General features: G+C 47.8%; 1 protein-coding gene across 1 annotated transcript in view; it reads left to right on the forward strand.

Annotated features, from left to right (window-relative positions):
- Positions 1-70,859: 70,859 nt before the first annotated feature.
- The window catches only part of NOL6 (nucleolar protein 6), a 471,490-nt gene continuing 470,260 nt past the window's right edge, over positions 70,860-72,089 (forward strand). The window contains exon 1 of the mRNA XM_078674724.1: positions 70,860-71,010. Coding sequence (XP_078530850.1) covers positions 70,972-71,010 — 39 coding nt within the window. The 5' untranslated portion in view covers positions 70,860-70,971. The remainder of the gene's footprint in view (positions 71,011-72,089) is intronic.

Below are 72,089 nucleotides of genomic sequence, written 5' to 3' on the forward strand. Positions count from 1 at the left end.
ACTACAAGTAGATTTGCAGTGGGAGGAGATCACCGATGATGAAGCATGCCATCCACCGGTGGATGAGGGGAATCGTCCTTAGAAAGGGATACTCCTGCACCCCGTTACTATCGGTAACAATGTGGGCCCAGGGGCCCACATTGTGTTTTCTAGTTGTATCTGTGGGGAATCAGCCTCTGCCGGTCTTTACATTTTCTCTGGTCCTACTTTGTGTTTACTAAAATGTACTACTCCCACTTCAGTAGGTGGAACAGTAAGGAAAGGGTTGGACTCAGGAGGGGTAAAATGTACTATTCCCACTCCAGTCTGTGCAACAGTAGAGACAGAGTAGTTCACCTCAAACAAATACCATATTTAAATAGCTCTATAATATAAGCAAAAATATAAAATTCTAAATACAAAAATTATATGTCTAAATCTTAACAAAAATTAAACAAATTTCATAATTATTGCAATTTTTTATAATCATTATCAATTGAAACAAATATTATTATTTTAATTAAAATACTACACTATATTCTTACATACATCACAACCAACAATTAAAATGTAATTGAAGTAAAAAGAAATATAATACAATTAGCATATTAAGTAATAAAGCAATGTGCAATAAATGATAATTATTTTTTAATGTATTATTAGTTAAATAACTTTCCACCCTATTCTCTTACAAACACAACAAAACACATCTAATATATCACATATAAAAATACATTAGTAATGTTTTACAAAAGTATAAATTACATTTTTCAATTAAAATGAATAATTAATGAGAAATTAATTATTCCTTAATTAACTTCCCACACTATTCCTCTACAAATGAATGAACACACACCTAAAATATAACTTGACAAATATGATATTTTCACAACTAGCAATTAAATAATGAAAAATTAATTATCAATAAAGGATATGGAAAATGGAGAAGTGGGTTAGCGGTTGCGCACACCGCTTCTGTTAAAGCCCCTGAAGAGAAGCATATGGAGCTTCGAAACGCGTCGGGCAGATCCATTACGGAGCAGCATCTACAAGCGGATCCCCGTCCTCACCTACACATAAATCAAGCTGCTGCTCGTGTGCTACTCAAAGGTGGACAACCTTGGAGCGACAATTTATACGCGGCCGTCCAGTCGCGGAGTATGCACCACCCCGTCATCCTTGGAGGTCACGGAAGTGAAACAGCAGCCGTACACGGGATCGAGGACGGGCCCACTTGCGGGGTCCATACAGGACTTGATTATGTGCTTTCCGCACCACACTTCCCATAATACACAGTCTCATTTGAGCCTCCCTGTAATGGTTTTCAGGCTTGTTCCGCAGGAGCATCAGGAACTTGGAGAGTAGTCCTCAGTCGTCTCCCACGTGCCCTCCGACTCTATCAGATTCTAGAGTATCGGTGGGCACGCCAGGGGAAAACAGGGAAACAAAACAAGGAAAGGTTGGGGAAGAAAATAGTAGTTCCTGAAAGTGGCACTTCAGGGTGGACTCTGGATGAGGAGACAGGCTGTAAGGAAAAAATACGGTTACAACCTATACTCAGCTACATGTTTGTGTATATCTCCAATGCATATATATCACCAACCACAGTAATAGTCAGAGCTTTGGAATATCAATGGTGGGTAATTCTGGTGTTGACTCCCTGCGCTATAAAAAGACATAGATTATAACAGTTTACCTCAAACATATGCTAGTATGTGTAAGAAATGTTCTGTAAATCTCACCATGCGAATTTGAGGAATACTTGGCTTGGACCTCACCCTATTCCAAGTTATTATGTGCTTGCGCAAGTTTTTTGTCTGAAGTCTATACACAGCGTAACCTGCCAAAAATGTCACTACCTTGTTACATCTATCAATAACCACAAAATAAGAATATAAGAGAGGCAGCGCACCGCGCTGTTACCGTGATTCTGGTAGCTGAGAAGCATAGCACACCAACACTGGTCCACGCAAGTATCCCAAAAGGAAGGATTAAGTAAACGGCCAAAGGGAAGGCTGAAGAGGGAGGTTCACTTAACGGGAGGCAGCTCCGGCCAGTGAACCTGATACAAAGGTGCAGAAAGCAGTACCCGGCCAGGTGATGAAGCAAGACCCGGTCGTCAGGCGGAGCACCAGGATTGGGGAGAGTGGAAGAAGCAGCACCCGGCCGGGCGACGGGGTAAAACCCGGACGCCGGGCGGAGCACCGGGATATGGGAAAAAACGAGAGAAAAGAAATATATACACGAACACGAATTTCAGCAAACGTGTTCCAAGGAAAACCTCGGAGGAGATCCCAAATGTCCCAGTCTAAGCGCGGTAAGAACCACCAGAGATAGTACGGGCTTCGGAGGAGCCGAACGCCGGCACGAAGGATGGGACGCTCAGGACCGGAAACACACACTCAACCGGAAGTCAGGCAATCGCTACGGGGACGGAAGAACAGGAAATGAGCCCAACACTAGAACGCAAAGCGGCATTCTGGTGCATCGGTGTGCCTTAAATAGAAAACACGGCCACCAGCAGTTAAAGGAACACCAGGCGCCTCGATGGGGACCTCTGGGCATGACACTCCCATTGGTGGGTGTCTCATATGGAAAATGGAGAAGTGGGTTAGCGGTTGCGCACACCGCTTCCGTTAAAGCCCCTGAAGAAAAGCATATGGAGCTTCGAAACGCGTCGGGCAGATCCACTACAAGCGGATCCCCGTCCTCACCTACACATAAATCAAGCTGCTGCTCGTGTGCTACTCAAAGGTGGACAACCTTGGAGCGACAACATGTATATAAATATGTATATATATATATATATATATATATATGTGTGTGTATGCTATCTCTAATTAGCTTGTAGCACTTCATTATTTATATCCCTAATCCAGATAGCAGCTTCTTTGCAGAAGGACTAGAGGCCTTTGATAAAAATCTTTACGTACACTGGTTAGCATCAACTGACCTTAATGCAATTCGATTCGAAGGATTTGTTACATAATTGTTAATCAATATATTCGTCTCCTCACTGGATAATATGTATAATTAGAATGTGAAGTGTAGTATTGTGTGAGTTAGCAATGACAGAACTCTTAGGCTCCGGATGGACTCCGTAGACCTATGACATAAGTGTTGGAGCTTAGTGAAATTAATGCAGGTTTAGAAGTTTGAGTTTGTAGTTTCGCGAGGATGAAAAAAGGCGTTTTATACTAGGCACCGTGTGTGGCGTAGTCATTAGCAGGTACCCAGGCTGGGGAGGACGCTACAGGAAGCGTATGGAATTTTCGAATCTTTCGGTGAAGACAATCAATCAATCAATCAATCAATCAGAGTACTTGTAAAGCGCGCTACTTTCCCGTGAGGGTCTCAAGGCGCTGAGGGGAGGGGGGTGCCGCTGCTGCTTGAAGAGCCAGGTCTTGAAGAGTCTTCTGAAGGCGAGTAGGTCTTGGGTCTACCATAGGTGGGTAGGGAGGGTGTTCCAGGTCTTGGCGGCGAGGTAGGAGAAGGATCTGCTGCCGGAGGTCGTTTGTTGGATCCGGGGGACAGCGGCGAGGGCGTGGCTGGCGGAGCGGAGCTGGCGGGTGGGGGTGTAGAAGCTGAGTCTGCTGTTCAGGTAGGCGTTGTGGAGTGCTTTGTGTGCGTGGGTGAAGAGCTTGAAGGTGATCCTCTTGTCGACGGGGAGCCAGTGTAGGTCTCTCAGGTGGGGGGGTGATGTGGCTGCGGCGGGGGACGTTGACGATCAGTCGGGTGGAGGCGTTTTGGATGCGCTGTAGTCGTCATAGGTGTTTGGCTGGGATTCCTGTGTAGAGTGCATTGCCGTGGTCCAGTCTGCTGCTGATGAGGCCTGTGTCACCGTTCTTCTTGTTTTGGTTGGGATCCACTTGTAGATCATGCGGAGCGTGCGGAGGGTGTTGTAGCAGGAGGAGGAGACGGCGTTGACCAGCTTAGACATGGAGAGGGAAGAGTCGAGGATGAATCCTAGGTTGCGTGCATGGTCGGTGGGTGTCGGTGCTGTTCCCAGTGTGGTCGGCCACCAGGAGTCGTCCCAGGCTGAGGGGGTGGGTCCGAGGATGAGGACCTCCATCTTGTCCGAGTTCAGTTTCAGGCGGCTGCTCCTCATCCAGTCGGCAGGGGCCTTCATTCCCTCGTGGAGGTTTGTTTTGGCGGTGTGTGGGTCCTTGGTGAGGGAGAGGATGAGCTGGGTTTCATCGGCGTAGGAGATGATGTTGAGGTCGCGTTGGCGGGCCACTTGTGCGAGGGGGGCCATGTAGACGTTGAACAGCGTCGGGCTGAGAGATGAGCCCTGGGGGACGCCGCAGATGATGTCGGTGGCTTCGGATCGGAAGGGTGGGAGGCGGACGCTCTGGGTTCTGCTGGAGAGGAAGGACGTGGTCCAGTCAAGGGCCTTCTCTTGGATTCCGGCTTCTTGGAGGCGTGTGTTTAGAGTGCGATGGCAGACCGTGTCGAAGGCGGCTGACAGGTCCAGGAGGATGAGGGCTGATGTTTCGCCGTTGTCTAGTTGGCGCCTGATGTCGTCTGTGGTGGCGATGAGGACTGTCTTGGTGCTGTGGTTTCATCTGAATCCGGACTGGGACGAGTCCAAGATGTTGTTGTCTTCGAGGTGGCGGGCCAATTGCTTGTTGACGATTTTCTCAATGACCTTTGCTGGGAACGGGAGCAGGGAGATAGGCCGGATGTTCTTGAGGTCCTTGGGGTCCGCCTTGGGCTTCTTGAGGAGGGCGTTGATTTTGGCGTGCTTCCAGCTTTCCGGGAATGTCGCTGCTTCGTAGGAGATGTTGATGACCTTCCATAGTTGGGGTGCGATGGCTGCGTCTGCTTTGTTGAATACATGGTGTGGGCTCATCCCTGGGATGTAGTTTGCTGTAATGTCTCATTTAAAAAAATGAGATCTCTTGGATACAAACAAGGAGGAAACAATGTATCAAATCACTTAATCTGCCAGGATATAGTCCTACAAATACTTTTTACTGGGATTGGTTCCTGCCAATCCTGGTAAGGGCTTAACTCCAATCTGTACGAAAGATGAATTTGCCAAGGGACCGGAATTATGAGTTGTATCACAATTATCACACCCTTGCAGTTTCTCTTGATACATTTTGGCAGGGCAACCATACAAAAAATTATCAGGGGACCAACCCTGAAAAAAAGGCAAAACATGTAATTTGGTGTGCTAAAAACTAATTCTGTGTTTTATGCTCATTTTCATGTTTAAAGCTTGGATTAGGAGGTATTTACCATATCTATTAAACATTTCACCTTAATGCAATGGCATTTACCACCTTCCCTTCTGTTTGAATACCTTCACTTTTGTGGGCCGTTGAATGGTATATATGGTTCAAAAGAAGCTTAACCTGCAGGACTCCCACTTTCCATAAACCTGTTAATCTCTTTCTATTTGCCCTTTGAACTTCTCAATCAATGGGTTAGGTCAGCATTGTAACCCTCTACAGAGAAACAGAATCTAACACAATAAGTGTTCGAACCAACGGATCACTCTCCTAAAAGGTTAAGACGAGGGCATGAATCTCAGCTATCTGTTTAAGGGAATCATTTTAATATGTTAGTGTCCTGAGGTCTTGTAACACTCTCTACACTGGAGCTTCTCTTTTAATCTTATTGGAGCAACTCATGGCAGAAGCCATATAATATTTATGCTTAACACCAATCTCAGGCTGAGCTGAGCCATACTCATGTATCGGGGTAGCATTTGAGGAGTCTATGATATTGTCTGCTGGTATAGTAAGAATTCATGTGTTCAAATTGTAGAACCATTGCTAGACCTGACACCCTTGTGTGTTAGTCCCCCAAACGTTTTGCCTTCATACCTCCTGTTTTATGAAAGTGTTTTGTTAACTTTTAGGACTCTGTTCTCTTTACCACTAACAGCTTATGCTAACGTGCTCTCTCCTTTAAACATGGTAACATTTTAAACATGGTAAAATTGAATGTGTGTGGGGTTTCCAACTGCCAAATCAACCTGGCAAAATAAACCTTTTGCCAAGCCTAAAACTCCCTTTTTTACCAGACAGATGCCCTTGCAATGTGGCACTTGGCTGCGAGAGGCCTCGTCTCTTCGGGATTTCCGTCGGTGGGACCACATTGGGATTTCGCTTCTTGGGGACGTCTGAGTGGGGGACCACATCAGAACCTTTGCTGACTTGCAACAGCGCTATTCCCCCACTCCTCTCAATTTTATAAATATTTACAACTTAGGCATGCCCTCCGGGTCTCCTACCTCCCTCCCTGAATTTAATCCCCTCGAGGCACAAGTGATACTGGGGAACCTGGGTCGAGGGGGGTGTCATGAATTTATCGCTCCCTCAGTAACAATGGCCCCACAACCCTAGACTCGTTGCTTGCCCACTGGGAGGATTGGCTGGGCCCCCTAGAGGACGCGGACTGGAGAGACACTCTTATGGCCCCCAAGACCTTGACGACCTCCTCCAAGTTGCGCCTAGTCCAACTCTACTACCTACATATGGCATACCTCACCCCAGCACCTCTATACATCGCCCTTCTGCGGCCCTCCCCGACCTGCACAAGATGCACTCACGCCCCTGCGGACTTCTATCACATAGTATGGCAATGCCCTGTCCTTGCACCATTCTGGGTAGGAGTGGAACTGGAACTTACACTGACCCTGGGGTGACCGGTTCCTCATGACCCATTGCACTTGATTCTAAGCGTGTTCCAAGTCCCCTACTTTACAGAAATGGCGACGAGGGGTAGACTGGTGTGGAACTCAAGAGGAATCCCTCTTTGAAGCCCGGGGCTGCCCCAAACTTTTTGGAAAGATTTGGGGTAAATGGTTCAACCTATTGTCCTAAGGGGGGGTTCTTTTATGATTAATGATACCTTTATGCATGATTCTACCCTGGAGAATGTCTTACGAGTTTCTGTCATCTACCGTGCGGGTGCATATTATTCAGATATTGTGCTTGATTTCGCTGTCAATGTAAATTTGTGGTTTGTCTCAAATTCAATAAACTTGATTATAAAAAAAGCCAAACTCCCTTTTAATACCTATAAGTCACCACTAGGGAAGGCCTCAAAGAGCCCAGGGTGCTGTGTATTAAAAAAGTTGGGCATGTACTTTTAAGTTTTATATGTCCTGGTAGTGTAAATTCACAATTTTGTTTTTCACTACTGTGAGGCCTACCTCTTCCATAGGTTAACATGTGGTTACCTTACTTCATTTAATAAGTGATAACATTTGTTTGGGAGCAGGTGGAGGGCCATGTTTTGAGACTGAGTAATAGTAATTTATAATCCTCTTCAATGATAAAGTGAGGTTTTAAGTGACCATTCCGAAAATAATGCTTTTAGAAAGTTGCCATTTTCTTGTCCTAACCATTTGGTGCCTGTACTCTGTTTCCTAAGTCACGTGACTGGGTGTAGTTGACAGTTGGCCTTTGTGAGTTCTTCCCAGACAGCCACACAATTGAGGGCCTTGATGTTGGCAGGATGACCTCACATGCAAAAAACTTGACCTTACTCCAGGGAGGCAGGAAATTCCAAACACCTCTGTGGAGGTAAAACTCCAGAAGCTTCTCATTTTTCAAAGCTAGCACCAGTTATAAAAATGGATTCTTGTCATTTTGGTGTCAAATAATTTATGGAATTTTACTCTATTTTTCTAAATTTGTGTGGGATTTTTCTGTGTTGTGTTTTCATTCTGTTTGTGTGCTGCATAAGGACTTTACACATTGCCTGTAAATTAAGCCTGACTGCTTTTGTGCCAAGCTACTAGAGGGTTAGGCACAGATTAATTTAGTGACTGTTTGCAATTCACTCTGACAAGGACTGTGGCTGTTGCTTGAGAAGGACTTACACCCACTCAACCAACAACACAATTCCGCACAATCACACTGTGGTAATGTGCCTCTGCTTTGCCTTTTCATTACATCATGATTAGAGGTTCCAGAATGCTTGCCAGTCTGTGGCTGGCTGTAGAATTTTGTATTTCAAACTGATCTTTGGGCAGAGCCTGTTGGGTGGCTGAGCTTTTATTTCTATCTTGTAACTTAATAAACCTTCTTCGCAAGTCTTCAAGATCTGCGTTCCTTCTTTAAGGAGTTTACCCACCTTTCAAGACAAACTCACATTTTTTAATACTTTGGGCCCCATTAGGATGACGGGCGGACTTTGTCCGACCGCCATTCCCGTCGTGGAAATGGACCACCCGCCATAAGGGCGGGGGTCCTGTGGGTGCTATTAGGATGCGCCTGCCACAGTGGCGGGCGCATCCTGCATCCCTAACATTGTGGCGGGCGGTGCACTCAGCACCGCCCACCACAATGTTAGGGAGGCAAGTTGTGCACTTCCATGCACAACATGGCAGGCACCGCGCGGTGCCTGCCATGTTGTGCATAGAACTGCCATGTGCACCCCCCACCTCTGCGGAGGGCCCCCTAGCAGACTGCCATATGCACCCCCCACCTCCGCAACGTGCCCCCTAGCAGACTCCGCATGCCTTTCTATGGCGGCAATGCCGCCACGGAAAGGCATTCCTTAATGCACATTGTAATATGGCTGGCGGTGTCAAACAGACACCGCCACCATATTGCAGCCTTTTCTGCCCGGTTGCAAGTCAACCGGGGCGGAAATGCGGCGGACGGTCTTTCCCTCCGCCGCTACTGGGATGGCTGGCGGATTGCCCCCGCTGGGCTGGCGGTGACCACCGCCAGCCTGGCGGGGGCAATCCGCCCGCCATCCTAATGGGGCCCTTTGAGTTGAATCCAAGTGCACCCAGTGCATGTGTAATGTGTAATCCATGTGCATTTGCTTGGTTTAGTAGCTGCCTCTAAAGTACGTATGAATGAAACTACTATATTATGTTTTTGCTGTGTGAGAGGATGCTCCTTTAAATGGGCTGTCTGCACAGCAGTAAGAGTATTCCCAAACAGACTGAACAATTCCTCAACTGCTGAATATGAATGTGATTTGAAGGCTATGGGGTCGGTTGTCTCTCATTTGGTAGACTGCACACAGACTCAAAAACATGTATAAAGTACAGTTACAAGAGTGTTTTGATTCTATCGAAGTGCTGACTCATTATGGCAAAACCCTTTGCTGCTTGAAAATTGGGAATGGTAGGGATCCTCAAAAAAGCGCTACATATTGTCTGGTAGCATAATATATACATTCTGTGCTTAAGTGCTCATTATGATTTTATTGCCTTATGCAATTATATATATTTTTCATTTATTCTGTACTAAAATTGGCTTTAAATATAGACTTTAAAAATAACAATATGGATTTCTTGTGTGTGTATCCTATTGGCAAAAGGTTTCCAAAACTCACAACAACGATAAATCAGATATGGCAAAAAAGGGCCCTTTCCTACACTTATCTGACCATTCCTGTATTCAAAGCCCAGACATACAAGATTTTAGTTTTAGCCCTCCCATTTGATGTCTCCTCCACCCTAGGGTGCTCCACCAAGTTATTGAAGCCAGCAGCTGAGTTTGTGAGGCCAACTTGATTTGTCTCATAGTCTACTTGGACAACATGCTACTCATGTTAAAGGACCAACAGATTCTCAGGGAGCCCCTCTCCATTATGATCTGCTTACTGCAAGAACCCGGACTTTTGATCAATACTCAGATGTCAGAGTTAACCCCAACTCAACAATTTATTTTCCTGGGTTTTTAGACGAATTCGATCACAGCTTCTCTTTCTGTCAGCCACAGAGATACACTCAATAAAAAGATAACAAGTCAGACTTCCCTGAGGCAGTTTGCAAGGATTGTGGACGTTCTGTCAGTTTCAGTTCAGGCCATGCTCTCCAACATTACAGAGCTCTCCAGAGGTTGAAGAAGACGTACCTCTGCAATGGTCTATTGTACGCTGAAGTGGCATGGGCATGTAGTGGTGGATGAAGTATTTGGAAGTGTGAAACAACGGGGTAATTTTTGGCTCAATACCAGATTTGGTGATGGAGCCAGATGCTAGTAGGGCAGGCTAGGGTGCCAGATGCAGTATATTTTTCACAGGACGTAAGTGGTCAGAGGAAGTACTCTACTTGTAGCTTCTAGCTTGCTCATTTGAGAGGAAGGGTCTGACAAGAGGAAGGTTAAAATGTATCTTGACGAAGATAGACAACATTTCAACAGGCCCATACATAAACAAATTGTCCTGAACAAAGTTGAAGCTGAAATGGGTGAGTTTTTTGGGCGTTATTGCCTGCACCGTGGGATCTTAGTCAAAGTGGAGCATTTATCAGGGGATTCCAATCTGACCATGGAATGGAATTCCAGGTTCCTGATAGACAACAGCTATTGAATGCTGAAACAAGAAATGTTCTTGGGGCGGGTATCCCATTGAAGTTCTCACCCTCTTGACCTGTTTGGTCCATGCCTGAACAGACAGTTGCCCAAGTTCCCAAGTTCTTCAATGAAAACCTATCCAGGAAGCAAAAGTCATGGAAATTTTTCTCCAAAACTGGTTGGGAGTTCTTCAGAACGCCTTTCCTCCTGTTATGCTTGCAAGGGAGACAGTTCACCTTTGCAGGCTCTTGGTGGAGGTGGTCATGGATGACCCTCTGTGGAAGTCCCTGGTGTGGTTACCAATAATGCTGCAGCTCTCATACTGCTGCCCAGTACATCTTCTGGAGAGGCAGGATCTCTCCAGATCCTCAAGGGAACCTTCACCCTTTAATGCGGGTGTGGCACGTTTGATTGGTCTGTGGAGAATTTCTGAAGCAGATGGCAGATGTAAGGGCTTTCAGAAAGAGCTGTCTTTTATATCTTATGTGCATGGGCAGATAGTACCAGGAAGCAGTACAGCACAGCTTAGGGGGGGGGGGGGGGGGCTGATAGAATAGCTGATATGTCAAATGTGATCTTAATACTGTTCAGACGGATATAGTTTTTTTTTTCTTTTGCAGAGTTTTATATAGCGCGAACTTGACCCGAATCGGGTATCAGAGCGCTTTACATAGCACCAGTTACGTTACATGAGGACACACATTCATTTTTGTTAGGCACGGGGAGATTAAATGATTTGCCCAGAATAAGTTCAGGTCATAAATGTAATAACTGAATTGGTGTAAGACAGAATGGCATGTTGAATGCTTGATGGTCCTCCATTTACATGGGTCATGTTCCGATCACCCACATTCCAGCTGAACAGCATCCTCTGGTTTGGAAACTTCTTAAAAGAGTAAGATTTTCTGTACCTTATGTACTGAGGTACACTATATCATGTGATGTGAAAGTAGTATTGATATTCTTAAAGCACTGACCAGCCAATACTGGCCTGTCTATGAAGCAACTCAGGGCTTTAAGTGGGCCGAGTCTCACCGGGTTCGATCACTGGCTATCGGGCTCTGTTTTGTGCCCTGGCACAGGTGGTCCGTATTTTTTCCGGACTGCCGTGACTGGCACACTTCTCACTAGTGGAGCAGTTAAGGCATGACTTTATGTCAGGTGAGCGTTGTAGGGGAAGGGAAATCCTCTAAAGAAAGTCATTTTCTCTCTGGATTTCCCTTCTCTTTTTGAAACTCAGGGGCAGCAACATTGTCGTGGTGTCACCAGGGCTTTAAGTGGAAGTTTTTTCAATATTATATACAAGCCATAGTTACTGCATATTTATCTGATGCAACTAGCAACCACTGACAAAGCCAATAGTCCTGACTTGTAGGTATGATGTGACTTGTTGTATCATATATCTGGAGGCAATGACAGAAATACAAGTCGGGCGGCACACTGTGCTAAACACAGATTTTTAGCGTAGGTGTTTTTAAGCCACGTCCTTAATTACATTGATCACGCCCCTTTGAGGGACCCTCCCCCAGTTTTTTTTATCCCACTTAAAGCCCTGAAGCAACTATTAGTGTTTTACTTTGTCTGGTCTTGTATCAGAGAGTGTCTAATTCAGGGCTTGAGATATTACAAGAAGGATTTGTAATTCAAAAGGGACAAACTTCAACATTGCCAGGAGAATGAGGACACCCTCTTAGTTTATCTACTACTTGCATTTCCCCATGTATCAGAATCATTGTGTAGTTTAAAGCTTGAAAACAATATGAATTGCTTTCAAGTGCGTACTGGCTGCGAAATGTCACACAATTGCTGATTTCTTTTAAGAGCTCCTTTGCTCCAGTTTGTACTGCCACTCTGGCCAAGTGGGTACTGTGGATTTTGGTGGAAGCCTGCACCGATATTGCGGTCTATGGTGCACATTGAATGAGAGGAATAGGTGACGTTACAACGCATGCTATTACATCACATGCCGTTGCAACGCAAACCTTTCTTTCGGGGAGGGCGCTGGAAGTTTAAATAGATCCATTTTCTATTCCAACTCCAGTGTGTGGAACAGTAGGGAAGGTGTTGGAGTTAAATCCAACACCTTCTACCCATTTCTGCACACATTTTGTGTTGCAACGACTTGCGATGCAAAGGCATGCGTTGTAATTGTTTTGTTGTAAAGGGTGTCTCCTAATGAGAGCCTCTATGGTGTTGTAGTACTTAGTGGCTAATATGTCAATGTTTACATTTTCTTTTCAAATCTACGTCTAAAGATAGTAATATGGTTATTGCTGAACTGTTGATGACTGTTATATTATAAAACTCATGGGACATGTATGGTTGTATTGTTTTTTTTTTTAAACATTATTATTGACTTTTTCCAGTGCAAGATCACACAACAAGCATGTCAGTATTGAGCAACACCCCCACATCCCCGTCCCCCCACCATGTATGGTTGTATATATAATATATACATTTCTTTATTCGGTATTTCACAAGGAAAACCATTAAAAGGATACGATTTACATATTTACACAAAAATGCAAATTATGTGATAATTTCCAAAGAAATTCATACATGAACAATATGCATTAAAAAGAGAAAAAAGAAAAATAAAAGAAAATGAATTTTCATTAATGTAAGATTACACAATACTGCTTTACAGATTTTTCCTATGGTTCATGATACATTTAAAAAAATTAAGAACTATATAACAAACATCTTCAGAATCTAACATTTGCAATCGGAGGAGGAATGTATGGTTGTATTGTTGATGTGTAAGTATTTGTTTTTTAAACTGGCTGCTAAGTATGCAATAAAGAAAAATTGGCATAATTCTCGCCTCCTTACCCTTTATAGACTTGAAAACGTTCACATGCAAAAAATAGAAACTTTACATTCTGAATTGTTTTCTTCAGGATTTAGTCACCAATCTGCAGATGGCTCACAGCATGTTCCAGGCAAAGAACAACAAAGAACTGTCACAGCATGGATACCTGTACTAGATAAATACGTGGATACCAAAAGGGAAAGAGGGAGATTTTGAAAAATAAATAATCAGCGGGATTTATTTTTTCCTTTTACTTGTTTTGAAATAGGGTCAATTTTATGCGGGTGAAAGCTAAATGAACGCCATTTTTGGCTTTATAAATACTGAGTCTTCCACTTGAATCAGGATTTTTGGCATGTATGTAAGTTCCAAACCCTTTTTTATTGAGTGTACAAAAACGGAGCACTGACACTACTGAGCAGGAAACTTTGTGAGCCATCTGTGCAGTGGCGGCTCATCTGCTGAGGCGAAGGAGCGCCATCCCACTGTTCAATAGGAAAATAAAATGATAATAACGCAACGATATTATCGTTTTATTTTTCCTACTGCAGTGACATTTTGCGGGTGGGGCTGGGCTATGTAAGCCAGAGCACTGCCGGGGGAGGAGTGGAGGCACTCTCCAAGTGCGCATGGCGGTTTGGTCGGCTGTCTTTGGCCGGTCAAACTGTCATGCGCACTTTGCATGTTCCCCAGCAAGCTTTAATGCACAGCCTGGTGTGGAACATGCACAGGCTCCCAGTCCCCGTCTGAGCGCTGAACTACGATGCTCAGAGCAATCATGACTGCTGTCATTGTGACAGCAACGTCATGATTGGCTTAGGGGAGCCTGGGAGCCCGGGTGCTTCCTGCCGAACAGGACAGGAAGAGGATGAAGAGGACAGAGGAGAGGCAGCGGCTGGCAGTAGCCCGATAGGTGCTTTTTGTTTTTCTTTTTTTCCATACCATTGTATGTATCATGTCACATTTGCAGTGCTTCAGAGATAGAGGTCAAATGTCAGGCTATGGCTTCTGACAAATTGCTGCCTATTGTTTTACCAAAGGGGTGGGAGGTGTTTACTTTTCTTTCTCTGACTGCAAAGTGAGAGGATTTTTAAAGTGAACTATGTGACAATCTTGCTGGGGAACATGGGGAATGAAAGGAAAGGAATGTAGGCTGTCATTTTTTGTAACACACAACACAATTTAACTACCTGTAAATTACATGTACACATATTACAGTATAGATTCCCAGTTAGGAAAGCAAAAATGAAGGGCAGAAGTGTGAGAGAAACAAACATTTTTATAGGATCAAAACAATTCAAAATACTTTTAGCTGGTGATGCTCAAATAATAACTATTCACTGAAACCCAATTTCAACACATTATCATTTGTGTGATATATAGTTATAGCAGTAAAACTGTATGGTCATGCAAATTTGCCACATAAGTAATCATCTTCTGTATAATTTGCAGATTTTAACAAAAAAAATGTTTTAGCCCAAACATAGTAAAAGTAACTAAAAACGGTGCCACACAATGGCAGGCCTTTTGTCGCGCAGTGACAGATCGTTTGCTGATTGCTACATTTAGGTAATAAATGGATACAAATGTGGTGCAACCTCTGCCCATACTGTAATAACATTATGGAAATTGCAAAATTGGAAAGTAGTACTGCCACAAAATGTCTTGCATTATGCCTCGTAATGTGCTTTTTACTTGACACATAATTTAATTATGTGTCAAGAAAATGTGTTCCTCTCCTCCCATGTAGCATAGTTCCAGTGGCCCTGATACAAGTATACAGGCTTGCACCAATTTTGATTGTATGTCCATCACTATTGTGTCCACAAGCGATGACAAAGCCAGGGTCCCTCTAAAGATAATGATAGCCGGGGTCCAAGTGAAATGTCTGGGTAAATAAACAGTGAAAGAGTTCAAGAATACGCATTTAGGAGTGCTGCAACCCTTGTGTTGTTGACACCAGGTGCAGTCAGGGTGCCTGCTTCTGTGACAGGGCAGAGCTCATAGGACAGACAACAGGGGAGTCCCAGGCTCCACCAACAGCTAGTTTCCTCTTCCCACGACCCTCCCCCACCCCCACCCCCAGCATCACATCTTACAATCAGTAGGTCTGGCCTGAGACACAGAGGGAAGAGGGGGAACTGACAAGACTGATGACCCTGAGGTGGGACACAGGTAAAACCTGATAGATTGGGAATGCATCGGTTCTTTTTCCATACCTTTATTGAGATTTTGAGACAAAAACATAGCAACATGAGACACCGTGCATAAAAATCACTATGGGAATGGAAAAACTGACCTGTAACAACCTATGGTGCTAGTGCTGAAACATTGTAATAAGTTGAAACCGTCATTACCAAAAGAAAGGAAACACTGGGGGAAATAAGGGGTAGTTAGGAGCTTTAGCGTTCAGAGAAGGGAGGCATTAAGGGGTGATGTGTTTGGCCCTTGTCCGGGCGCATTGAGCTGTGACTTGGTTGGGGGCCTGTGCATATGCATACAGGGATGTGTCCATTCTGGTTGTATCTAGGTGGATGACTGCTGTAAACCTGACGACTAGATTTGTAACTACTTTAGAAACCCTTTCCATTATTGTATTAATCTTTCATTTAATGTTTATTTCATCATTTATTGCTGTTAATTTGAGTTTGTGGCATCACTACCTTAATGTGAAAACACACACACTTAGGATTACCCAGGATAGGGAACTAGAGGCTATGGGGTCTCAAGGGTAAGCCGGCCTCCAACCTACTGTATGCACACAAATGAAGCTACCCGAGAATGTATTTAAGTTACTGTGTCCCTCTCAACATCCCTCAATCGGTATACTGGACATACAAAAAAATGTGATGGATTGTCCTCACACAACACCAGGTGTCATGCTTCATCATAGGACATCCATTGGCTCTCCAAAAACTTGATTTGGTGGAAAGCGGGCCTACACCTGGAGACAAGGAGGCACTTCTAATTTTATAATAGGCCTGTGTGAAAAGTATATTAAAACCCATGTGGCACCCCAAACTGCATTTATTTATGGGTACGGCACTTAGTATTAAAAAAACAAGATGTGGGTATAACAGGAACTAGTATCCCATCATCACTAGTACCCTTATCAACATGTTTCTGCCTTGTGGTTCAATAGAGTTTGCGGCATTCTTCAGGATGAACAAACGGGCTTCTAATAGGACAATTTCAGATTCCAAATTGTCTCCTTGGTAGGGGGACCTGTGTCTGCCTCCTATATAGACTGGTTCTAGATACACCCAAAATTGGGTGTTTCATGCCACATGGAAGAAAGGCTCAGGGACCCTGTAGTCACACTTGCCTCAAGGTGTGTCTCTTGTGGGCAACCTGCATCCGTCCACTCCTCCTTCACTACTTTAATGCCATTATGTAAAAGGTCATGTGACAACACTGTCTTTAACATTAGCAGGGTTAAAAGGTCATGTGATGTCACTTCTTGTGATGTCATTAGCGGCTGTCCATTTGGATGCTGTAATTTCTGCTACCCTTGACATTTTGGTGAATTGACATCCATGCGATTTTCCGAAGGATCTTTCCAGCACTGACGAAGATCTCGACAAAATACAGTCTCCACAAATATTGAACCAGATGAAGATCTGGACAAAATACAGTCTCCACAAATATTGAACCAGATGAAGATCTGGACAAAATACAATCTCCACAAATATCGAACCCGATGAAGATCTGGACAAAATACAGTCTCCACAAATATTGAACCAGATGAAGATCTGGACAAAATACAGTCTCCACAAATATTGAACCAGTAGAAGATCTGGACAAAATACAGTCTCCACAAATATTGAACCAGATGAAGATCTGGACAAAATACAATCTCCACAAATATCGAACCCGATGAAGATCTGGACAAAATACAGTCTCCACAAATATTGAACCAGATGAAGATCTGGACAAAATACAATCTCCACAAATATCGAACCCGATGAAGATCTGGACAAAATACAGTCTCCACAAATATTGAACCAGATGAAGACCTGGACAAAATACAGTCTCCACAAATATTGAACCAGATGAAGATCTGGACAAAATACAGTCTCCACAAATATTGAACCAGTAGAAGATCTGGGCAAAATACAATCTCCACTAATATCGAAACGCGTTTCCACTGCTTTGAAGTTTGGTGCCTCAACTCAAGCGGACAAAAAATATATACTTAACTTAAGGAAACCACAAAGCATCCAAGCAGGGGAGACACATTAAACAAAGTTATTTCCCAATACAAAGATTCTTTGGAAATCAGGAGTTCGAAGGAGACATAAGTCGGAAATTAAAGTCACTGGATACATCTATCTATACATTTTTAGAGCATGTGAAACCACTTGATGTTAAATGTGCACACTGTATTGTTACTATATGTCTCCATAGCTGCCAAGGTTCCAGATTGGCACGTGTGACATTTCCATAATTTGGGTGCAATTATGAGTGACATTTCAAGGACTAGGAGTGACACTTTCTCACAAGCAAAGTCAAGCAATGAGGCTGAGGGAAACATATCATATATGTACTATAGCACATAAACAGGTAAGAGCTGTCAGGCAGACCGTCAATCACAGAGAGAGAATCAATGAGAGCAGCATTCCAGAGACAGGGAGTTCAGTAACCTGCAGGGAGGGTGATAAAATATAATGTGCACTGTTTTAAATAGTTTCTTGTGCATGTATTTACCAAGAATTACCTTTCAAATTATATTGCTAATCGATTCTAATGCAGGTACGATTTCCAGTGCTACATGATTGTAAATGCAAAAGCAGAAGAGCTAATAAAATATAACACAGACCTTGATTTTAACGAATTTAAGAAACAGTCACTGTACTTGGGACTTCTATCCAGGGAAAACACCAACCTTTCCCTCGTAAAGCTCGAGGTTAGCACATCTCACTATCCACGTATCATGAAAAAAATAATCTTACCATCCTCCAGGTATGCATGTCAAATGCCTCCTCAAGAGTCCCCTGGACACGCAGCAGATTGGTGGAAGTAAAATAGCAGCAGCTGATAGCACAGACCGAGGCCTGTGCGAGCTGCTGCAGGAAGCGCTACGAGGGTCACAGCCGGGTGCCATCATTACTGTACTACGCTCCGGCCGTGATTTGTAGCGCTCAGGCCACGGTTATTTGTAGCGCTGCGGCCACGTTATTAGTGGATGTTAGGATGAAGCAAGCCTGGTAAATACTCCTGAGTTGGCAATCGCGCGGAAAAAAAGTTTCACCGGGGGTCGGGGAACTTTCGGGAAAACAGTGAGGTGAGTGCATGGTGTACACTGGCCAAGCTGCCAGGGTGCCGTAAGGAGGTCTGCGAGGGCTGAAATTGCTAGCGGCAAAATGTTCCGAATTATCCTGCGCTCCTCCGGCCATGATTATAGGCAGCCCACCCTCCGGCCATTAACTTACTAGCCAGCCCGGCCGCCTTTTTTAGTTAAGCTCCCTAAACTCCCCGCGCTCCAGGAAGTGAAATCCCACGCGATGACGTCAGGCGCTGACAGATAGTGAGAGCCGCGTCGCGGGATTGGAAGCACCATGATACATTACATTGTAACAGTTGAGTGAGGCTGCCAGCAGCGTTAGCTCAGCTCGGAACCTCAAGCCTGCTCTAGCAGTGCGCGAAAGTCACGGGCAAGACACTGTTTTATTAAGTCTGTTTTATACCATGCTTTTGATGACAGCCACTACACAGCATATGCGTGACAATGCATTTCAGTGCGGTAATGCGGAATACCACACTGAAATGCGTTAGTGTCACACCGCATGCGTGATACTTGGCTGGACTGTGTCTCGCAAGTTTTGAAATGAATACATCATATAATTCATTGTATGTTTTGTTTACATTCATTATTACATGGTTTGACGAATCTTTTTCATTTTTTCAAATTATTTGGTTTGCATACTTATTAAAAGTCACATCAGATGAAAGTAATGACTCGTGACATGTTGAAAAAAAAGCCCGCAGGTTACTAAACAAAATATACACAGCAATCAATGGTAAACGAGGGTTGTTTATTTCTTGCCTGAAAGAAGTACCCTTAGCCTCATTTCCCTGAATAGGGTCAAGCAAGCCGCATATCTGCAATGTTTGAAATTCAATTGATGTCGACTCGTGTCACTGTGCATGCTTAAGAATAACATTTTTAAAAAATCTTCCAGTTCATCCCTGCCCCATGAAGGTGCACGTGCTGCACTCTGTCGCACTGATAGGCTGTAGAGTCTACTTTATAGAAGCTACAGAGCAGACTCATCGGGCAGAGCAATCACATGCTTCCCTCTTGTGGTAGAAGGGGGGTAACGCGGGGCTCAGCCAGTGCTGCCGGGAAGAATGCTCAGGTGCTACAACGCTGTCTCCACTGGTCGAAATATTTGGGGTAAGGGGGATAGGACGGGGCGTAGTGCCTTCAAGTCTTACTTGTTTAGGTTGAGCAGATTTTGAGAAGCAACAAACCCGGGCAGGTCAGACATAAAAGTAGGACCAAAGTATTTTGTGTTACTTTTATGGCTGGCCTGAGTAGATTTTTGCATAGCCATGTAAATTAATGACTGTCCGGGGAAATCCGGGACCTCTGGTCACCCTATCGTTGTTGGAACTGGTAAATCGGCAGTTGCAGAGCCTTTGGGCCTGATTCACCAAGGTAAACTTACACCTTGGTATGAGTATACTTCTTTTCGGTATTCACAAACTACACATGAATTTTATGACTACATACTCCTTATACTTATGTGTGCAAAGTTCTCTACCCCAGGGCACAAGTCCTAAAATGGAAGTGAGGGAACTGACCAAGTTAGAAAAGTGACATCATGGTGAATGACATCACAGCTTGACCAGGCATCGCAGGAAGTAGTATCAAAACTCATTTGACATCACAGGTGAAATCTGATCTTAAAACCTCACACATATGTTTAGCAGGCCTATCATGAGTACATTTGAGCACATTAAAATATTCAAGAAATGATAAATTGCGTCAAAGTTGTGTCAAACAGGTGACGCAGCCCAGATGCAAAACCTAGGCCTCAACCTATATAGTTATTTTTTAAAACTCTGCCACAAAGAAATTGGCAACTAGGAGAAACGTTGCTGTAAATCTGTTCTGCTTAATGGGTTACAGAGTCTGCCTTTCAAAATAGCTTAGGGGGTGAAGACACCTGCTGAAGAGATGTTTGTGTACACAGTAATTCTCAGGGAATAATAATAACGGTAAATTAACCCTGGAGGTTAACACATTACTGCAGAGAACTGTTTTGTCTACTCCCAGTTTTGAAAGGTAAACATGTTACTGCTTTTAATGCAGAGATCCTTTTGTTACTTGCAGTTCATAAATTGTAATCCTAAAATAGCACATTGAGCTATGAAGGACATGTGACTCCTACAACTTTCAACCCTCACTGTCATATATAACACAGCCTGTACATTGATTTACACACTTATATGATTTATTGTCAATGTATAATGTGTACTTATGAAGTAAATCCCTCTGACACCCTGCATTGGGATGATTAGCACTATAAAAGAAATAAAACAAAATAGTGGTATTTAAATTGAACATACTGGGACAGACCAAAATATCTGACACTCTTACAGTGCATGCATATCTCTTACACACAGGTGCTGAAAAAAGTCAAAAGCATGCCTTTTTTAAGTACATGTGATACAACAACTAGCTGTGTGACTTTGTTTACCCTCTATTGCATTTTCTCCAGATAGCTTCCAGCCAGGATACTGGAACAAAGGAGGCCTGATGGTCCCTTAAATTAGGCCTTTGTTATGTGCCCAGCTGGAATCTGAAAAGCCCCCTCACCTAACTTCTTGGCAGGATGGACGGGTCCACATTGTGGAAAGAGTGGGTAAATGCCATCTACCCGCATGTACCCCCACCTTGCTTGTGGCTCTCCACGTGTTGAAAACTTTGTGCACATAAGTATTGGGACTGGGGAGTCGTAAAACTCAACACATAGTTTGTGAATACTGAAAAGTTGTAAAGTTACACACAAGTGTAATTTTAGCGTTGTGAATGAGGCCATCTGCAGTGCAGCGCTGTGCGATAATGTACGATTACCAATAAGAAGGCAACCAATCACAAGTCGCACAGGTGTTTGCTCCACTCACCAGCAAATTCACCTCCTGTACATTCCCCAGAATTACATTGGAATCAACTTTTTGCAGGACAGTATTAGAACAGACTGTGCACTAAAAGAATTCACAATCATTTTGGCCAGGAAGTGTGTTCAAGTGAGAATCTGCAGTCGGTAGGCTCATTTATTTTAAAGCAATGGAAATGTAAGCAACGTCTGCACAAAAGAACACACAGACGTACTGGTGTGTCTTTCTCTGTGTCAGGGGTTTGTGAAAGAAAAAGGAGTAAGAATGGGAGAGAATATGGGAAAGAGGAAAGGTGAAGGAAGAGAAAGCATCCAAGAATGAATACGGGTGTACCTGTGAATGAGAGATTGTGTGTGTGAGAAAGAGAGAGAATGATCAACGGAGTTTGTGTGAGTGTGTGAGAAAGAGAGAATGAACAAAACAGTGTGTGTGAGAGAGAGAAAAGGAGAGAATGATCGAGAGTGTGTGTGAGAGAGAAAGAGAGAATGATTAAAAGAGTATGTGTGAATGTGTGAGAAAGAGAGAGAATGGACACAAGAGTGTGTGTGAGAAAGAGAGAATGAACAAAACAGTGTGTGTGAGAAAGAGAGAATGAACAAGAGTGTGTGTATGAGAGAGAGAGAAAGAGAGAGAATGATCAAAAGAGTTTGTGTATGTGTAATAGAGAGAATGATCCAGAGTGTGTGTGTAAAAAAGAGAATGATCAAGAGTATGCGTGTATGTGAGCGAATTATCAAAAGAGTGTTTGTGTGTAAGTGTATGATCAAAAGAGTGTGTGTGTTCCTTGTAGGAGAGTGGGGTCTGCAAACCCATGGCCACCCCAGATTTTTGCTTTTTGCTTCACTGGTTTACGACTTTTCCTGGCTGTGGGCCTGCTAATCAGACCCACAGCCTAGCTGTTCTCTCTCTAAATTGACAAGCATGTACTTTAGGTGCATTTACCAATTGGTACTGGGCCACCTTATCAGTCCCTGTACACAGGGCATAGGTGTACCCAGGGCCTACCAGGGGCTGAAGCATGTATTATGCCACCCCTGGCTGGCCATCTAAATCTGACACAACTGGCTGCATGACAGCTGGGGCAAGGTGGTGTAAACACCCTTTGCTATAGATATAGTATACCTATATCTAACCCCAAAATGGACACATATATTCCTATCAGTCACTCCTATGGAAGGCCTTATCAATCCTGAAGGCAGAGTGCTTGGAATTATGTGAGATGGTGCTCTGGCATGAGCTGAGCCCGTTTGCAGCTTGCGGAACCAAGTCCTAATAGCTGTTCCATGATAACGCTATACCATATACTCTTAAGTGCATTATCTACCTCGCGGTAAAATGCTAACTCTGGTATAACATTATCAAAACATGTCGAGTAAGGTGTCATACGAATTGGAATACTACCACCTCGCCAATTCTGGCGACGGGGGTAGCTTTCCACCCTTCTGGAGGGACACGACATGTATGTAACTGTGAACCCCGGTTAAAGTTAACTCGAGCCTCAGCAACACAAGATGGATGCTGCTACCACATACACAAGTCTGACCTCCTGCTGCTGGGAGTCCTTCCAGCGAGGGAGGCTCAGACAAAGGGTTTCCTGCCTTGGGAGGTGCTAGCACCACCCCAGACAGGATTTTGTGTATTAGGTAGGCCAAGGCTGAAAGGAATGAGACATGCCTGGGGCACACAAGGTGCCCTGTGCATACACCGGTTCCAACCAGTTGCTGGGTCACTCCAGCCCCAGCTCTGGCGGGAAACCGGACAAAGGATAGGGGGTGTAACCACCCCCCTTCCTGGTCCCACCCAGGGGAGGGACCTAGTCGTAGTGCAGCCCCCTTTAGCTGAATAAAGGTAGGAGCTGGTCCTATTCCCAGTTAGATTAATCTTGACAACTTCCACGAAGAAACTCTTGACCTTCGACCTCCTGAACATCAGAAGACTGAAGAATCTCCCCTATGGTCAGGGAGTGACCATCCTGCTTCGCAGGCACCATCAAGCTCCTGTGCGGTTTGCTGCAAGTCCTTCCTTCCCGGAATCTGACAATCCAGCTCAACGAGACCTGGACCTCCAGACCCCTCTGACCTCTACCCACATCCACAGCACAGCTGGGACCCGTGGGTGTGACGAGCAACGTGGAGACGGCCATCTTGAAGAAACCTGCCCAGTGCTTCCAGCACGACCACCGAGGGACCCTCGAGTAAGTGCATCGGGGACTGAGAAGCCCCACACCGACACAGCACCTGCATCCAAGACCAGCCCCCCAGCCTCCACGAGATCTGCGTGGGGCCCTTTTGCCTGGTTGCTGCTTTTCCTGTTGTCTGGTCACTTGCCGGCTGGCTCGTGACCTCTGAGACGACGACCCGAAGATTTCAACACTGCTAGTCTGGTCCCCCAGACTGGCCCTTGCTTCCTTGTGAAAGAGAAGCACCCCGGACCCTCCTGGTCCGCACCAGACGCCATCTTTGTTCACCGCGTGGCTTGCACTAGCCAAGGCTTGTTGCCCAGATCGACGATCCAACACCGCCATCAGCAGCAGACTACGTGGGACAGCTCGTGCCTCCAGCCTGGTCGTGAAGAACAGCTCCTGGTCCGCGCAGCTACAGAGAGAAGCGACCCTTCCTTCCCCTGAACGCGGCAACAGCATCTGGTTCCCTCCTGGTTCCAGCACCGTCACTGGCTAGTGACCAAGACTCTGTCCCCTTCCCTTTCAGGACTTCTCCTTCCTAGTTCCATCCTTGGAACCACCGGACTCCTCCATCTGGCTGCCTGCCAGCAACTCTTTGTTTCAGGCATCACCGGGATCAACGCAGCGAACCCGACACCACTTCAGCCCTATGCCCACGCAGCCTGTGGGTTAGGTAACTAAAGCTTCTAGGTGCTGAAGTCAGTGTTCACTATCCTAGTGTCCAGGTCCACTGTTGTTTTCCCTCCATCCAGCCGGGTTCGTCCGGAATCCGTAACATTGTAAACTGTAGCATCCATAGACGTTGGTACGCATCACGCGTGAGAGTTTCCACTCTGCACGTGAGTCCCGTGGGCCTCCTGCTACTTACTTACCTAGTTCGTAGCGTAGTCCCAGCGATCCTCCAGTCTCTGGATCTCCTTACAGTACTTTCCTTCCTCGCATTCCATTGTTTCTAGTATATGGTTTGTCGTGCCCCTAAGGCACACGTGTAAATATTGTGCTAACTCGTATTTCCTTCTTAGCATTGTCATGTGCTTAGCCCTCTGACCTCATAAAGAGTTCAGAGGTGTTGTTATTAATAAATATATTGTTTATTTTCATAACAACCGGTGTGGTTTCCTTTCATTTGGTATTCAAGGGGTTATATTGTGGTAAAACAGCTGGCTTCACATGCCAAAAGAGTTTAGCCTAAGACTGCTTTGTCCATGCTACCATTAGGATAGCTGGTCTATAAGGTTGACTTACAACCAATCACCATAAGGGTTGTTTGGACTGATACAAGGTGATCACTAGAACTAGTGAGCATCATATATCAGGCCAACTTCTCACATTCCTGTGTATGGGGGTAAGTGTATGAGTGAATGCTTGAGTACGCGTGTGTTCTTGCGTAACTATGCACACACCAAATCATACACAAGTGTTTGTCGCTTTCATGTAGCTGTGGTTGAGCACAGGGTTTCATCATGAGAAGGGAGTGGAGCAGTATTAGCAAATCCAAAACGCCTGGCTTTGATTTTCACCTATAAGCCAGGCCCATTGAATTTGACAATAATTGTTTATATGCGTAAACAAAGAACTAAAGATATTGGGCATTGTCTGCAAAAGTTTCGGTCGAATAGCAAACAATGTGCATTCGCAGCATTCGCTATGCAGTGACATATCCTTTTTGCGCTGTCCAGGGCCGGACTGGCTACCGGGCAGTTTGGAATGCTGCTGAGCTGGGGGCTGATTTTGTTGATGGAGACCTGCGTGTGCTAAACGAAATTCGTTTTGCTTTAATTATTTCGAAGCACACACAGGTCTCCATGAACAAAATCAACCCCCACCGCAGTGAAATCAGCCCCCAGCTCGGCAGCATTCCAAACTGCCCGGTAGTCAGTCCAGCCCTGGCGCTGTCCCATCCGTCAGCAGCAATTCAGCACCGCTCAAAAAGTATAATGGCTAAGGTTCAAGCAATCCTGCCTCATCAACACGTAAGAGAAACTTTATTCATGTCCTGGAATACCTTAAGTGAATTGGGGGGGAAGAATAGAAAAATAAAACATTTTTAATACATCATTTTAAACAGAAACGTTCCATATAAGAAAATAAGTGTGGAATGTTGTGAAGCAGGCTTATTGGTATAAATACAATTCACATTTTCACGCAAATGATCATTTTTGAAGCATTTCCAAATGAATGTTAAGACTGCTTCTTTTTTTGTCTAGGTTGTATTATATTGAAACATACAAGATCCCTTGAGGATGGCTTTGAATTGCTTTCACTGGTCCAGACTGGGTTCCTGCGAGGCACTGGGCCTTGTAGAGCTCTTCGCCCTATGGGCCATCAGAGCACCCTCGCCTGGGCCTGATGCCAGGGCTCAGGGGATCACCTGCTGCTCTGTGAACCGTGGGAGTAAAGCTGCAGTATCTGTTCCTGTGCAAAGGCAGCTCCGGCCAGGGTTCAGGCTGCCAGGGCACCGCAGCGCTGAACGCTGTTGAACATCCCTCCAGTCCTGTGCTGGCCTGACAGGCTGACCCAGGCCATGGTGTGAGCAGTGCTGCAGAAAAGAGGCCTGGAAGCACAGGATAGGAACAGCTGATGCTGGGGCCGCAGCAAGGGGTGTTCTGCAAGCAGGCCCAGGGCTACAGCAACGAGACACGTTCATGAGTATTAAAAAAAACATTTAAGGTGGGCTCATGCAGGGATTTTAGAGCTGATGTGCTAGGAGTGGTATTGATCACAGACCTTGGAATTCATACATTCCCTTTTTATTTTTTTATTTTTTTTTATTTTTTTATTTGTCAGAACCAGTAAAGACAGGAGTCAAAATACAATAATACTGTACGATAAACAAACATATTCATGTATGATACGTTCTCAAGTACAAAAGAAGAGAAAAAAAAGACAGAAAACAAGGAGAAAGACAGAGAAAAATTGAAGAATTCACAAAAAAGAATATGATGGAAGAAGAGAAAAGACAAAGGGCAGGAATTAATCGTAAAAAAAAGGCAAATTAAAATAGTTCATCGTTACACTGAGCAAAGCCCCCTCCTCCAGTTAGTGATGGGCTCATAGCTGCCAAGGTTCCAGATTGGCACGTGTGACATTTCCATAATTTGGGTGCAATTATGAGTGACATTTCAAGGACTAGGAGTGACACTTTCTCACAAGCAAAGTCAAGCAATGAGGCTGAGGGAAACATATCATATATGTACTATAGCACATAAACAGGTAAGAGCTGTCAGGCAGACCGTCAATCACAGAGAGAGAATCAATGAGAGCAGCATTCCAGAGACAGGGAGTTCAGTAACCTGCAGGGAGGGTGATAAAATATAATGTGCACTGTTTTAAATAGTTTCTTGTGCATGTATTTACCAAGAATTACCTTTCAAATTATATTGCTAATCGATTCTAATGCAGGTACGATTTCCAGTGCTACATGATTGTAAATGCAAAAGCAGAAGAGCTAATAAAATATAACACAGACCTTGATTTTAACGAATTTAAGAAACAGTCACTGTACTTGGGACTTCTATCCAGGGAAAACACCAACCTTTCCCTCGTAAAGCTCGAGGTTAGCACATCTCACTATCCACGTATCATGAAAAAAATAATCTTACCATCCTCCAGGTATGCATGTCAAATGCCTCCTCAAGAGTCCCCTGGACACGCAGCAGATTGGTGGAAGTAAAATAGCAGCAGCTGATAGCACAGACCGAGGCCTGTGCGAGCTGCTGCAGGAAGCGCTACGAGGGTCACAGCCGGGTGCCATCATTACTGTACTACGCTCCGGCCGTGATTTGTAGCGCTCAGGCCACGGTTATTTGTAGCGCTGCGGCCACGTTATTAGTGGATGTTAGGATGAAGCAAGCCTGGTAAATACTCCTGAGTTGGCAATCGCGCGGAAAAAAAGTTTCACCGGGGGTCGGGGAACTTTCGGGAAAACAGTGAGGTGAGTGCATGGTGTACACTGGCCAAGCTGCCAGGGTGCCGTAAGGAGGTCTGCGAGGGCTGAAATTGCTAGCGGCAAAATGTTCCGAATTATCCTGCGCTCCTCCGGCCATGATTATAGGCAGCCCACCCTCCGGCCATTAACTTACTAGCCAGCCCGGCCGCCTTTTTTAGTTAAGCTCCCTAAACTCCCCGCGCTCCAGGAAGTGAAATCCCACGCGATGACGTCAGGCGCTGACAGATAGTGAGAGCCGCGTCGCGGGATTGGAAGCACCATGATACATTACATTGTAACAGTTGAGTGAGGCTGCCAGCAGCGTTAGCTCAGCTCGGAACCTCAAGCCTGCTCTAGCAGTGCGCGAAAGTCACGGGCAAGACACTGTTTTATTAAGTCTGTTTTATACCATGCTTTTGATGACAGCCACTACACAGCATATGCGTGACAATGCATTTCAGTGCGGTAATGCGGAATACCACACTGAAATGCGTTAGTGTCACACCGCATGCGTGATACTTGGCTGGACTGTGGGCTGCCAAATCGCATTGCCCCGCATTGCGGATTTGAACCCTCTAGTAGCATAAATGGCGCTTTCCTGATTGAAGACACCAAGGAGGCGGGCTAACCACATTTGAAAGCTTGGTGAATCTGAGTCTTTCCACTGTGCTGCTAGTATTACCCTTAGGACTGCAGAGCCTATAAAGAGCATTGCCTCTTCGTCCCTATTCAGGTTGAGTGCATTATCAGTACCTAGCAGATATAGAGTGGGGGAGTCGGGTATTTCCCAGAATTCGCAAATCATTTTTTCAATTAGTGTTAGTTGGTCACATTCACTGAACATGCGTATTAATGTTGCGGGGCCTTTAAGACATCTAGGGCAGTGATCGTTCTCCCTTTTGCCCCAAGCATGTAGTTTAGCCAGGGTATAATATAGATTATATATAGTTTTGTAAGTCTGGGCTTTTAAGCTAGCTGACATAAGTAATCGGGATGATAGACATAAACTCATATCAATATCTATGTTTGGGTTGTCAAGTTTGTCTGCCCAGGCAGTTTCTGTACGTTCTATATAATCTTGTAGTTTATCCAGCAGTTGGCCATAAATTGTACCTATCCTTGTAGTCTTTTTAGCTATGGTATCGATAATTTCGATTCTCCTCAGGTTAATATTGGGGGCCTTACGTTTAAGCATATTGTGAATCTGGATACATTTGAGGTAGTGCCCATTTGGAAGGTGACATTTTTGTTGTATGTCTGCAAAGGTAGAAGCATGGTTCACCCCCAAAAGGTCACCTACTGAGGTAATTCCTAAGGATTCCCATTTCTTTGAGATGACATCATTCCCTAGCTCGGGGAGTAGGTTAGAGTGCCATAAGGGAGAATATCTATTAAATTTTGGAATATGCGTATATTTGGCTGTTCTTAGCCAAATTTTCCAAGCGCTGGTGATGACTTTGAATTTATTCTTTTTGTAGTAGCTTCTCTCCACTTGCCTCAGAAAGAGACCTTTAGCTTTTTCACCTAGGGACAGCTCATAAATAGAGGGCAGTGGTGCAGCCTCGAGATCCTCTGGACTAGGATTAGGATAAAGAAGCGGGACCATCTGTTGGAGAAATGAAGACCAGAAGTAAAACAGAATATTAGGAACTGCTAATCCTCCTCTATTCTGAGGTAGTGACAGAAGCTTCAGGGATCTTCTAATTTTACCCTGTTGCCACATACATTTAGACATAAAAGATTCTAGTACTTTGAAGACCTTCTCATCAGGAATTAAGGGAATAGCTCGAAACAGATAAAGCACCCTGGGGAGGATATATTCATCTTTAAGAAATTACCTCTGCCGATTATTGATAACTGTAAGCTATTTACCCGGTCTAAGTCTTTCCTTATAGTGTTTAGTAAGGGCTCGTAGTTGACTTTCGGGATTTGTATGACATCGGGCTTATGCTGACACCTAGGTATGTAGCTTTATCAGTTTTCCTACGGTCGTTGCAGATGACATTATCCGTGCACAGCACAATTGTTTTTTCTTTATTTAGTGAATACCCAGAGTAGAGGCCATAAGTTTGTGTTACTGCCTCTATTTCAGACATTTTCTTGGAGGGGTTAGGTGTTAATACCGCAACGTCATCGGCATAAGCCAATACCTTAGTTTCAAATTGGTTAACCACTATAGGTGTAATTAGTGGGTTCTCTAAAAGTTTCAAAATTAAAGGATTTATATAAAGGGCAAATAATATTGGAATACAGGGACAGCCGTGTCGTGTGCCTCTGGATACTCTAATTATACTAGATTCAGAGCCCATTATTTGGAATTTTGCTTTTGGTTCGATATACATAGCCATTATGGATTTCACAAATTTGGGGCCGAAATTATACCGGGTCAGCGCAGCCCATAGAAAATTCCAGGACACACGGTCAAAGGCCTTCTCGGCGTCCAGAAGAATCATCGACATCTGGCCCCCCGTTGCAGACATTGTATCAAACAGGGAGATGACTCTCCGAATGTGGTCTGTCGTGCCTTTGCCGTGGATGAACCCATGCTGCCATGGGGAGACAAGATGTTCGATGATCCGACCGAGCCGGATGGCCATTATTTTAGCATATAATTTGGAGTCAGAATTCATTAGGGAAATTGGACGATAGGATGATAACTGATCCAGAGGTTTGCTCTTTTTTGGAAAGATAACTATATTTGTTTCTCTCCATGACGTAGGGGGAGTACCACTCCATTGAATCCCTAAAAATAGATCGTATATAAGCAGACCTAGGGTATTACTAAGGATTTTATATAATTCAAGGGGAATTTTATCTGGACCCGCCGCTTTCCCAGAGGCCAGTGAGGACAGGGCAAGCTGAACTTCTGTAAGTGTGATTTCTTTCTCAAGGTCTTCTCTGATGTTATCGTCTAGAGTCTTATTTGCCTCTGGATGCTCAAGATTACTCCAAAACAAGTCTGAGTCTGCCCTGCTAGTTATATTATCATCCTGATAGAGGGTCTAATAGTATTGTTGGAAAGCGTTAATTATATCAGGTGTTTGTGTAAGCGTCTGCTCTCCTGATTGTATATTTGTGATGGCATTATATGAGATTTGCTGGCGTGTATGTAGTGCGAATTGTTTGCCAACCTTTTCCCCATTCTCATATACTTCTTTCCGATGTGTTTTATACGTCTCAGCAGCTATCTGAGTCAAGCCAGAGTTGAGGTCGGTTTTTAAAACCAGCAGGTGATACATAGCTAGCTTCCCATTTTCACCTTGCGCTATTTGCGCAATATGTTCTTCCTCGGCTCTGGCCAAATCACCTAGTTTCTGATGATTCCCCATGCTATTTTGCTTCCGTATTCTAGCTTGGTAGCTCGTTGTTTCACCTCTTAGAGCTGCTTTAAAGCAATCCCACACAACAGTCCTAGAAGCACTATATCTATTTATGGCATAAAACTCTTGAGCCCAACTAGTGATGTGACTAATATATTCCTCGTTGGCTAGGAGCTTCCTATCAAAGGTCCAGCTTCTGCGTTCTCTCTTAGTGGATGTAATATTAACTGTGAGGGTTAGTGCATTATGGTCGGAGATAATTTTAGGTTCTTTATTAATTGTGGCATTGTTGGCCAGATCGTTTGTAGTAAATAAATAATCAATCCTAACATATTTGCTATGGTGACAGGAATAATACGTGTAACCAGTGTCAGGGTAGTTTTTAAGCTCCCATATGTCGCTTAAGCCAAAGCTGTCGCAGAGTCTTCTGATAGCTTTAAAAACTCGTGGCTTGCCGCCAGTATGGTGTGGGTGTGAATGGCTGTTGAATTGGGGGCCTAGTGAGATGTTTAGATCACCACATAGTATAAGTGGGCCCTGTATAGCTGCAAGTTCGAGCTCAAGTGTCTCAAATATAGTAGGATCATCTTGATTAGATCCGTAGATAGAGCAGATAGTAATATCAAGGCCCAAATTAATAATTACCCATCTGCCCTGAGTATCTACTAGTTTATGGGTGGGATGTCCCAGGAAAGTTTTAGCAAGCACCGCTACCCCCCTAGCATTAGACGTTTGTGTAGTACATGCTAATAAATTATATCCCCTAATTTTAAGAAGCTGCCTCTTATGCCAGGGCAGGTGCGTCTCTTAAAGGCAGATAATATCTACTGGGTTTTGGTATATTATCTCGCTCAGCCGTTGGCGCTTGTCTCTATCTAAGAGACCTGAAACGTTCCAGATTCGTATAGTTAACTTCCCCATACTCGTATGTTTCGTAGACTATAATGTGCCTGAATCTTCAACTCGCAGTGATTGTATGTTTGTTCTGACTTAACTCTGATTACCCTATTTCCTGAGAATAGTATTGATAGAGTATAAGAAGTGGCTCCTGACTTGGTTCTGGTTCTGAGTTTTAGATTTTTACATGCTCCCCCCTGCCCCTTCCCCACCCCAGCCTCCCCTGAGTCCCCCCCCCCTCCGCCCACCTCCCAATGAGACGTCCTGTTCATAAGGCACCCAAGTGAAGGTGTCAGTGAAGACAGTACGTCCCAGCATGCTCCGTGGCCTGATCGACAGTAGGTACATCTCGGGTAGATAGAATAAAGATGAGTTACTTCACATTCTTATAAAACCAACCCAAATTTTAAGAGATAAGATGCTTTCCCCCTCTATTAAGTCTTTAATATTAAGTCTTTTATCGATGTACTCCCGGTATCTAGGCCACTGGCGTGAATAGGCCATTTTTATTTGTGTTTTTTTTTTTATTCCCTGTTCTTTGGAGCCTTTATGTTATTTTCCGGTGTTTTGCTTGGCTAGCTCTGTGATTTCTTTCAGGTAGGATTCGGCCTGGATTTCGCTTATAAAGCTTTTAGTTGTTCCCTTGTAGATGACTTTAAGACGAGATGGATTTTGTAAGAACACGGTTGCTCCGATTTTCTCAAATGGGGAGAACAATTGCCTCATTCGCCATCTCCCTTCTACTGTGGCGTGGGCGAAGTCGGGCCGCGCGAAGAAGGTAAATCCCTTGAATTCTTTCTTATTTGTAGGTCTGGCAATATCCTAGATTGTCTCCCTTAAGATGAAGTTCCCGAAGTTGACCAACCTGGCTCTCGGGTATTGTGGGGTTTTATGTGCGCGTTTGGAGAGTACCAAGGGGAAGCGATGCGCCAGTTGGATTTCGCTGTTCATATCCCAGGCTTGGAGTTCAGGAAAAGATGTTTTTAGAAGATTGGCCATGAAGCCCCTTGGATCGGTTCCCTCCGCGCCTTCGGGGATGCAGAGAAAGCGCAGGTTGTTTCTCCTGCCTCTGTTCTCAAGATCTTCTACCTTTAGCATCAGATCTTCGATAATTCCTTCGTGCTCTTTTTCCTGGGATTGGAGCTTGGTGACGTCGGACTCGAGATATTCTGTGCGAGTTTCGACAGAAGCCATTCGATTAGAAATTTCAGAGCATGTTTTGCCAACTTTTTGAACAGCGCCTTGAAGTTTTTGTATGGCAGCATGATTTCTATTGCTGTCCATTTTGACATCTTTGTGAAAAAGTTTGATGGAGTTTAATACTTCACTCAGAGATGGCTCCGTTGCATTTCCCTGTCTGTCACCGTACTCTTCATTTTGTAATAAGGTATTATCTTCTGGAACCCCTATAGTGCGCAAATGTGATTCAGGTTCTCTGGTATTTTTTGAGGTTGAGTCATTCTGTGTGTGGTTATTCTCTAGCTTGCTCCGCATTGCTCCAGGGATCTGTGGTTTCGTCATATGACGTTTTGCGGTGCCTTCTGTGTCTTGTTCTTTTTTTTCTAGCCTTTTCTTTGGAGTGGGATTTTGACAAGATGCCCCTGATTTACCTGGGACTGTGATGTCAGAGACCTCCAAGGTTGTTACTGCTAGTTTAGGGCTAGAGCTTCTTTCCCTTGGATCATCTTCCTCACCTGCCTCACTTGAGTCACTTGTCACGCTAGAGATAGATACTCCTGTCTCATAAATGTCCGAGTCAGACTCTTCGGCGGATACTTTGGACTCTAGAAGTAGTTTTCTACCCGGAGAGAATGTTTGTGCCATGAAGGAAGAGTGTTCAGGTCTCAGGGGTTCAAATGGGAGTATAGGCAGGAGCTCGCTCTCATCGTGTGTGATTGTGGTTGTGTTTTCAATCCCTTTTACCTTTACATTTTTTGTTGGTTTGATCTGCCCTTCCTTAGATATTGAGGTGAATATGTTAGAAATCCGGGGCTGAGAGTCTGCCTGTTGTCCCGTGGTTTTAGCAGCCGCTTTCAGGTTTTTAACAGTCTGTAGTCTCTTCGCCTTTTTGGCCATTAGCTCCAAGTTGTCGTTGTCATTATCGTATTCTTCGGTTGCCCTTACTCTGTCTTTTTCATTTGCCTTCTCGTTGCTTTTCATTTTATCCTTGTCTTTATCTTTCTCTTTATCCGTGTCTTTTTCCGGCTTCTTATCCGAGGTCTTGTCTGTGTTTTTATTTTTATTTTTGTCCTTGCCTTTAGGTTTGTCAATATTGCTGCCGCTGCCGCTGTTTTTCTCCTCAAGGTTTTCTTTAGCCATGGACCCTCTAGTTTCCGGTCGTCACTGTAAGTCTTTTGCTTTCTGGACATTGTTAGAGTTTTGTTTCTCTAAAGCTACTTTTCGAGGATCTTCGGGTGCTTCCGGATCAATTAGATGTATAGTTGATTCGGTTATTTGTTCAGTTAATTGCTCAGATGCTTGTCCCCCAGCCCCAGCGAGATCAGCCATGTCGTATATCTGACTCTGACTCTGTAGCTCAACCACGACTTGGACTGGAGCTTGCCCACTCTGCTGTGTCTGAGTCTGTGTCCGTCTTTGCGTTCTCGATGAGAATGTTGTAGTTGTTGTTATGGTTATGATGGGGAGTTTAGAGAATTTTGGACCCCTTAAAATCACTGTTGCCACTGATGCCGCTGATGCCGATCTGGTATTTTTTATGAATGTTTGTGTTTGTGAATTTTGAGCGGCCAGCCCTCTTATGGTGAATCTTTCGTCTGGCTCTCACCGACAGCAGAGGTAGCTCGATATTGGTCGGGCTTTGACATAAGCTTTTGACCGGGTCGTCCGTGGTTTAATCGGCACAGAGGTAGACACCTGAGTGCCCGTTGTTGGTGCCCTAGCTGACCCCCCCAGCCTTCAGTATGACCCTATAACCTACCTGTCACAAGCTTTTCACTGTGTCTCAAGCCCGGGGCTTGATTGCTTGATTGCTTGATTGCTTGTCAACAGCCCACATTTGGTGCTCTTGCCCCCAGTTTTTTTTTTTTGGGGATGGCCCTCTTTGCCTGGCATAAGTGCTACCAAGACCAAATATCCTGCACAGTTCTATAGCACAGATAGCACAGATTGTTATCGGCTCATCTCAGCTTTGTCTTATCCGGTCTTGTCTTGTTTTGCTTTATTCAGTAATCACAGTAATCACAGCACCACCGCAAGATCTTATTGTCAGACTGTGCAGTCTCTGCCCTCCATACTGTTTCTGCATACTCCTGGTAAGATTAGTAAGAATTAGTAAGAGTTAGCCACGATGTCAAGCGTCATGGGCCCTTTTAATCCTCATGTTCCGAGTTTGTAGATGACGAGAAGGATTAGCCTGGATAGTGGCAGGCCGGCCGAGTGCTTGATCGGAGCGTCGGAACGCGTGCGGCGCAAGGGAACACGGAGCCACGGAGAGTGAGCCACAGATCAACAGAGCCAGTGTTTACTATTGCAAAAAAAAACATTTCATGTGTCCTAACTCCATTTTTCGATTCAGAAACGTTTTTCCAAATCTCAAAAATTGGCTCCCCCCAAATTGCAATTTGGGAATGGGCTTGTAAGGTGCATTCCTTCCATAGTTGGCTTGCAACCACCATTCTGTCCTCAAGCCATTAATCAGTTACTGATTCCCAAGTTGAGGTGGTAACTGATTTGCTAAGTGGAAACTGTCCCCTGCCTCTTTGGGAATCAGGGTGGCAGGTTCTTGAAGAGTAAGCAGTGGTTGCACTGAAGTTTTCCAAAATGGCAAGCTTTTTCTTGTAAAGCAACCCCGTTTTCTTGAAGGGACTTGGGCTACCTTTAAAAAGGATTTCCGTTTAGTAATGCAATCACGGAAACGGTGGTCTGGTGTCCTTTGCAGGCCAGCATCCCGTGATTACAGCCAAACGCAAAGAATTGCAAATTGTGATTTGTCTAAAAAATTATTTTAGCAATATAATCAAATACCAAATTTGCCATCATAAAGTCTACAGTCCAGTCAAAGGCTCTTTTTTTGTACAATTTAAAGTATTAATGACGCCATAGCACATACAGGACAGGAGTGTCTATTATCTACACATGTTATCATTGATAATATCATTAACCTTTTTTAGAAACTTAACATTTCCGTCCTTGATGATGCCCAGACATCATAATTAATATAGACCAAATGTATAATTTATTCAACCCGTAATTACGGGAGTGTACATTAGTAATCCACAGTCACGAAATCTTGATGAAAAAAATCTTGATTTATTTGTATTCTTTTTCTAGATGTAAATATGAATTCAGCCCAGCCAACGCGTTTCGTCCTAAACATCAAAGAACACCCTGCTGAAAAAGCGTATCATTGCGTTCGATATTCGGCATCAGATTCATGTTAAAATCATGTCTTGCCAACATATTAAGTTGAGGCTGCTCGAGGAGGCTTTTTATAAGAAGACTGATACGTTTATGTGAGCAATCTTCGCTTGATTTGTTATCTGGATGTATGTATACATTGGCAAGTAGGAGAGGGGTTATTGACTCTAGCTGCCGGTATCTTAGTTGAACTGTCAACATTTGTCAGTCTTCTGTGGCCACTTGTTCAATCTCCATTTTAAATGATGCTGCTAAGTAAAGCCCCCCCATCAGGCAACTGTACCTCTTGGCTTTTGTTGCCAAATTAAAGAAGCTTAAGTAGCCATCCAAAAGAAGGGGCAGAATTGACCAGGTTTCTTGCAGAAAGATTATATGGAATGATGGCAATAACATACTAGTTCAGCATTATTAACTTTGTTACTTCAATGACCAATGTTCTAGGAGCAAATTCTCAGGCAGTCCATTGATTGCGCTCTGGTCTCAGATGGACGGATAGGGAGTCTGGGCTAGCTTGAAAAATGTAATGCAGCTGAAAGCCAGGTCACCTCTAACTGCCACAATTTGAGCTGGTTGGATATAGAATTGTGAGTACTTCTGGCGTACTTCCGTTCCTCGTTTATGCTGCCTTTTGAGTTTCTAAGAACTGGGCACACGTGTTTTTTTCCTGGTTCATCTCCCTTTCTGTTGCTTTTTCAAGAAGTGGTGTAGGATAGACAGCAGAGACATGTGGAGAGACAGCAATGCCCAGGCTTCAAATATTTTTCCTTCTTGTACAATTTGCCTTGCATTGGAGCTGGAGGATAATGTTCCTCATGTCGATTCCCTAGTATTTCTCCTTGAAGAAGATAAGAATTCAACTGTTTCAATGTTTGACATGGTGAGATGGGCCCTTGATTAGAGATCTGCTCTTCCCCTGCAGCTCCGCTGTGCTGTTCTCTGCCTGCGGTCCCACCCAGGCAGGGTTCAAGACCACACCTTGCTGGTGCCCGCTGCCTGTTGCCGGTATAGTTTTTTAGGTCTCGTGACCTACAATGCGCGCAAGGGCATTGATGGATCGAGAATTCAAGTGCTCGATCGTCTAGTGAAACCACTGCGGTTTCGTCACAGTGCATGTGAGGTCACGTGGCCACAAAAGCGGGTCACGTGACCACACAAGCACGTGCATCTCCCTAATCTGCCTGCCTCCCCTCACTCGCATTCACGCCCCAGGCTCTCCCACCCCCATCCGGCTTCCCTCCTCGCTCGCATTCACGCCCCAGGCTCTCCCACCCCCATCCGGCTTCCCTCCTCGCTCGCATTCACGCCCCAGGCTCTCCCACCCCCATCCGGCTTCCCTCCTCGCTCGCATTCACGCCCCAGGCTCTCTCACCCCCATCCGGCTTCCCTCCGCGCACATAAAACATCTCGCGCGATGGCTGTAAAATGCTGGTCAGCATTACTACAGAGCTGCGGTCACAGGGCATTGTGCGCCTTGTTTTTTTTTTACACCGTCTCTAGTTCTGAAGTGCGCATGTGTGCTTGCGTCCAGCCAGCAGCGGAAGTGCCAGAGTCCCCTGCATCCTCTACCTCGGGCGGGAGGCGCTCGCTGTCTGTGCAGGGTGGCAGCCGGAGATAATACTTTTTTTCTTTAAAATACACGGGACTTGGACTGCCCCCACCTTCCCCCTAACAACGAGCCTTCCGATGCCGCCTTGAGGTGGTATGGCTTTGCCCCCACTTGCATTCTAAACTCTGCTCTCAGCCTCACAGATTGTCCGTGTTGACTTTGCTCCAGCCCCCCCACCCCTCTCCCCGCCCCTGTGAGCTGTGTTGCCGACCTCCTACGTCATTCCTCCTCTCCCTTTTCTGTGCACGTAGTATTTTGTTTGAATTATTTTTAATAAATGTAACTTTTTTATTGGAAAACACGGGTCTCTCGCCACCCCACCTTCCCCCAGCTGTTTTACTTATTAATAGATAACAGTTTAAACCAGAGCTGAGTCACTGCTCTAATAAGCACACCGCATAGTCATAAACTGCCAAGATGACATCAGACGGCAACGCCTCCTCCAGCTGAGAACTGAAGTGTTGGGAGTAGTAAAATCATCCACTTCTGCTGCTCTATTCCAATGTAACCTGCACACTCTGAAGGGGTGCTCCTAAGGCGGAGGAGAGACACTTGTGCAACCTATGCAGAGCTCACTGCTGGATACCCCAATGGCCACAGTCCAGGAGAAAGCAGCGGTTCTAAGTTTATGCCCCTGGCATTGCTTTCCATGCTTTTTTACTGCAGCTAAAGTGCGTGCTAAATTAAAAATAGAGAGTGTTGCTGATCCTCGCTTGTTTTTAATAGGTATCCCTTCTGAGCACAGATTTCAGGGCAGCAATACTTTGGTATTCCAGTCTACAAACACCAGCAATAGCCTAGTTTCTTTAAATTATCACTGCACTTAAAAAACATACCTGAAAAATATTGCCATTTACAATGTCAATAGCTCCAACTCCAAAAATGCGAGACCTATTGCATTGCAAATGCTTGTCTCTTTTTCCCCTGCATTGTGCCCATTCTAATTCATAACGCTGTTTCCCCCTTTATCTTTTTCCTCTGTTGGTGGTATTATTCTGTTTGCTGTGCCCTTATCGTGTGCTTACTTAATGCTGTATGCCCCATTCATTTATTCCTCTGTTGTAATTGTTGCTCTCCGTTTCCCGGCTACGCCGTTCCCGCTATAACCTGCTCCCACCTTGAAGCTGCACGTCCCTTCCCATTCCCTACTTAATGGAGACTGCTGCGGGCGAGCATGAGCAAGACCCCTGACCCTCGTTCAGAGATCTGCTCTTCCCCTGCAACTCCACCGTGCTGTTCTCTGCAAGCGGTCCCACCCACGCAGGGTTCGAGACCACACCTTGCTGGGGCCTGTTGCCTGTATTGTTTTTCTCTTTTTCCCCTGCATTGTGCCCATTGTAATTCATAACGCTGTTTCCCCCTTTATCTTTTTCCTCTGTTGGTGGTTTTATTCTGTTTGCTGTGTACTTATCGTGTGCTTACTTAACGCTGTCTGCCCCATTCATTTATTCCTCAGTTGTTGTAATTGTTGCTCTCTGTTTCTGGCATACGCCGTTCCCGCCGTAACCCGCCCCGTTCCCGCCTCACAGCTGCACGTCCCTCCCCCTCCCCTACTTAATGGCGACCGATGTGCGAAACGCCGCTGGCGTGCCTAAGGCAACCCCGTCTGTGTCTGTCCGTGAGCCGACCGCGACCAGTGCCAGGAACCCTGGATCTCTGAGGCCCCACCAATATGACTCCGCCGCCCTCCACGCACTCAACCCCGGAAGACTCACTGACTGCCAAAGACCCACACCTAACACCACCCACGGACAGTTTGCCTGCAGACACTGCCAACAATCCTTCACCATCAACATAACCCCCATGACCGCCGAAGGTCCACTGGACACCTCCGAAGCCCTAACCTGCATCCTCCTCAACGTGCGCTCACTACACAGACACGCCGTAGAGATCTGGGACCTGATCAACACCCTCTCACCCGATGTCGCCTTCTTCACGGAAACCCAGACAAATGCCACTTTCGGCCCGACATCGCTACTGCCATCCCCGATGGATATAAGATCCTGAGAAAGGACTGCCCACACCGCCCAGGAGGAGGACTCACCATCGCACACAAAACCTCCCTCCGTCTCTCCACCTCCAGCACGAGCGACCCCCCCATTCCACGCGGCACCCTCACCTACAGACCCCCAGGATCTCGCACCCAGCCGCAACTACCATCGCTGACCTCGTGGCACCCCATACCATCACCTCCATGGACTACATTCTACTCGGAGACCTGAACTTCCACCTTGACAACTGCAGCGACCCCGACTCCACCACCCTGCTTGACAACCTCTCCAACCTCAGACTGAAGCAGCTCGTCACCACCCCCACGAACAGAGCAGGACACACTCTCGACCCCATATTCTCAGGAGGGACAAACGTCCGCTTCAGCCACACCACCCAGCCCCTCTGGATGGACCGCCACTGAGTACACTTCACCTTCAATACCACCACTGCACCCAAACCCGCCCGGCCCGCCACAAAGGAACTGGAGCAAGATCACAGAGGAACACCGCAACAGCAGCGTACTCCTAGACCCACAACCAGCACTATGACCGACGCTGACTCCGCAGCAATAGAACTTCACAGCTGGATCTCCAGCTGCGCCGACAAGCTCGCACCCCTCCGCCACCCCATCAGACAACCCCCCTTGAAGGCTGCCTGGTACACCACCAAACTCAAAGAAGCCAGGCACTCCTGCAGACGCCTCAAGAAGACCAGCCAAAACCAGAAAACCTGAACAACCACAGGAACGTCCTGAAAGAATATCACCAGCGGATACGAGACATAAAGCGGACTTTCAACAAGAACAAAATCTACACAAACGCAACCAACGTCAAAGAACTTTTTAACATCATACAGCAAATCACCAAACCACCCAGCGAAGCCATGGAAGTCACACCATCCCAGGAACTCGGCGACAATTTCAACAAACAGACGACGGACACCACCCCCCTCCCCACCACCAACGAGCCGACCGTCACTACCTGGAATCCTGCCACCGTCGAACACATCACCATGACCATGATAAGAACCCACTCAGGAGCCCCCACAAACCTCTGCCCACCACACATCTACCACAGGGCTGCCGCCGCCATCGCACCCGAACTAGGACGGACCATCAACGCCTCCTTCAAAGCCGGCATCTTCCTAGACAATTAGAAACAGGCAGAAATCAAGCCCCTCCTCAAGAAGCCCACAGCTGACACGACGGACCTGAAAACTTACCGGCCCATCTCTCTACTCCCCTTCACAGCCATAGTCACCAAGAGACTAGTAAACGCTCAGCTGACCGCCTTCATCGAAGAGAACTCCATCCTAGACCCCTCCCAGTCTGGATTACGCAGCAACCACAGCACAGAGACCGCCCTCCTCGCCGCCACTGATGACATCCGCATGCTACTCGACCAGGGACACACTGCGGCCCTCATCTTACTAGACCTCTCCGCAGCCTTTGACACAACAGCTGGTGGCCTTCCTCCCTTAGGAGTCCACCGACCCCAACAAACCACGCACGGAACCTCGGCATCATCCTTGACTCCGCCCTCACCATGACCCACCAGATCAACTCCATTGTCTCCACCAGTTTCAATTGCCTTCACATCCCCTGAAAGACCTTCAAATGGATACCCCCGAATGCAGAAAGACGTCACCCACGCACTCATAACCAGCAGACTGGACCACTGCAACGTCCTCTGCGCTGGAATCAACAGAACTCTTCTATACAAGCGCCAAACCATCCAGAACGCCGCTGCCAGACTCATCCTCTGGATCCCACGGCACAAACACATGACCCAACACCTACGAGAACTCCACTTGCTCCCCTTCGAGAGGAAAGTAACCTTTGAACTCCTCAGCCACACCTACAAATCCCTCCACAACATCAGACCCAAATACCTCAATGAGAGAGTCTCCTTCCACGTACCCAGAAGGAACCTCCACTCCGCCAACCTCGCGCTGGCAGAAACCCCCCGCATCCGCAGAAACAGAGCAGGCGGAAGAGCCTTCTCCTACATCGCAGCCAAGACGTGGAATGAGCTCCCAGTTAACATTAGACGCTTCCCAACCATGCACACCTTCAGGAAGAACCTCAAGACCTGGCTCTTCAACTGAACCAGAGTTGAATCCCCCTCCCCATAGCGCCTTGAGACCCTCAGGGGTGAGTAGCGTGCTTTATCAACCCCTGATTGATTGATTGATTGATTGGGCAGGGGTAGACAGAGTCTTTAGCAGTTTAAAGATGTTCCCACAATTTAGTGTCGGACCTACCCCTAGATCACTCTTACCTCTGCAAGCAAGATTTCCAGTTGGTTCTGAAGGTGTTAGATTCAATCCCTGGACACTACCAGTGGAAGAACACCTTATACCTGACAGTGGCGTAACGAAACATGAGGAATCCCCCCTGCAAAGTACATGGAGGGGAGCCCCCTATTCTCCAGACCCAGTCAGGAGCTCTCTGGCCAGGGGCCCGTGCATAGTGCTGAAGGGGGGCCCCCACTCAGCGGAGCCATTTTTACACCACTAAGCCGTACCAGAATCTCATTTTCTACATTCAGCACTCTTTAATTATATTCACCATTTCTTTGCCTACTAAACTACAATTTTCTTTCTTCTAACACACTTCTGAATTCACTCTAATTTAGAAGATATCATGCTCTTTAAATCTGTGTTCATTCTCAAAAATGCTTGACTTTGACCACCCACCATGAAGTCATTCCCCATCCTCCATTTATTTCAACGGGATCAGCCTCCAAAACGTGCTCTTGATGACTTATAAAGTTGTTGGGTTTATATAACAGGTAGTCGGTTTTCCTCTCTATCTGCATCTTCATCTGAAGAGCACTCTCTTGTTCTCCAAAATCCTGGTCTGTTTCCTGGAGATTCAGAAGAATGATTGTTTCTTGTTCTGCTGCAATAACCAATAATGACGACATGTGTACACGTTACCTATAATACCACATTTGTATCATAAAATGTTCCAAAACCCTCCAAATAGAATTCATTTTTTTTTATTTCTCTCACTCAGTGCTAAGTACCTTTACGTTTGTTTAGTGCCCATCAAAGTCTTCCCTCTGACAGTTTGCTCCTGAGGCAGTACTAAGTCATCACTGTCTTCTGACAGACAGCAAAAGCCACACATCAAGCGCTAGGCTTGTTTGTTGGCAGCAGGAAGCCAGGGCCACATGGCGTGCTGTGCTCTTATAAATATGAGCATGCCCAATGCTGCACACTGATGTCTCTCAGCCACAACGAGATGTACTTCCAAGCTTCTTTTGTCGGTGTACCTGAAGGTGATCCAGTGGATGCTGGAGTAGCGTAGAGTGGTGTAGCGTAGATTGGAGGAGCGTGGAGTAGCGTAGCGTGGAGGGGCATGGAGTGGAGTAGCATGGCATAGCGTGGAGTGGCGTAGAGTGCTGTAGAGTGGCATTGTGTGGAGTAGAGTAGAGTGGCATAGAGTGAAATGGAGTGGCGTAGCGTAGAGTGGCATAGCGGAGAGTGGCATAAGGGCTAGTGGCATAGTGTTGAGTGACAGAGTAGATTGGCATAACATGTAGGGGTGTGTAGTGGAGTGGCATAGAGTGGCATTGTGTGGAGTGAATGACATGGAGTGGGGTAAAGTGGCATAGACTGGGATGGAATAGAGCGGCATATATTAGAGTGTTATAGAGTAGAGTGGCATAGAGCAGAATAGCGTACTGTGGCATTGAGGAGGCGGCATAGACTGTAGTAGAATGTTGTAGAGAAGAGTGGTGTAGAGTGGTGAGATGTAGAGTGGAGTGGTGTAGAGTAAAGTGGTGTACAGTGGAGTGGTGTGGTGTAGAGTTTAGTGGTGCAGAGTGAAGTGCCATAGAGTAGAGTGGCATTGAGCAGAGTGGACAGGAGTGACGTAGAGTAGAGTGGAGTAGAGTGGCGTAGAGTGGCATTGAGTGGAGTGGACCAGATGGCCTAGAGTAGAATAATGAAGAGTGGAGTGGCGGAGAGTGAGGTGGCATAGAATAGAGTGGAGTAGAGCAGAGTGGCACAGTTTGTAGTGGCATGGAACAGAGTGGTGCAGAGTGTAGTGGCATAGAGTGAGGTGAAGTAGCATGGTATGGAGTAAAGCACAGATTAGAGTGGCGTAGAGTAGAGTGTCTTCATTTGGGGTGGCATAGAGTGGGGTGACATACAGTGGCATAGAGTGGCGTGGAGTAGAGGTGTTTAGAGTGGGGTAGAATAGAGAGGAGTGGTGTAGAATAGAGTGCCGTAGAGTGGCATTGAGTGTATTGGCATAAAGTAGAGTGGATCAGCAGTGGGATGAAGTAAAGTGTAGTGGCATAGAGTTGCTCAGAGTAGTGTTACAGAGTGGCGTGGAGTAGAATGAATTGGCATAGAGTGCTGTAGATTGGCATTGTGTGTTGTGGAGAGACATACAGTAGAGTGGCATAGAGTATAGTAAGATGGAGTAACGTACAGTAGAGTGTCATAGAGTAGAGGGGCATGGAGAGAGGGGTGGAGTGGAATAGAGTGGTGTTGAGTAAAGTGGGGTGGAATAGAGTGGCATAGAGTGGAGTGGCATAGAGTAAAGTGGAGTGGTATAGAGTAGAGTAGAGTGGCATAGAGGGACATTGTGTGGAGAGGAGAAGTGCAGAGTGTTGTAGAGTAGCATGGAGTGGCGTAGAGTGGAATGGCATAAAATAGAGTGGAGTGGCGTACAGTGGCACACAGTAGGGTGGAGTGGGATAGCGTAGAGTAGAGCAGAGTTGCCTAGAGTGTTGTAAAGTGGAATGACATACAGTGGCGCAGAGAGGAGTGGTGTAGAGTAGACCATAGTGGTATAGAGTAGAGTGGTGTAGAGTAAAGTGGGGTGGCGTAGAGTGGAGTGGCATTGAGTAGAATGGCTTAGAGTAGTACAGCTGTGTGTGTAAGTAACTAAAGCATCAATAGAGATGACAGATAGGGTGAAAGCAACATAAATAAGAAGCCATAAGCCAGTGGTAAAGGTAGAAAAGCACATTGCATTCCCAGGAGTAATATTGAAACACTTTTATATGAACAATAGTGTGTTGCAAAAAGACAAGGAAGAACAAAGACAAGGAAGAACACATGTACTTGGTCCATGCTCCAGGAAGGAGCTAACACAAGAAAGGAAGGGACGCCTACGTGAGCTAAGTAAGTGAAAGATTACAAATAAGAGTGAAAACAAAACCAACTCGTGGTATGCTGTGGTCAGTTCATAAGCCCACTGAATTGTAAACAATATGTTTTGCAGTACACTCGATGCACTGTGTCGGTAAGAACTAAAAAAGGGCATGCGTGCACCTACAAAATGATGCTACTGGTTGTGTCATAGGATTTTTAAAATTATATATTCCTTTTTATCTATGCTGCACAACTTTGGGTCCTCTTTACTCATATTCCTCTTTATCCATGTTGCGCAGCATCAGGTCCTCTTTAGCCATGTTGCAGAGAATCAGGGTTTCTGTACAGCATTGTTAAAACCATTGGCAACGCCCACAAGGCGAGACCTATTTGCTTTGTCAACGCTTGTGCCTTTCTTGCATTAGAGCCCCAGGCACCCAGGCTACGCCACTGATTTAGTTGTCATAAACATATCCAAATATGGTGTGGCTGAAATAGGTTTCACAGTTTCAAAGAAACAGACTCTCGAAGAAGCAAATAAGCTGGACATGTCAGGGGTGGCTGGTTCATCCAGTTATTTTTCTTTGTTTCAGTATGATGAGTCTCAGTCCTCTATAAATATTTCCTTTGTGCAGTCAACGCCTTTTGTGGGAGATTGCAACATAATTACTACAGATCATACTGGGACATGTAGGGCAGTGTTTGTACTATACCTGGTCTTACAGGGCTTTAAGAGGTGAAACTGAACGTGGGAGAAGCGTCATGGCATTCTGAAAAACTCAAATTTGAACATGGATGCCAGTGAGTGGGTGACCAGGGATAACTACCCCATGCTTGCCCTATTGTACCCTTTGCACTTCCCTTGTTACCTCTTGTCTGATGGGCCATGAGGGTAACTGGAGGAAAAGAAAGTGAACTCTGCCCTGAGAGCCCTGTTCGCCACCTGTAGTTTCCACTGCTTGCCATTTGCCTAATACATGTGCAGCAAAGAATAAACCGTTGAGGTGCTAAAGATGGGACAAGGTGTCAACCTAGTGATGTCATTTCCGCTGCTCCTAGCATCCAATTCCCTCTAGGGTTGTTGCGCATGACAAGAACATCAGTAAAATGTTCTAGAATTTCTAAAGAGCAATAAAAATGTAAGTACCAAATACAAGAATAACAAAACAAATACATTAGCACACTTATTTTCGATTGATTGGTGGAGCAGATTCCTAATCCAGCAGAATTGAATAGTTAATATCACATCTGGAGACCGTAATTTATTAGCTATTTCATCCACAGGCGTAAGGAAAGTTAAAGGGCCCCGCCGCCCCCCCTGCAAGGTACACAGAGGGGCCCGCTCCAGATCTAATCAGAACTCTCAGGCCTGAGACTGAGTACAGTACTGTGGGGGCCCCTGCAGCTCGGGCCCCCCTGCACCGCGGGGGCTGCGGGGGCCTGCGTTACGCCTCTGCTTTGCAGGTACTCGCCAGTTCACGTAGTCTTCTGTAAACAAATCGATCTACTCTTCTGCTCGCTAGTGGGCTTGGCGTAATTGAAATCTCTTGAAGTTGGGGTTCAATTGCGGGTCAAAATTAGCATTAAGCACTCTCACAGCTGCCTCATAGTCCGTAGCTCGGCCTGTGTTAGGCAGTTATTCGAACAATTTATATATTTATTCCCCCGCATAGTGGAGTAACAAGGATCTTTTAATGGCGACTTCGGTTTCTCACATGGTAATGAAATAGTTATTGAGCTTTCCTATCCACGTCTTCCATTGAGGAGAGGCTGTCACCGGGTCTGCAAGTTGACTGAATGGTGGTGACACTCCTCCTGTGAGCGCATGTTGTGGATTGGCATGCTGCATTCACCTCACTGGCCATGGTGGGCTGTGTTGGGGCTGTGACGTGTGGCCTTTGGGAAAATTCCACTGTGTGTTATGAGGTTGGGAACTCTCTTGGTTAATTATCAGTGTATATCGAACTTTGCTTTGTCTTGAGTTTCATTTTCCTTCTCTGAAGACTTATGTGAGCCAATGCTTGCTTGCCTGTTCGCTTTCTCTCTATCAGCCTGGCGTGGGCTCATGCAGCTTTGTCGGGTGATGGCGGACTCCAGGCTGATCCTCACGCAGCGTTGTTTCAGCTGGTGAGCATGTGTGCTGATGAGTGGCAAGTAGGCTCACAGCTTAGGCCTTTACTCATTGCGGGCTCTGCTGGTGACGGGCGGGGCTTTGTTGACAGGTTGTCCAGGCGTGGCCCGTCCCTTTCCCGCTCCGTGGGTGGCATTGCAGCACGGCTTGATTTTTACCTCATGGAGGGAGGCACAGCGATGGCTGGAGTGGCACTTCGGCTTCCGTGCTTGCCGCGGGCGCTGTTAGGCGGGTGCGGCTCCTCTTGGAGTAGCTTCGCAGCCCTGCCAAGTATCACGCATAATGCGTTAGACTAACGCATTTCGGTGCTGGTGGCCGTATCACTGCGCTAAAACGCATTAGTCACACATTTACATAGCTCCCCGACACACTGGGGGATTATGAGAGGTGCTCCCTGGCTAAATAAAATCAGTCTGTGTGACAATTCCTGTCCTATTTACAGCTTAATATCCTGCAGCTGAGGCCCTCACACCTTGCCATGGTGATCCCAGCGAAGTCTAAGACTTCAATAAGACAAATTATTTCGGTGCTGCGTGGTCAAAACAAATTGTGTTGTGGTGCCCGGCCCCGCCCCTCTGGTATGCATGTGTGCCACCTTTTCATTCTGCTGGCTGCAGAAGGCTTTATTGAGCCTCAGTGGGGTCTTCCTAAATCATACACTATTAAGCGCCAAGCCCACTCAGCCTCACTTGATGGATTTGGCACCAGTGCAGTTAATTTATTATTCTACCTGGTCAGTGACCTGATGGTGGGGTTGGACCTCCGCACGGTTTGGCTTCCGGAGTGAGAGAGCAGGTCAAAGCCGAAACTGAATCCACCAGCAGCAACCTGCCTCAGGGTAAACTAATTCAGCAATAATCCCACGTTTCACTTTATGTTGTACTCCATAATTTTGCATTTGTTAGATATTGTGTAAATCTGTAATGTTTTTTTCATGCTGCTGAGCTCGTGCTCACATGATTTACGCTAATCTGTATGCTGTTGTGTATGTGTGTGGCAGAGTTATACACAGCGCTATCTCCGGGACATATCTCAGACAGATCGACTCTGCCAAGACTTGCCACCCTGCGCTGCAGCTGCTTTGCAAACCTGTTATTGTAGGCAAAGACAAGAGACATTGGCTTACTCGAGGTAATAGAGCCACTCACATGTTTCAGACATCCCACTGCCACTCTCACCACACAGAAACCCAGCATTGGGATTGGTGTGACAGAGAAGTAAAACATGCATTGATTCGCGCTTGGGGTCTTTTATTGACTAATGTTTCACAGCGGTAAGGTACCCCATAGGAACGCATTATTAGGAAATCCAAACATTTTTACTTTATCTTACATTCCCTAAAAGTATTTGCATTTTCAATATGATGATGTTTCTGTAGTGTTTTTATGAAACAGATAGGCCTCTTCTACAGTTCACTCTGTTGGTTCATTATAGGTGTCTGAGATAGTTAAAGCTTATGGGTGAATGCTTATTATGGGGCATGATAGAGAGCTGTGTGGCTGAGGCTGAAGGCATAGAGAGATTCCCATAGTGCCTGTCTGTGGGTCAATTAAAGGTGTTTAGAGTTCCAGCCCTTGGCCTCTCAGCAGAGAAATGTTCACATATATGCCAATTGTGATTTCTATTTTTATAAAAAAAGTGTGTGAAGGAGTGATACGCAGATGTATAAATATCGATTGCATAAAAAGAAAATTGTGTGTTTAAAGGTGAGGGAAAAGAGAGTGGGTGGGTATGTGGTGGTGGAGGGGAGGCCATAGAAGTAGGGCATGAAGGATGCAGTGAAAAACAAGTGAGGATGAGGAAAGAGATGACGCAAGATATGCAGATGAAGGATTTCAAAAAGATGTGGAAAAAAGAGGCAACTGTGAAACACTGCAGATAAAAGCAGTGTGAAGAGAGAACAGGAGTGATCAGAAACTTTGAAGATCACTAGCCCTTTTACAGATCTTAGTAATGGTTAATTACTGCTTTAATTTACTGCAAGAAACTATCAATCACAGAGTCGCTCATTCGACTGTAGAATGTCACTCATACGCAGGGCCACTGAAATTATGCAGAAGGGGAGGGTTAAATTATGCAGCAGGGTTGAGCAAATTATGTGGCAAGAAAAGACAAATTATGTGGCATTATGTATCACATTTTGTGATGGCAAGACTCCCTTATTTGTAATTTTTAAGCTTGTTAACAGTGTCTGGGTATTAGTTGTGCCGCATTAGTACCAGTTTAACACCCAATTATAACAATAAGCTACATGAAGTTGACCAGTCAACCTTTGCAAAAAGCGTTCTACTGCATGGCAAGAGGTGTCCCTGTGTTTTTACTAACTTTTGAACCATTTGATCTAGAAACAATTTTTTGTTGTTAAATCTGCAGATTATGAAGCTGATGATGAATTATGTGGCAAATGCGTCAAATCTGCAATTATACGAAATCACTGCAGCTGCACAATCGTATAATTACAGTGGCGTGGCTCATATGTACACTAAAACCACCAACATGTCACACTTAAGCAGTCTGCAAACTATGTTTTTTGGTGCTTTGCAGCAGTTTTGATATCTCTTAGAGTTTCTAGTTGCTCAAATGGGCGTAATTGCTGATATTTATATGTTTTTCTTGTCTTCATACCTTTACTTTTGCATGCGAGAAGGAAGTGTCACTCAGTCGTTGAATGTCACTCATAATTACACTGAAATAATGAAAATGTCACACATAAGTAATAATAAAACATAAGTAACAATAATTACCGCCCTATCTCAAGACTAACCTTACCTGCAAAAATGGTTCAAAAATCCCTGAATGGTGCTTTATCGGACTACATTGAAAAACATTATTTTCTGGATACCACTCAGTTTGGTTTTAGAAAGCATCATAGTACTGAGTTGGCATTGATTTCAGCGTCCGAGTTGATCAGGCAGACAGTGGATGCGGGGGGTAGTGCAGCACTTGTGCTGCTTGACCTCTCGGCCGCTTTTGAGTCTGTGAATCATCAAAAGTTACTGGTAGTTCTAGATAGGAATGGCATTAAGAGGAAAGCTTTTGCCTTGCTCAGGTTCTTTCCTGTCAGATCAGAAACAGTTTGTGGCTCTGTCAGATTTTAAGTCTCCTAATTTCACATTTCCCTGTGGAGTACCCCATGGCTCTTCGTTGAGCCCCACTCTTTTTAATATTTATGTATCTCCATTGGCAAGGTTGACTCGATCACTGGATTTCTCGGCTATCTCTTATGCCGATGATACTCAGATTGTGGTTTCAGTGACAGGCTAACCATCAGACATGGCAGCACAGTTCCACACGTGTCTTCGTCACGTTGGGGACTGGATGGCAGCGAACTGTCTGAAATTAAATTCTGGTAAGACCAAAGTTCTTCTTTTTGGCAGCCACACGAACATCTGGTCTCCTGCATTGTAGCCTTCGGAGATGAGCTCTTTACCAAATCCAGTGAATAAAGTAAAGAACTTAGGTGTCACGTTTGATTCCATGATTTCTTTTGAGGGTCATTGAACCAGGTTACCTCGACATCCTTCTACACTTTAAAATAACTTAGAAGGATTCTTTCTTTTATCTCGGCTAACCTGCGGAAATTAGTGATGTCGGCTCTTGTTTTATTCAAGGCCGAGTATTGTTATGGCCCTTATAACAATCTTTGGAAGAAATGTTTTTTTTTAAAAACATTTTTTATTTTACGATAAACTTCAATCGGTACATGGTTACTTCTCAACAAGCAGTATATACAATCATTGCTTTCAGATATATAATGAGTTGTTCTCTCATACATTTCCTTAGTGTTCATCGGTGTAAGTATAGAGCACACAATTGTGAGATATTGTCTTACAACACATAGTATTTCTACTTTAGTCTCCATTAGTCACTGTCATCTGTTAGTGTTTCCTCTTGCGGGGGTTCACATAAATTTCCACGGAAGGTGTTCCAATTACCCCACACCCAGGTCAATTTTTTGGGGCATCCCCTATGTACATAAACTGCCATCTCCGTTACCATAGCGTTGTCCATATTACGACACCAATTTTGCAGAGTAGGAGTTTGGCTCAATCCCCAGTTACGACCTACATTTCACTTCACCAGTGCCATGCCTAGTGTTACCCAGTCCTGAGTTGTGTGATTAAGGTCTGTTGGTTCCCATATATTGATTAGGCATCTTTTTGGTTTGGGTGGAACTTCTACCCTCGTGACCTGTGAGATTGTGTTCATGACCGCCTCCCAATATAATGTGATTTTAGGGCATTCCCAGATGGTGTGCAGAAATGTGCCAGTCAGATGGCACTGTCTAAGGCAGAGCGGTGTGTCGGCTACGCCCACTTTATGTAGAAGCGTCTGTGTGTAATATGTTTGGTGTAAAACTTTCAGTTGTATTAATCGTAGTTTAGAGGGGATCTCTGGGGGATAACAGCGCTTCCTGCCAGTCCGCCTCGTCCAGTGTTCCCAGGTCTTGCTCCCATCGTTCCTTAAGAGCTATCATGGGATCTGGCAGGTTGTTTAGGATTTTCCTGTATATCAGGGAGATGGCTTTCTTACTTAAATGGTCTGTTAGGAGTCTGTCTTCTAGAGGCAAAGCCTCCAGTAGCTGTGTGCCTTGTGGGATTACACCCATGAGCGCATGTCTCGGAAGAAATGTTTGACCAAGTTGCAGATTTTGCAGAACACAGCAGCACGTCTGCTGTTGAATGTTCCAAAACATAAATCTGTCTCTATGACGCTTAAAGAGCTACACTGGTTGCCGGTGAAGAGACCGATCGAATTTAAGGCCCTCTGCATAGCTTTTAAAGCTGTTCACGACATAGGACCTGCCTTTTTTAAACAAAATTGGCAGCCTTATATTCTGACCCGCCATCTCCGCTCAGCTTATGCTCATAAACTGGTAGTTCCCAGGTTTAAAAAGTGTTCCGGGTGCGGAAGAAGCTTCCTGGTCGGTACTACCCGACTTTGGAACTCACTTCCACTAAGGTTAGAAGAAGAAACTCATCTGATGGCCTTCAGAAAGGCATTAAAAATGTGGCTTTTTTTAATCTCTGATGTGGTAAAATCTGTTTATCTTTCGTCTGATGAGCTAGGGCCTTGACACCCTTGGGTGAATGTTTTTGCGCTTTATAAATTTCCTTTTCATTTCATTTAATTTAATTTCATTTAATTTCTTAAACCTTGGCAGCTATGGAGGAGGGGCCTGCAGGAAGGCAGGGGCTGGTTCTTTGCGGACGCGGGTCGTTCCGTCAGCACTCCACTCACTGTGTAGTGGCTTCAGGATGCATGGGGGTGCATCCCACCTTTGTTGCCAGTGTGACGGGGTGCCTGCTTCTCAGTAGATATCCCGTGTACGGGCCCCTCACCCACCACTCAATAATGGGAACATGCACACAGGGATGCGACCCTTGACCCAAGGGTAGGTCGCTCCCCCTGCCTCGTGCAGCGCTACCAGTGCTCTCCGCCATCTGCCAGTTTTTTGCACTCTCTTTTCTCTCCACAGATCCCCCTTCGTTTTTTGACCTCTCTGTGTGCCTCTGTTCACCCTCTCTCTTTCTCCACAGATTCCCCTTCGTTCTTTGACCTCTCTGTGTGCCTCTGTTCACCCTCTTCTCTATCCACAGATTCCCCTTCGTTTTTTGACCTCTCTGTGTGCCTCTGTTCACCCTCTTTTCTCTCCACAGAATTCCCTTCGTTTTTTTGACCTCTCTGCGTGCCTCTGTTCACCCTCTTTCTTTCCACAGATTCCCCTTCGTTTTTTGACCTCTCTGTGTGCCTCTGTTCACCCTCTTCTCTCTCCACAGATTCCCCTTCGTTTTTTTACCTCTCTGTGTGCCTCTGTTCACCCTCTTTTCTCTCCACAGATTCCCCTTCGTTTTTTTGACCTCTCTGCGTGCCTCTGTTCACCCTCTTTCTTTCCACAGATTCCCCTTCGTTTTTTGACCTCTCTGTGTGCCTCTGTTCACCCTCTTCTCTCTCCACAGATTCCCCTTCGTTTTTTGACCTCTCTGTGTGCCTCTGTTCACCCTCTTCTCTCTCCACAGATTCCCCTTTGTTTTTTTGACCTCTCTGCGTGCCTCTGTTCACCCTCTTTTTTTCCACAGATTCCCCCCTCACTCTTTTCCCGTCCCCCCGCCACCCTTTCCCGCCGTTTTGCCCGCAAATCGGTCTCTTCCCCGCCTACACTCCCGCCGCCCACCTCCCAGCTGACCCCTCCTCCCCCAGATACCCATAAATTGCGGCCGCTGCGAGGCTGAGGCAGCGACCCTTGACCCAAGGGTAGGTCGCTCCCCCTGCCTCGTGCAGCGCTACCAGTGCTCTCCGCCATCTGCCAGTTTTTTGCACTCTCTTTTCTCTCCACAGATCCCCCTTAGTTTTTAAAAAAAAAAAAATTATTTTTTATTTTTAGGACCTTTATTTAGAAAAGGGTGCACACAGCTATTCAGCCAAACATCCCGGAGGCATGGCAGCAAAAATAGAAAATCGGACTATTTCGGCACACCCAGGAGAGCATTTTAGGATTAGAGAGGTCAATTTTTAAAAATAAAACAGGATATACACGGTAAATACGTAATACAGTTCCATATGTTAACGAGATGGAAAGAGAAAAAAGAGAACAGGAGGGGGCCGGCTACGGGATCTAAAGTAGATACAATCACCGGGTGGGCAGGGAAGCATGTCCAACTGCAGAGACGACAGCATTTTGAAGCGAACAATATAAGCTAGCATACATTTCTGAAAACTCTCGACTAATGCCCCACCCGATGAATCCAATGACAGGAGAGACTGAGCGGCCACAGTCCCAGCACCGCCCAAAAAGTCCAAACAGTAAACCGATAAACTGACCCCCGACCCTGGGAGAGAGAAAAAAGGAGGTCCAGTCAAACTAAAAGAAGAAAAAAAGGCCATAGAAACAGAGAACGGAAAAACAAAAATACCCCACCCCCTACCCCCCACCCTGCACCCCTGCAGATGGCTACGGCCTACCCCCCTAGCAGCGTGCCTATCGCCCAGCGACCAAAAACCCCGAAATATAGTAGAAAAGAGATTTATAAAGGAAGGAAACACAGAAAAAGAAAGAAAAGAAAAGTTAAGGGAGGAGGAGAACCACGCATCCCCAGTCGCACTACCCCCCTCCTGCGACGTACAGTCCTGGTCATTAAACAATCAGCAGCAAAGCAAAGTAAATTCGGTAGAACCCAGGAAAGACGTCCTACACCGCCCCGCCCTCTGATACAAGAAAATGGCGGATCCCGGGTCCCTCACAAACCCCTAGCATCCGAGTCGAACACCAGTCTCACCCTTGACCTCTACGAGTGTACACCATGAGTTCCACACACCGCACCTGCATATTCACAGGATAAATCAAAAGTTCAGCTAGTCCACGAATCTGTGCGGCGAGTCCAACGGATATCCACCGTCCACCACAATCCTCAGCCGCCATGACACTCGCCACGGTACGACCAGATCCCGACCGTTCCATACTCCACCACACTGCACAGCTCACACGATCGATAGATGTTCGCTGTTTCCGTCGGGTCACAGTTTCAATAAAGTCAGTGGGGGACGAGCACGTGAACACGACCACAGGGGGACTCGCCAACGTGGGCGGGCGATACACCATGGCGGCGGGTTCAGCCGCACACAGCGGTACAGACATTGCTCTCCAGGCTTCGATACCAGATGGGCCTCGAGTCGTAGACTCCGGGATCAAAGTGGGAGAAACGGCTCGCTTAGGGGGACCAGACAGATCAGAGTACTTATGCGATCGGGCAGTTTCGGTGTCATCCACGATCGACTTATGTGAAAGAGCAACCATGTAGGAGCACAGACCCTTAATGGCGGCCATCACGGTTCGCAATGATGGCCCTTCTTCACCCCGCACCGCCGCGAACTGATCGACTCCAGACATCAATGCGCCCTTCGGGTCACCCGATTCCCCCAGGGACCGAAGTGCGATGAGGGCAGGCGGGGGCAGGAGGCACACAGTCCAGCAACGATAGGGCCTCTCGGAAGGGGGCCCCACCCCGGCGGGAAGGGAACGCCGAGAAGGGGACCCCCGACCTCTCAGCCACTCACAGGATCATTACACCTCCACAATGCGGGTAGAACCGCAGGCTCTCCACCAATCCAGGGGCAGGTTGTTCTCCACTTCTATCGACCCGACCGTGTCTGGATCCCCCGGCCGCCGCCGCTGCACTGCAACCCGGCAGGGTCAGTACTCAAGGTCCCGGCTCTCAGTCAGCGTTAGGCCAAGAACTTCCACTCGATGGAACTCTGGCAATCCGGGCCGTAAGTTTCCCAGGACCACACCGCCAGTATCAGCAACGGGTCACCCACACGGGGGTGAGGCGAAAAAGCAGGATTTGTAACAGGATATTCAAGCAGTAGGAGGAGGTCGACGGAGCCGAGTGCTTATGCGGCCATCTTCGTTCGTCGCTAGGCTCCCCCCCCCCCCTTCGTTTTTTGACCTCTCTGTGTGCCTCTGTTCACCCTCTCTCTTTCTCCACAGATTCCCCTTCGTTTTTTGACCTCTCTGTGTGCCTCTGTTCACCCTCTTCTCTCTCCACAGATTCCCCTTCGTTTTTTGACCTCTCTGTGTGCCTCTGTTCACCCTCTTTTCTCTCCACATATTCCTCTTCGTTTTTTTGACCTCTCTGCGTGCCTCTGTTCACCCTCTTTTTTTCCACAGATTCCCCTTTGTTTTTTGACCTCTCTGTGTGCCTCTGTTCACCCTCTTCTCTCTCCACAGATTCCCCTTCGTTTTTTGACCTCTCTGTGTGCCTCTGTTCACCCTCTTTTCTCTCCACAGATTCCCCTTCGTTTTTTTAACCTCTCTGCGTGCCTCTGTTCACCCTCTTTTTTTCCACAGATTCCCCCCTCACTCTTTTCCCGTCCCCCGCCACCCTTTCCCGCCGTTTTGCCCGCAAATCGGTCTCTTCCCCGCCTACCCTCCCGCCGCCCACCTCCCAGCTGACCCCTCCTCCCCCAGATACCCATAAATTGCGGCCGCTGCGAGGCTGAGGCAGCGACCCTTGACCCAAGGGTAGGTCGCTCCCCCTGCCTCGTGCAGCGCTACCAGTGCTCTCCGCCATCTGCCAGTTTTTTGTACTCTCTTTTCTCTCCACAGATCCCCCTTCATTTTTTGACCTCTCTGTGTGCCTCTGTTCACCCTCTCTCTTTCTCCACAGATTCCCCTTCGTTTTTTGACCTTTCTGTGTGCCTCTGTTCACCCTCTTCTCTCTCCACAGATTCCCCTTCGTTTTTTGACCTCTCTGTGTGCCTCTGTTCACCCTCTTTTCTCTCCACATATTCCCCTTCGTTTTTTTGACCTCTCTGCATGCCTCTGTTCACCCTCTTTTTTTCCACAGATTCCCCTTCGTTTTTTGACCTCTCTGTGTGCCTCTGTTCACCCTCTTCTCGCTCCACAGATTCCCCTTCGTTTTTTGACCTCTCTGTGTGCCTCTGTTCACCCTCTTTTCTCTCCACAGATTCCCCTTCGTTTTTTTGACCTCTCTGCGTGCATCTGTTCACCCTCTTTTTTTCCACGGATTCCCCCCTCACTCTTTTCCCGTCCCCCCCGCCACCCTTTCCCGCCGTTTTGCCCGCAAATCGGTCTCTTCCCCGCCTACCCTCCCGCCGCCCACCTCCCAGCTGACCCGTCCTCCCCCAGATACCCATAAATTGCGGCCGCTGCGAGGCTGAGGCAGCGACCCTTGACCCAAGGGTAGGTCGCTCCCCCTGCCTCGTGCAGCGCTACCAGTGCTCTCCGCCATCTGCCAGTTTTTTGCACTCTCTTTTCTCTCCACAGATCCCCCTTCGTTTTTTGACCTCTCTGTGTGCCTCTGTTCACCCTCTCTCTTTCTCCACAGATTCCCCTTCGTTGTTTGACCTCTCTGTGTGCCTCTGTTCACCCTCTTTTTTTTTGTAAAACAATTTTTATTGCAGATTTCAATTCAAGCATTACAGTTATTTCGTAAGTTTGCACATGCGGGATCTCAATTTCTCATAGTCCCTTCAACAAAATCATACACATCATCATTAGTCGTAGTTCTGGGGCTGGGTGATAATTGTCTCACCTAGTGTCTCCCCTCCACCACTGCTCGATGGTGTATCCGGTGATCAACCGCTGTCTGCTTTTAACTTTTCTTCCCCCCCCCCCCCCACCAACCCTCCCCTTCCAGCATCCGGTCAGTTCGAACTGTTAGCCCTGTGTCAATGGGATGCTGCAACCCCCCTCTCCCCTTCCCTTGCCCTCCCCCCACCCACGGTGTTCTATGGTGTCCCGTGTCCGGTGTGCCGCATGCCGGAGCGCGTTGGTGATCTGCGGAGATTGGAGATGTCTAAGGAGTGTGTGTGTCCATGGTGGGAGCTGTGGTAGGTACCGCCACCCTAGGTTCCCCAGGGTCCTCTGCTTCTTCCTCCTCCTCGCTCCCCGTTGTACTATCTCTAAGTGCTTGGACTAGTGTTTCCCACGCTAGTGCCGCTTCCTGGGCCTTCTCGTCAGGCCCCCGTCGAGCCAGTTGATACCTGATCGTGCTCTCTGCCGCCGCCCATTTCTGGAACTCAGTTAGCCATTTCCTATGTGTCGGCGCCACCTTCGCTTTCCACCCCCTAGTGAGCTCCCTCTTCGCAAGGAGTAGGCCCATGGCTATAAATTTGCTTGTCAGTTTATTCTTACGTGTGTGGGGAAACCAGTGTAGGAGTGTAGTTGCACTATCGTAGTGTAGTTCCCTGTCAGTGACCGCGTTCATGGTGTCGCCCACCACCCTCCAGAAGTCCTGTAGGTGCGGGCAGTCCCTTAGCATGTGTCGTAAGTCTGCTTCCAACAGTGCGCATCTAGGACACGCTGCGTCCTCTGCTCCAAAGTATCGCGCTATTTTGTGCGGGGTGAGGTAAGCTCTATGAAGGATATAGAGCTGTATTAATTGGAACCGGGCGTTCCTGGTACTCTTCCTGGGCCTCTGAACCAACTGGGCCCACGTCGTATCCGGGATCTCCCTCTGCAGGTCTGTCTCCCATTGGGTCTTTAAGCGCGTAAGGGGTCGCAAGGTGCTCCCGAGTATTCTGGAGTGCAGGCACGTGACTGCCTTCACTGTCCCTGCGGCCATCATAACATATTGACACGGCGGCGACGTCGCGGGTTCACACAGTCCCTCGCCCCAGTGCACTTGGATCCCTCGTACCACGGCTGCGTGCAGTAGATAGTCCCCTCTCGGAAGGTCGTATTGTTCCTGCAAGGATTGGTACGGCGTAAGCACCCCGTCAGTGAAGAGGTCTCCTACCACCTGTAGGCCAGCCTCCTCCCAGGTCTGGAGGTTCGACCAGTCGCCGCCATGCGGCAGCGCCGTGAGCATACCCAGTGGAATTTTGGGTGCGTACGGGTGTCCGGGGCCAGCGCGCTTTTGCACGCGGTTCCAGCAGAGCCGCAATGTCCGTTCTTCTTGAGACAAGTCTCTGAGTGCTAACCTCTGCTGCAGGGTGATGTACGCCAGCACATGGCGGGGGGTGCCAGCGTCCCTCTCCTGCTCCGGGCCTCGGTACACCCTTGCCACTTCCTGCGTGAGGAATTGCAGCTGGGCGGCCAAATAATAATACTCGGAATCAGGGACCGCGAGTCCGCCCTCGTTCTTCGGGCGGGTCAGGGTCGCCAAGGCTATTCTCCGCCTGCCAGTTCCCCACAAAAAGGACACCACTTGGGATTTTAGTCGTCGAAATACGGTACTCGGTATCCACACAGGCAGGGTTCGAAAGAAGTACAATAAGCGCGGCAGGGCGATCATTTTAAGCAGCGAGACACGGCCTGTCATAGACAAGGGGAGGGTGGCCCAGAAAAGCATGTTACCCTGCAGCGTTCGGATGCAACGGTTTATATTGCCTTCTAACAGGTCTGTGGGGTCGTGGTAAATATACACCCCTAGGTAGGGCAAACAAGCCGGCTCCCAGCGGGGCTCGGGACGAGTCATGGGGCACCTCTCCGCTCTCCGGAGAGGAAAGAGGCAAGTCTTCGCCCAGTTCAAGCCCGATACATCCCCGAAACGTGTCAGTAGGTCTACCGCCCCTTCTACTGCCTCCTCGGCGTTCTCCAGGAACAGTAGGAGGTCGTCTGCATATAATGATATGTGATGACGAATCCCGTCCACCTCCAGTCCTTGGTAGGAGTCACCTTTCCTAGCCAGTGCCGCCAGAGGTTCTATCGCGAGGGCGAACAGTAAGGGAGAGAGTGCACACCCTTGTCTAGTACCCCTATGCATTGCATATCTATCCGATATCAACGCTCCTACTCGCACCCTAGCGCCCGCCGATGCATATAGCACTTCCGTCCACTGCACATACTCATCCCCAATGCCAAAACTTCTCAGGACCCTATACAAGTAGTTCCATTCCAGGCTGTCGAAGGCTTTCTCTATGTCGATCGCCATCACTACCGGGGCTCTGGCGGTCGGTGGAGGGTCCGCTACTAGCCTCAGCAACCTACGAATGTTATGAGACGTATTTCTAGTGGGGATAAAGCCCGACTGATCCTTGTGGATCAAGTCTTGCATATGGGCCATCAGCCTGGTGGCCAGTATAGTGCTCAAGATTTTATAATCTGTCGTGAGCATCGACAGCGGTCTGTACGATGCCGGGTCAGAGCTGGTCCTATGCGGCTTTAGCAAGGGGATCATGAGCGCCTCGCGCATCAAACAGGGCAGTTCCCCCCTCTCTTTTGCCTCATTGTATATGATTCGGAGCCGTGGGGCTAGGATATCAACGTATTTACCATAGAATTCGATGGGCAGACCGTCCACTCCCGGTGTTTTCCTGCGTGCCATTTTCTTTATGGCTCCCCTAATTTCCGCTAGGTCAATTGGGGCCCCGAGGGCTTCCGCTTGGTCCGGTTCCAAGCGTGGTAATTGTATCTCAGACAACAAGGTCTCCAACACCACAGTCCGGGCTACCGGGCCTCTCTCATACAGTCGCTCGTAGTATGCTTTAAAGCATCGTAAAATGTCTGGCTGGGCGCTACACGCGGTGCCGTTCGCATCGGTCAGGGATAATATTGGGGCAGCACCCCTATTGGGGTTTGCCAACCAGGCTAGGAGCGTCCCCGTCTTATCTCCCTCAGCGAGTGCCTTGGTTAAGTATGTTTTGTGATCAAAACAGCGAAGGCGCTCCACCTCCACCGCCATAGCTTCCCGCGCTGAGCATACTCTATCCTGCATGTCGGGGTGGTTGGGCCGCTGCTTCTCCACCTCCCGCAAGGCTTGCTCGGCCTTGTCCACATCTTCGACTAGCGTTCGCCGTACGCCCGCGAACTTCCCTATACAGTGCCCCCTTACCACCACCTTGAGCGCGTCCCATTCCACTGCCCTGGAAGATGCAGTCCCCTCATTCTCGGCAAAGTATTGGGATATTCTACCTTCCAATGCTCCGCTGAACGACGGATCGTCTAACGTGTCCGGATGAAGCCGCCACGTTGGAATTGGCGAAACTTCGTTCATCCAGGCAAATGTAAGGAGTAGGGGGTTGTGGTCCGAGATCGTGCGTGCTAGGTATTCGGTTCGGGCTACCATTGGCAACACCGACTGGGAGCATAAGAACGCGTCTATGCGAACGTGGAGGTCGTGCATACCCGAATAGAAGGAATAATCCCTATCAGTTGGGTGTTGGGCGCGCCATGCATCCGTCAGGTCCCACAACCCCTGCCAGTTTGATCTGTGTTTCGCTAGTCTGTGAACTGGGGATGCGTGTAGAGGTGGTTGTGATCTATCGAGGGCGGCGTCCGCCACGGAGTTGAAGTCCCCCCCCAGTAGCACTGATCCCGTTAAATAAGAAGCTAACTGTTTGGTCAGTCTGTTGAAGTACGATGCCTGCTCCACGTTTGGCGCATAGGCGCTGCAAAGTGTCAACTGACGGCCCCGGAGCAAACCCTCAACTGCCACATACCTCCCTTCTGGGTCTACTGTGTGCCTAGTAACTTGAAAGGGAACCCCCGCCCGGATCCAAAGAAGTGTCCCCCTGGCAAATGCCGAGTACGTGGTGTGGAATAGGTGACCCCTCCATCTCCTCTGCAGTGCGGTGCCCTCCTTTTTAGTTAAGTGGGTCTCTTGTAGGAAGGCAATGTGTATCCCTCTGCGGACCAGGTAGGCGTGTACCTTGTGTCTCTTTGTCATGGAATTTAGTCCCCGCACATTCCAGGACACACACTTCAACGAGCCCATATCAGCCATCACCCCAGTCAGTGCAAATTAAATCAATAAACGTACGCTTCCGGACACCAGACACATTCTCACCACCTCCCATTCCCCTCTCCCCGCCCAACTTCCCATCCCCAATTGTACCTCGAGTCACCCCAACTACTCCAGGTCCCCCCTCCCCCAGAACAGGACTCAACTGCGAAGTAGAGGCACCCATCCAAACAAGTGAGCAAACGCGCTCACGTAAACTTGTAGTCCGTAGTAATCACCACGGAGGCCTTATGGGCCCTGTGGTGCGTGAGCTGGCTACCGAACCTTTCAAGCCTCGTTCCCACGCCCCTCTGCCCCACAATACTCAATGCGACTCATAAAAGAAAAGTCTCACATTAGTCTGTTCCAATGGTTATGGGGGGGCGCCGCCTTCAGGACCTCTGCTCTCCGAAGCCGCGGACAGCTGTCAGGGTTCAACGATTTCCCCCGAAGTCTGGGGGGTGACCTTCGGGCCCCTAGCCCCCTCCAGCCCCGAGAAGTCAGTGTCTGATCCCGTGGCCAGGGCCTCTGAGGCTGATTCTCTTGCCGATTGGACCGGCGCCGTTCCTGACACCTCCTTAACCGCTTGCAGCGCTGCTCTCCGTTCTTCATCTGTTTGCGATGTTGAAGGCTTCTTGGGTCCCCGGTTGCGCCCCCGGAGTCTTCTCGATCGCCTGGTCGCATGGCTCTGGCGCTCCTCCTCGGCTCGAAATCGAGCCCCATCTGTGCCCGCCTTGTAGGTGTCCCACCAGGCCCAGGCGTCCGCTGGAGTTTCAAAGAATAACGCCTTGTCGTCCACTATCACTCACAGTTTGGCCGGGAACAGCAGGGAGTATTGCAGTCCCTCGGTGCGTAGCTCCTTTTTGATGGAGAGGAAGGAGGCTCGCTGTTTCTGGGTTTCAAATGTATAGTCCGGGAATAGTGTGACGGTACTATTGTCCACCTGGAATGGGCCCGCTTCCCTGGCCCGCTGAAGAAGCCAGTCTAGTGGAGCAATTTGATGACCACCGGGCGCGGCGGGAGACCCTGGCGCGGAGGTCGGGAAGGGACGCGGTGCGCCCGCTCCAGTGTGAAGAAGGTAGATAGGCCCTCCGGGGCAACCACAGTTTTGAACCAGTCGGTCAGGTAGCCCACCATGTCTGTGCCTTCTTTTTTCTCCGGCAGGCCAACCAGGCGGACGTTGTTCCGCCGACTGCGGTTTTCAGCGTCCTCTGCTCTCTTCTCTAGGGCCTGTATCCGCTCCATCGCTTCCGTGAGTCGTCCCTCCATTGATTTGTGGGCCGGTACGACCTCTTGTAGAGTAACTTCTGCGGCCTTGACCCTGTCCTGTAGTTTCGCATGATCTGCGCGCAGGTGTCCCAGCCCCGTCGCTACCTGACCAATATCGTGTTGCAGGGCCTCCTTCGTGGCAGCAATGGCGTCTAGTATCCGGTCCTGCATCAGTTGGAGCTCCGTGGGGGGTTGCGGGGAGTCGTCTGGCGTTTCTGTAGCTGGGCTCCTGTCCCCTTTGGGTCCTCTAGGCTTTCCCATCTTGCACCTCCCTGCAATTCAGGGCCCTCAGGGTGATCCGGCGTCAACGACGTCTCCCGCAATAGTCTGCCGCCAGCCTCAAGGTGGACTCGCTACCAGCCGTCGTCAGGCGGTGAGCCGGGTCTTCGGGGGCCGCGTTGCGGAGATCGAAAATGGCGCCAGTGATCTGTTAGGGCTTGTCAGCTTCCCCCGGTAACCGGGCGTCAGGGGTCCGCACTGGGGTCCACCAGCCGATCTCGTCTTCCGGTCAGTACTCTCTGGAGCTCTTCTCAGCGTTTTGCAGCGCTGACGATCTGAAGTCACCCTCCACGCAGGAAGCACAACCTGGGGCCAGAGGCGGGGTAGAAAGTGTAGGACGTGCAATGCCCCAGCAGGCGCACTCCACCCTCCGGTCCCGGCTCTCCGTTTCCACGACCCACGGGTCTAGGGCCGATTCAGTGCCCCTCCAGACCCCTTGCGGAGACAGTATCACCCTTCACGTTCGGTCCGGGCCGGGCAGCCGCCCAATCAGGACGCAGGCCCCGTCGTTGGGCTGTAAAGTGTCCCCTCCGAGCGAGGTTGGACGTCCTCTGGGCAACCTCCACTCTCGGTGTCCTCGTAAGGCCTTCCCAAAGCAGGCCTGTTACGTCACGGCCGCTTACGGGAGTATTGCGCCGTTGCAGGACTCGGCAGCACCCACAGGGATCGCAGGCCTCAAAGCCGGGGCCTAGAGTGAGCCCCTTGTGGTTGTGGGCGGAGCCCCGCCAGAACTCCGCTCCCGATCGGACCTCGCACTGACCTCAGGGTCCGCCGATGTTCCGGGTGGCCGCAGCCGTTCCCCACAAGTCCAGTACTTCCCGGCACTCCACGCTGTGGTCTCAGGACCTCAGGGGCGGGTTCGTCGCTATTCCTCAGCGGCTGCGATGCAGGGAGCCGCCATCTTATCCCCAGCCGTCCCGGGTACTCCGCGCCCTTAAGCGCCCGTTATGCCTGGTGTTGCGGCGCGCTACCCCAACCGGAACAGACCTATGGGTTGGCTCCGGGATCGACCCGATTTCCACGGGGATCCCGGGTCTGAAGCAGGATTTAAGGCGGATTACGGGCTGAGGGTCGGGAGCCTCGCTAGGCTGCGACCGTTTCCATCGGCTGCTAGCCACGCCCCCGCCTCTGTTCACCCTCTTCTCTCTCCACAGATTCCCCTTCGTTTTTTGACCTCTCTGTGTGCCTCTGTTCACCCTCTTTTCTCTCCACATATTCCCCTTCGTTTTTTTGACCTCTCTGCGTGCCTCTGATCACCCTCTTTTTTTCCACAGATTCCCCTTCGTTTTTTTACCTCTCTGTGTGCCTCTGTTCACCCTCTTCTCTCTCCACAGATTCCCCTTCGTTTTTTGACCTCTCTGTGTGCCTCTGTTCACCCTCTTTTTTTCTACAGATTCCCCCCTCACTCTTTTCCCGTCCCCCCGCCACCCTTTCCCGCCGTTTTGCCCGCAAATCGGTCTCTTCCCCGCCTACCGTCCCGCCGCCCACCTCCCAGCTGACCCCTCCTACCCCAGATACCCATAAATGGCGGCCGCGCGCAGCGGGTGCGCAGCGGCCCTCAACGCACTCAATACAGGCTGGAAGCCCACCTGCTGCCGAGCCGCCCCGAAACGCTTCCACGGACCCTTCACCTACACAACCTGCAAGTTCACCTGCCTCCGAACATGCACCGCGCCCGCCAAGCCAAGCACCATCAGCAACCACCTCAAGTGCATCCTGCTCAACTCCCGCTCCGTCCACAGACACGCCGTCGAAATCTGGAACCTGCTCGACACTACATCACCAGACGTCGCCTTCCTCACTGAAACATGGATGAACGCCTCCTCAGCCCCCGACATCACCGTCGCCATCCCGGATGGATACAAGATCATCAGGAAGGACCGCGTCAACCAGACGGGAGGAGGCATCACCATCGTCCACAAGAACACCATCCGCATCACGACCGACGCCGATGACACCTACACCGCCGCCGAACTCCTCCACTTCCAGATCCACACCGACCCAAAGACGACCCTCAGAGGAACCCTCCTCTACAGACCCCCGGGACCACGCACACAATTCTGCGAAGACATCACAGACTTCATCAGCCCACACGCCCTCCCCTCCGCCGACTACATCCTCCTAGGGGACCTCAACTTCCACCTGGAGAACAACAAGGACCGCAACACCGTCACCCTGCTGGACAACCTCGCCAACCTCGGACTCAAGCAACTGGTCAACACCCCCACCCACTACGCCGGCCACACGCTCGACCCCGTCTTTTCATCCAGCAAGCACATCGCCTTCAGCCACTCCACCGGACTTTACTGGACCGACCACAGCTGCGTCCACTTCTGCTCCAGAAAAACCACCACCCACCACCACCCGAAACAGGTTCCTCACAGGAGCTGGAGCAAGATCACCGCAGACCAGCTCACCGCCTCCCTCAGCTAGTACCCACCTGCCAGCACACCGGACCCCAACGAAGCAGCCCGCAACTTCACGCAATGGCTGACCGCCTGCGCCGACGACCTCGCACCACTGAAGATCCCTCCCAGCAAACCCAGAAGCAAGAAGGCCCCCTGGTTCACTGTCGAACTCAAGGACTCCAAGAAGACCTGCCGCACCCTCGAGAAAGCCTGGCTCCTCGACCGGACCACTGACAACATGACCGCCCTCAAACACGCGACCCGCAAGCACCACCAGCTCATCCGCACCACCAAGAAGAAATCACTGAAGGATCGACTGGACAACAACGCCCACGACAGCAATGAACTCTTCAGCATCGTCAAGGAGTTCTCCAACCCCAGAACCAGCAACAACGACATCACCCCTTCACAAGATCTCGGCGACTCCCTCGCCTCGTTCTTCTACCGCAAGATTGGCGACATCCACAACAGCTTCGGCACACCATCCTCGCGCCCAACCGTCGAACCAACGCACCCCACCGCCACCCTCCACACCTGGACCGCAGTGACCACCGAAGACACAGCCCACACGATGAACACCATCCACTCCGGATCTCCGACTGACCCCTGCCCCCACCACATCTTGAACAAAGCCGTCTCCACCATCGCACCCCAACTCCGAGACGTCATCAACACCTCCTTCGACACCGCCACCTTCCCGGAGAGCTGGAAGCATGCCGAGCTCAGCGCCCTACTGAAGAAACCAACAGCGGACCCCACCGACCTCAAGAACTTCCGCCCCATCTCGCTCCTCCCTTTTTCTGCCAAAGTCATCGAGAAGACCGTCAACAGACAGCTGGCCGCCTTCCTCGAGACAAATGGATCCCTCGACCCCACGCAAACCGGTTTCAGAGCCAACCACAGCACCGAGACCGCCCTCATCGCAGCCACCGACGACATCCGAGCCCTGCTCAACAACGGGGAAACAGCGGCACTCATCCTCCTGGACCTCTCTGCAGCATTCGACACTGTCTGCCACCGCACCCTAGTCCAGCGCCTCAGCAACACCGGCATCCAAGAGAAGGCACTGAAGTGGATCATCTCGTTCCTAGCTGGAAGAACACAGAGAGTCCGCCTCCCCCCGTTTCGTTCCGAGGCCACCGAAGTCATCTGCGGCGTCCCGCAAGGATCATCACTCAGCCCCACCCTCTTCAACGTCTACATGAGACCCCTCGCAGCCATCGCACGCCGACACAACCTCAACATCATCTCCTACGCCGACGACACCCAGCTGATCCTCTCCCTCACCAGAGATCCCGACACCGCCAGAACCAGCCTCCACGAAGGGATGAAAGACGTCGCCGAGTGGATGAAGAACAGCCGCTTGAAACTAAACTCAGACAAGACGGAAGTCCTCATCCTGGGACCATCGCCCTCCGCCTGGAACGACTCCTGGTGGCCCCCCGCCTTGGGCACCGCTCCCAAGCCTGGGCTTCATCCTGGACTCCTCCCTCTCCATGACCAGACAAGTCAACGCCGTCTCCTCTTCATGCTTTCACACCCTCCGCATGCTCCGCAAGATCTTCCGATGGATCCCGATCGAAACCAGGAAGACGGTCACCCAGGCCCTCGTCACCAGCCAGCTGGACTACGGAAACATCCTCTACGCTGGAACCACAGCCAAGCTACAAAAAAGACTACAACTCATCCAGAACGCCCCCGCCCGACTCATCCTAGACATCCCTCGACGCAGCCACATCTCCGGCCACCTGAGGAACCTGCACTGGCTCCCCGTCAACAAGCGGATCACGTTCAGGCTCATCACCCACGCACACAAGTCTCTCCACGACCTGGGCCCCAAGTACCTCAACGACCGCCTGACCTTCCACACGCCCACCCGCCAGCTACAATCCGCTAGCCTCGCCCTCGCCGCCGTACCACGCATCCGAAGAGCCACCGCCGGAGGCAGATCCTTCTCCTACCTAGCGGCCAAGACATGGAACTCCCTCCCCATCCACCTTCGGCTGACCCAGGACCACCTCGCCTTTAGAAGACAACTCAAGACCTGGCTGTTCGAGCAGTAGCGGCCTCCTTCCCTTCCCCAGTCCTGCCAAGCGTCACGCAACAGGCGTGACGCTCACGCATTACAGTGCGGTGATCCGCATCACCGCACTGAAATGCAATCTCACGCATTTTGAACCTGCTCCAGGCGAGCCACCAGCGGCGCCTCTGTCACTATGCTAGTGGCTCTCTCTGCTGCTCCGAGGTGCGCCTACTAAGTTCCGTGTGTCCCTAAATAGTTAACCAGAATGGCTGCGGCAATGGTGCAGTTGTGGCGCCAGCACGGCTCATGAAACAGCGGGGTGCGGACTGACTGCCCTCTCAGTCCGTAATTAGAGAGCCAATCACCGACCGTGATGTCACCAGGGGGCCGGGATTTTAATCCAGATGTGCTGCGGTGAGTGCCGTCACGTCCGGACCAGGAACAGGAAGTTAAAACGGCGGGCGAATCAATCTGCGAGTGCAGGCAGGCAGGCTGCTCACAGAGCCGAGTCTCGAATGATGGCAGGCCGGCCGCCGTTATCTACGTACGGCCAATGGGGCTCTGCGGTGACACAGAGTAAGTCACGCACTGTTATCTTGTGGTACGTTGAGTGCTTTCCTCAGCCTGTCGTGAGGTGTTGGGGCGTCGGAGAGCGAAGATTATAATAAAAGAATCTCACCTTATGTATCCACTAATACTATCCAGTGATTTTTTTTAGCACTAACATGCACATGGCGCATAGTGCAGCCAGCATTGCGCACAGACCAGCAAGTCTGTCCTGCTTAGGGTTGCTGTGCGATTCTCGCACGTGGCAACGTGTGCGTCGGGGCTCAGGATAAGGTATAGCGGTGACGCACAGAGCTGTGCAGCAGGTGAACAGAGCTGTGCACTGGTGACCTCTGCGCTCTATGCCCCGGGGGACTTTGGCATTGCATTTAAGGGAGCACTCTGCATTGTGCATGATCAAGGATTACCGGGCGACATGCATAAGAGAAGCGCTGGGTGTAGTGCAAAGAGGGAACCTGTGCTGTGCATCCTTCAGCACAGGTTCCCTCTTTGCAGGAGGGCGGCGGCCTGTGACTCGCTGAAACACTGGTGTCGAGTAAAGCAACGCGTTGTGACTCAAGGGATCCGGGCTCTGTGCAATGGGCTTTTTTCGGGAGGTGAGGCTAAAATGCTCCCCGACCTCCCCTATCTTAGGGCGGGGTGAAAAGGTTCAAGGATATAGGAAAATGATATTGGTCAATGTAGCGCAGGGGCCAAGTACACAGCACAAGGACATCATGGACTATTTACACGAATACTTTGGCAAACAAGCATTCTCATATTCCAACACGGACGTCATTGAGACCACCAGCATCTCCCTACTCTAATTTACTTTTAGTAATACGTAATTCAGCCTGCGTACAGTTACATACAGCAGCTCTGCATGTAATCTGCACAAACAAGTTGAATTCAGCTGAGAAAGTAAAGTCTGTCTTGATTGGAATTTACGGTTTAAAGGTCACATATACATGCCCTCAATGCCTAATTATCGCACACATCAAGCCGAACCTGCCTCTGAGGGAGTGTACCTTAAGGTCATTTTCACAGGTCCGGACCGGCAGGCAGTTTGGTCTTGTGGCAGCAGTGGCACCTTTATTTGTCCGGTTAATGTCCTGATGCGCAGTGTTGTCCAAGTGCATGTTGAGCAGTGTACAAGCGCTAACTCTGCCTGAAGGTATTCGGTCTCCAGCCGTTATCAGTGTCTTGTTTGCGGGGGCAGATTGTGGGCCTTGGAATGCCAATCCGGGACGGCTAGGGTCTCTTTGTTGCCACGTCTTCCCTCCTGGGGCCCAGGGCGGCATCCTCTAATTTATGGATACCCCATTGGCTCACTTTTAAGTCAGGATACTGCTGGATGGGACCCGCCGGCCGGGAGCTTAGATTTCTGCTCCTCGCTACATCAGCTCATGTCCACGCCCCCCTCTCCGTTTGTACATGCCTGACTATAGGTTTGGGTGTATTCATGTGTGTGATAATTTGTGAATATGTGCATACAAGTGTGTATCTATTTATATGTACGTGGTCCGCCCTAAGCAAGGTGTGCACTAAAGCGGAGCCCGATAAGAGAACTCCAGTCATCTAAATCTGATACTCACCAGAAAGGTCAGTGACAAAATCCGACATGGGGAGCGGGTTAGTGGTGGAAACAGTGAAGGGCATACGAGGGTGGACACTGCCTCCCCTCTCGGCTGGGAACCAGCGTAGGCATGTTTAAATGAGTATTCAACACTCAATCACTGCCTTTGTACCCTGCACAGGCATGTAAGTGTGTTGATTAACAAAGACAAATGACCTATTGTTACCTTACACCCCCATTTCATGGCCCTCTTCAGATACGGGATTGCAACAACATCACATTGGGATCAGCATCTTATACTATCATGGCACTCGAGAAGGGTGTGTTTGGGACACTGGGTCCAGTATTCACCATTCTGAGTATTCTTCACAAAGAACGTTTGTTTCACTAGGACTTAAACATTAATGATAAGTGAGGCAAAGGCGTTCATTAACTCTTGCTCATGCATTGTCCCAGGTGAGGGTTCTGGCCAGCCTGCCAGTAGCTGCCAAGTTTTCAGATTGCTATATGTGACATTTTCATAATTTCATTGTAATTATAAGTCAGCCACTGCAGTCGTTTGCACCAGTTTAAGATCTTCTTACAGTTTCTTGATCTAATTTCTGACATTTTTTGTGTTTCCCTCGTCTAAATTGCTTGATTTTATACTCGCACGAAAATGTCACTCATACTCGTTGAAATGTCACTCATAATTACATTGAAATTTTGAAAATGTCACACATAGCAATCTGAAACCTTGGCAGGTATGCTTCCCCCAAGCGCCTTAGACCCTTCCGGGTGAGTAGCGTGCTATACAAGTGATATGATTGATTGATATGGGCGTAACACCCCAAGCGGTCTACTGCACATTAGTTAGAGCATCTGGCTACTCCTTGCCAGAGGATGCAGTGGATGTACATTAGGGTGACTATTATTAATCAGGAATGCTAATCTGCTACAGACATCACGCTTGGACCTGTGAAACTCGGCTACTATGATTTTTTGCTTAAAAAACCATGAGTCTCATGCCTGAATCTGGTCTATTGGCAAGTAGGCTAGAGCCACAATAAAAGTTAGGATACCCGATACGCAAGTGGACAGGGGAACACACACAGGAGCATTCCCTTCTCAATAATAAGTAAAACTGAGAATTATTTCCTCCAACCTTTTACCCCTCAGCCTAAAAATGTTACCCCTATCTGCCTTTCCCATCACCAGATGCCTATTGCCGAAAACAACTAATACAAAAAATTCAAATAATAAAAATAGATTATTAGCATCTTCCTGTACCACAGAATTATAGATTTCTGTGAGAGTATATTAGATCCAGAAGTTATATGTCGGAAGTAAATTGTTTAAAAATCAACCAGTGATGTTCTCTATAACATTATAAGAATTTCCATAGCCTTTTTTAACCTTCAGTTTCATAATTGTGGTAGATTATTTTAAATGAGGCCTTAAATGATGTTTTAATACAATATGTACCATTACATTTTCAGGATTTATGGTTTAAATATCGCTAATAATCCTTCTGGAACCAGAAGCGGTATACTGTATTTAACAAATTAGACCTTACAAGATGGCCGCATCCTTAACCACATTACTCTGTATATGCGCCGCGTTGTATTAAATGCCGTTTTCTTTCTCAATGACTTGTTACAGTGAGAAAGAGGGTGTAAACTGAAGGGAAAAAACTACTACGGGGAAGGGAAAAACTACTACGGGGCAAACACACTAGTTTGCCCGCCCACGGAAGGATCTGTTAGCCAATGGAGAGCTAACTTTCCATCAGCATTAACCAATCAAACTACAGTATATTTTCCCAGCCCCTGTGATGTATGGGAATTCTGGCAGGGGAGGCGGGGTTATACCAGCAGCATGGTAGTGTGGCTCTCACATGTGTAAGTGTGCTGTGCAGGCAGGAACAGCTCACAGGCGAGTAGCAGAGAAACTTCCAGCACCAAAATGAAGAGGAAAGCCGAGCAGCCACTCGCTGCCGGGAAGGTACATTGTCTGAGTGCTGATAAGGTGTAGATCCTGAGTGCTGAGGTGGCACCGCTGCACACACGATATTCATAGTGCAGGGTCTGTCCAGTGTTTTGGTCCTCATGGATGTCTGTAGAGCGGGTCTGGTACTGGGTGACGGTGAAATAGATGCCGGGCATCTGTGCAGATGAAGTAAATAAAAAATTAGCGGAACTACTTAGCCGAAAGTAAAGTAGAGTTAGATAGCCCGAGTGTTGGGTCTTTATAGTGTGTGAGTGCTTTGTATGCAGAGAGCCAGGGTGTGATGAGAAGGCACAGAGAGGCATATAAGCTGATGGTAGAGGAGCTACAGAAACCCAGGGTTGAGGTGTAGATTCAAGGCACCCGCCGTGTAGACAGCCAAAGTGTTGAGTATAGAGGCAGGGGTATTTGGGGCGGTGCAGAGGTAAGGTGCTGAAGATTGCAGAGGAGGTACAGTACTAAGGTACCGAGGAGGTACAGAACTAGAACTAGAGCTCTAGAGCGAGACCCTTTACCTTCAGTGCAGTATCTGACTGTAGCTCCTCAACAGATATTTACCAAATTCCCTAGCACACGTGAATTTCAAGTTAATAACAATGTAACAACAGTAACAAAGTAAATCCAGAAGAACACGTATCCACAACATAAAGTAAGTTTCTTAGAATCTTCAGTCTTTAATTCTTTTGATGATTCTTCTTAATATGTCAATTATGTGACTGGTCGATAGACTGAAGCCAACACGTATTTCGTTGCATACATGGTGAGTTAACCCGCAACTTTTTCAAGTCTATTACTTTTCTGTGGTGAAACCGTACCGTACTTGGCATCACATGAGTGGTGGCGTCCAGGGAGATAAATTGCAGCGTCAGTCTTTGTTAACGGGACGCATCAGGATCCCTGAATGTGCAGTTACTTTATCTAAGGACGCCGCTAAAGACAGACACCCTTTGTGGGTTGGAAGCATCACCACAAATTGAAATTCACCACAGAAAAGTAATAGCCTTGAAAAAGTCGCGGGTTAACCCCCCATGTATATGATGAAACACGTGTTGGCTTTGGGCTTTCGATCAATCACA

Source organism: Lissotriton helveticus, chromosome 2_1, assembly GCF_964261635.1.
Source record: "Lissotriton helveticus chromosome 2_1, aLisHel1.1, whole genome shotgun sequence".
Classification (NCBI taxonomy): Eukaryota; Metazoa; Chordata; class Amphibia; order Caudata; family Salamandridae; genus Lissotriton; species Lissotriton helveticus.